At 45.7% G+C, this 62730-nt stretch overlaps 2 protein-coding genes across 4 annotated transcripts; one reads left to right on the top strand and one right to left on the bottom strand.

Annotated features, from left to right (window-relative positions):
* Positions 1–2706: 2706 nt before the first annotated feature.
* LOC119376255 (sorting nexin-6) lies at positions 2707–34887 on the bottom strand. 3 transcript variants are annotated; one of them, XM_037646160.2, is made up of 13 exons: positions 34582–34887; positions 27459–27560; positions 23296–23406; positions 21102–21223; positions 19579–19702; positions 17847–18051; positions 14849–14924; positions 11902–11941; positions 10694–10780; positions 7524–7619; positions 5821–5884; positions 4557–4642; positions 2707–2930 (listed from the first exon to the last, which is right to left on the bottom strand). In XM_037646160.2, the coding sequence occupies exons 1-13, from the start codon at positions 34639–34641 to the stop codon at positions 2868–2870; spliced, it is 1236 nt and encodes a 411-aa protein (XP_037502088.1). In that variant the 5' UTR covers positions 34642–34887; the 3' UTR covers positions 2707–2867. The 3 variants fall into 3 exon arrangements, with proteins under 3 accessions (XP_037502088.1, XP_037502087.1, XP_037502090.1); XM_037646159.1 differs by lacking the exon at positions 34582–34887 and adding an exon at positions 34446–34577; XM_037646162.2 differs by lacking the exon at positions 34582–34887 and adding an exon at positions 30081–30203.
* A 626-nt stretch (positions 34888–35513) lies between these two features.
* On the top strand, positions 35514–38237 carry LOC119376257 (INO80 complex subunit C). The gene has a single exon (XM_037646164.2). The coding sequence runs from the start codon at positions 35568–35570 to the stop codon at positions 35973–35975; it is 408 nt and encodes a 135-aa protein (XP_037502092.1). The 5' UTR covers positions 35514–35567; the 3' UTR covers positions 35976–38237.
* Positions 38238–62730: the final 24493 nt, after the last annotated feature.

Here is a 62730-nt window from a genome sequence, read left to right as displayed (position 1 = left end):
TACACCGTGCGCTTTAAAAACCGAACATTTCATGTGCCCTTTGGAAGCAAGATCCCAAGCTGGGAGATTACGAAGTAAATTGGCATATCGCAGTAATATAGAATGAACTATATGCAATAAAAGAACAAATGTTTTATGTTGAACATTCACGAGAAAGTCTATGTCAAGCTGGGATTTCGCTCACACATGTTAACCATAATGTAGCTTTTGTTCGAATAGTTTTATTCTCATTTTCTTGCATAGAGTTTTCATTCCAAATTTATATGTTGTTTTTTTACTTTAACTTTCCCAGTTAGGGAAAACCTTACTTCCAAATGCACATATATACCTCATAAAGTGGACGGGAGGATGGCCGCCGCCGTAGCTCAGTGGTACAGCATCAGCCGCGTTATTCGAAGGTCGCAGTTTGTCCCTGGTTCGACCACTTTACTTTCTTCACATTTATATCCTACTTGCTACTAATAACATCCCCTGTACTTTCAATGGCATTGTCTGTTAGTTCTTATTAGTATTGTGTCTTACTTCTAATTCATGTTTGATCGTGAATCGTGCTTGAAAACTTGTGCACTTACTGCTTTATGCACCAGCACCAGCTTCGATATGCTATGCTGTAGTAGGAGACCGATTGACAATATACAGGAGATAGACACATTCTTTAAAACTTCCTACGATCTACATTCAAAAGTAGAAATGCTAATGTAGCCATGGCAGGCACATTTGCAAAGACATCCAGGCATATACAGTGAACGTCCGATTTTTCGGACTCCCTAGGGACCGCGAAATCGTCCGAAAAATCGAATTCATGCTTTTTTATTTATCTCAAGCGGTCAAATCGCCAGAGCCAGGTTCAAAATAGCTTTAATGCATCCCAGTACACTTATCAGGCATTTTGGAGTGCGCCCAGGCTCTCGCAAATACATTCGGTACCTGCCGCGAACCCCGCTTAACTACGTGCCAACTGCCACTTGCAAATTTGCGTCTCGTGATGAGCGCCGCTGATAGCAGCAAAGCGCAGAATAGATTAAGGCTCTGTCGCATGGAGCGTTTGGAAGCGATGACACGGAACACAAAGACTGTGACGGAAAAGCGGACGACTCGTCCGGCTTTCCCCGATGCGTGTGCGCACGTAAGCGGTGCGCACAGACATTACCGAATCTCCACCGATACGCAAGATTTGCTGCCGTGTGACGCCGATCATTTCTAGTTGTGTGCAGCACATCGCCAACTAAGCTGACAACATCACTGTACTGTTGCTGTACCGCACACACGCATTTGTCATGAAATGGTTCGTGATGACGCGTCTGTGCGGCGCACTTTGCGGACTCGCACAAAACGACAGAACGAATGGCGGCGCGGCGCGTTTATGTTCTCGTGTGTGCAGTATGCATGCAAGTGCGCTAGGCCACATGCACTACTGAGCAGTTAACTGAAGATGCTTATCGTAAGGGTTGTCAGCGATTAAGCTGTACTGGCGTGTTTGCCATGTGCCGCCATCACGCCTCCGTGCATTTCCGCTGCTTATCCGTAAAGATATCGCCGCACGGCGCCGTGACAGCGGCCCCTTGAATTTCTGGTCTGCTTCACCCCATAACACTTCGGCATTGAGGCAAAGCTGATTTTCAGACTCTGCTACTGTCGCACACAGATCGACTCGCGAAAGCGCTGGTTCGAACCTAAGAGATGATTGACGCGGCAGAGGTGAGGGCTCCAATTAATGCCTTTCGGACCTGCAATTTGGGCAGAAAGTCCAAAAAATCGAACGCCAAAGAGTTTCAGCGTCCGAAATTTCGAACGTTCTTATACATTGACATCTATGGGGCTGGTGACGGTGCCGCGATAGCGTCCGAATTTTCAAGCATGTCCGGAAAATCAGGAGTCTGAAAAATCGGCAGTTGACAGTACAGTGCACTATTCTGGTGGGTCAAACAACCCCTGCTGCTCCTTCGCTTTAGCACAAAGTACACACGTGCTTCCAAACGTAGACACACAATTACAATAAGCCAATCGCAAATGCGCATGTTCAGGAACCAGGACACCTGGTGCACATGCACTAACTCTGAACTTTTGCTGGTGTGCATTACGTAGCACTGACCAATGGGAGAGTCCATTTGCACCTCTACACCTCGGGAGTCGAGTGACCCATGCAGAAGCATTACGTACAAGGTTATACCACCACCACACAGTTTGTATGATTGGCAAGGTTCTACCTGGCATTGCATAAGTATAGCTACTTTGCCAGTGTGGTTAGTTGGCCCATATCAGTAGGGTGCCAGTAACGTACGCCATGTCATTTCGCGGTTCTCACTATATTTTGCCAGCATCGCTACTGCCAGAAGCAGAGTCGACAGCTAAGTTCCCCTCTACCAATGACATCATAAGAGACATTTCTGCTTGGGTCAAGTGACTCCAAGCTGATGAGATACAAATGGACTCTCCTGACCAACATGCAGTTCCATGCTTCCACTACATTACACTAAGTATGGATGGATGGATGCAAAACTTTATTGAAGGTCCCGAGGTGGGTGACTCAGCGTTCAGCGGGCTGCTTCCATGTTGGGACAGTCCGATATTTAAAAAATTGTTGAACAAACAACACTGGGCTCCTGCAACATTCCCTTTTCAGACAATTTCTTTGAAGTCCCACGTGACTGTCAAACGGGCACAAATGTACCACAACTCTTTCACGTGGAGTCTAGAGGGAACCAGTTGTAAACCTGAATAGAATGCTCTTTTATTATTTTTTTTTCTTCACATATCCAAAAAAGACCCCCTTGTCTCCGCGTGTGGCAAAAAAAGAAAAATAAATATGGTACAGGAAAATACTCTTGGGCCGGTTGTTGGCAGTGGCGGCTGGCCCACCAGGTTTCTCACACTTTGACCGGCTCGTTCTTGAGCAGTGCTATGCTGCTCTTCAGCAGCTGGACCTGCGCCTGCACCAGAAAATTTATATTCGTTACATATGGTATAAAAGTGCGTAAACATGAAATTGTTCGTTACAGCCCGCCTTCCACGAGTACCAGTGTGTAACAAATTTGGTTAAGACTGTTACAATGCAGTTGAAGCCAATTTACTTCATCATATCCCTCCATTAGAGTGGAGTATTTTCTTGTGTGTAACTCACACCTGCATATAACGAGCACCCTAAACAACAAATCACGGAAAAAAAAAGATCCCCGTGTATTGCTTTGAAGCCGCGTTCATTGCATACTGTGAAGCAGTGCCGTATAGATGAACGCTTTGGCTGCGTGCTCCCGCCTTCGTTCACAAGACATTCTTGCCACGCTTCTCACTCCTTCCTATCTTCTCTTCTATCATCTGTACTTCCCCATCCCTAAGGGCGCTGAGCCGTGCTCCCATGACGGGAGGCAGAAAATAGCGTCCCTTTTCACTTCTTTCACGAACCACTCTCTTTCACACAGAAGTTCACATACTATAACCCACCCCCCAACTTTAGCTCCAAATTTTCTGTATATTCTGTGCGAGTTATACACGAGAAAAAACAGTAACCCAATTTTTCTGAAAAACGTGCACCAGATGCACGCCCTGCCTTCAGACCGTCTTGTTGCACTCGCGAGAAGAGGACTAAATTCAGTGGCACGAGATTTTTCAAGTTATCGTGATGAATGACAATCAAAATTTTCACGCAGGTCAAATACCCCATTGCCACTATTAAAGAACACACAAAAAAAAAAATGCTGAAGTTTTTACCTCGAAATCGCGGTACAATTGTGAAGCATGCTGTAGTGGGGGGTTCCAGATTATTGTTTGACCACGTGGGGCTCTCTACGTGCACCTACATTTGAGCAGGCGGGTGTTCTTTGCATTTCGCAGCTAGTGGAACGTAGCTGCCATGGCCAGGAATTGAAGCCAGCATGCTCGGGCTTAGCAGTGCAACACTTTACCAGTTAAGCTACCACAGCGGACAAAGTTAACCCTCTTTCAGTGCAGTTCGGTTGCTTTGGTATTATCACAGAGCCCACACGCCTTACAGCGAATTTAGGCCACCCACTGCTTGAAAGACTAATAATGAAGCTCTTGAAAGCAATTTCTGAAGCATCTCATCACAGAAATCGTTGAAATATTGTCAAGTGTATCATAAAAAAAAAGTTGCTGGCCAGTGGACGAAAACATTGACCAGAACTGGCATTGTTAAATCCGGGTGACCAAAAAATATCACCAAAATAGCAACAATGATTGTAGCATATGGTAAGTTGTGGGTGTGGTGCGTTGAGCAGAGCTACAAGGTGGACTTGTTGGAACACAGACACAGCACAGAAGCCACAGAAGCAAACAAATACAGGACAGACAATGCCCAGCGCAAACACCAGAGTTGGCAGCTTGCGCTTGACATCGCGTGTCCTGTATTCTGTCGTTCTGTGTTGTGTCTGTGCTCACTTAGCACACCCTTTAAGATAAAGATGAGGTGTGATGCACCTTGAACGTAAATGATTACCAAAGGAAAGATCCTCAGGAGAATACGACACTGAAAAGGTGGCAACATCAAAGACATGGTTGGTGTCAAAGTGAAGAGGTGCCCTTAGTCGATGAGTGCATACCTTGGCATGCTTGAGCTCCAACTCGACAAGCTCGAGCAAGTTCTTGCGGAAGTTGCCCACACGGCGAGTCTTGAAGTCCGTCAACTCTGCGGAGGAAATGAGGAATCGAAGCAGATATTCACTTTGATGCATACGTCCATTCTCAGGTGTGCGACAGACTGATGGAAAGTCATCTGGCATCCACAACCGACAGAGCCTACAAGGCATTACACAACCGCACTGGTTGATGGGGATTGTTTTCAATTACTGTTGACCAATACATTATTGCTTTCATGCAAAGTGAACCAACCGAATCACATGCATGGGACAAACACTTCCACATTCTCAAGTCGACACAAGTACGACCGACTCTTCTGGGGTTAACACAGCTAGTTGGGCAAGTTGGTATGTTAACATGATGAGATCACTGTTGACACGTTACTGCTGATTAATATTTCTCCGCTCTTCTACCCTCAAACACAAGACCAGTTTAGTTGCCATGAAGTTGTTATTAATACAGTCGATCCTGGATATATCAAACACTGATATATCAAATTATTGGCTATATCGAACAGTTCAAAAATCCCCTTGAATTTCCCTTGCAAAAGAATAGGCTGGTGCACACGTATATCAAACTCCCACACAGTGAAACATCCGATAGCATAGACCGCTTATAACGTAAGTCGCCGGAGTCGCGAATATCCGCACTATAACCAAATCAATATTTTTGAAAGGTTGCACGTGTGCAAAACATGACCAACAGGCAGGCGCGCGATTCCGACTATCGAGGCATGCGACTGGGACGCAAGTTTGCATCTGCTTACATTTGAAAATGTTGAACGGTTGGCGTCCGCGGATCTGCGGCGCCGACATAACGAACGCAGAAAAAATGCGCCCTCACGGGAAGTCGCCGCGGTAACATACCACGCGTGCGCGATGTCGAAAACGGTGGCGACCGCAAACCACCACTCGAGTGTTTCACACGCAAGCCCGCGTTTTCGTTAAAGATGGAAGTCACCCCTTCTAAATGCAAAATGTTTCATTGACTCGGCACCAAACCGCGACTTCTGTAGTCCGCGGCCACCGATATGGCAGCTAGCGCCCGTTAGGCCTAGCGTGCGCGTTGCAACTTCGCATGCTGTCGCGAGAAGCTTGCCCTAGACAACACGGAGATCGGGCGTAGAAGAGATCGCACTCGCGAGCCGAGGGCATCACGCGTGAAACGAAGTTTCGGTTCGCGGTCGGGAGAACAGCCGCGGCAACTATCCTGAAGTCTGTCCCTCACCCTGCTTTGCCTGCTTCGAGATGCCCTCGAACTTCTCGCAGGCTTCTTGTTGGGCTTGCTCAGCCTGCAAAGACACGGTAAGAAAAAGATGCCACACCAGTTAACACAAGGAAGACAATCAGATGAAAAGGCGTGGCATAAATTAGGCCCCTGTGGATATTTTCAAATTTGCTTTTGCCCAAGTCTAAAATTTCCGAAATTTCAGAGCATTCGAAACAAACAAATACATGTTTCCGCATGTAACCCACCTGGAAAGGCAATTTCACTGTGATGAGAGGCCGCTATGTGCAGAAACTGCCTAATCAGGGAAGATCTGCACCGCCGCAAAGCCGCACTTCATGGTTATGCATGCATCACCCCAATTCAAGCTTTTGTTAAAATTTAGAAGCGTGTTATGACAGGCTTAATAATAATAATATCTGGGGTTTAACGTCCCAAAACCACGATGTTATGAGAGACTCCGTAGTGGAGGGCTCCGGAAATTTCGACCACCCGGGGTTCTTTAACGTGCACCTAAATCTAAGTACACGGGCCTCAAACATTTTCGCCTCCATCGAAAATGCAGCCGCCGCAGCGAGGATTCGATCCCGCAACCTTCGGGTCAGCAGTCGAGCGCCATAACCACTAGACCACGGTGGCTGAGGGATGACAAGCTTATATGGGCTAAGTATGGCAAATTTTAAACTGTAATGTATTTTACCACCTGTAACTACAGTTTTACTACTATTCAAATCCAACCACTATATATTCAAAATTGCTTGACAATTATCTGAAGCTCTTCGCTTCAAACCAAAAATGTGATATCCGCACTAGCCTACATTAAATGACTGCACTTTTTTAAGTTTTCAGAGAGGCAGCTATTGACTGCACAATGTATAGGATTGCATGTCCCAGTAGATAGATGAAACAGTGCTCACTTAATACGCTGCATCATATACAATATGCATAGAATTTCTACAAGGAAAATACCAGTCACCTGAAATTGAATAAAATATGCATATAATTTCTACTCTGAAAATACCACACAGTAACCTGAAATTGATGGACACTTCAAAAAAAAAAAAAAACAGACTTTTGCAGTAAAAAAGAAATGTTTCAGCTAAATTTCCATTAAATGTGTATGGGAGCAATGCTTGCCTTTTCGTCACACAATGAACTCCTAAAGACAGTGCAATGGAAAAAATTAACCAGAACAAATGCAGTCTGCAAAGAACCCGGCCTAAGTAGTGAAGCAACCAATTGGTCAGATCTAAGATAACATCAATCTAATTAGCCAAAGCTTGGTACTATATACTGCAACGCGCACTTATTTTTGTGTGACCGAGCTTCACCCACAAAAACCTGTTACCACCACTTGGCCCAGGCATTGCAAAATGCCTGGGATTGTTGCCAATAGTCTTAGACTCCTTGATAAAATAGTGTGTACAAGGCGAGCACTCAAGTTTACTCTGGAACGTGGACACCAATGATAACTTTGAAATCTTATAAGACAAGTCATGGTATACAAAGACACTATATGGTATAATACACTAAGAAAAAAAAGAGTATTTGGGGAGTATTTCTGCCACGCAACTACGATTGTCACCTGGCTTGCTCGCACTCCCTATCAAGAATGCTATGTCATACTGATAACACGCACGCCCATTCGTGACTGAATGGGCGTGCAAAGTGTGAAAAAGTGTGACGAGAGGAGGAGTACTGACCGCTTGGACCTCCTTGTTCTTGTTGCGTGCCCGTTCAAGGGCGCGGTTGGCATTTTCATAGTTGGCCAGGCAACGCAGCCGCCGATACAGCAGGTCCTGCACACAACCACACACTACAGCTATGCACACCCATTTGCAAAAAAAGAAAAGGGCGAAAAGTATGCGAACGCAACCCTTACATATCTACACGAGATACATACTCTCAAACCTCGATACAGCCAACATGGTTGTAATGAATTATTGGTTATAACGAATCAATTGAATAGTAGTCGTGTCATAGACGCAGTATTACAAATGTATGTTTATAATGAATTTTCCTACAGTAAAACCTCGTTTATCCGGATCTCGTTAACTCGGAAAATTCGGTTAACTCGGAGTCGCGGCGCGGTCCCGGCAAAACTGTGTGTACTTCAATGGTGTTGAATGCTCGTTAATCCGGAGGGATTTAGCTGCGCACCGGTTAACTCGGACACTTCCGAGTGGACTCCCATGTTTTCAGTCTCGCAATCTCGTGGCTTGAAGGTTCAAGCACTCACTGCTTGCCGTAACAGACGGCGGAACCAGAGTTTTGGAGAAACCGAAACCGAACTAACGACTCCAGCAGGATATGATCATGATGATAGTGAATGAGAGGGGAGAAGTGGCTAGGTGGCGCTAGTCACCACCCAGCAGAAGCACTTGGGCCGCTGGCACATCCAGTGTCTACGCCTATGCCTACGCGCCTACGCTGCTGGTTTCTTTGTGTTGTGACTTCGCACGTAGTGTGTGAGCTTGTGCATATTGCATTCTCCGGCTGTGCTTGCTCGCGTTGCCGCCGTCTCGTGCTTCATAGTGATGGCAACAGTCACCGAACAGAAGCGGCAACAGCAGCAAGCAAATGATCTAGAAAGAAAGGTGATGTTAAATGACGTGAACACAGGTGTTTCTCGACAGGAGATAGGTCTCTCCTTCCTAGTGGCGTCCAGATTGTAGACTACGCCGTTGCTCGTCTGACTGACGATGACATTATCGGAAGTGCTTGAAAGGATCAGAATCACTGTTCCGATGATGACAGTCAAGATGAGCCGACGCGACATCGCACCGTGCAGGAGGCCGCCGAAGCCCTCGCTGTCCTCGAGGAGTTCTGCGTCGATTCCCGCGACAGCGAGCGTGCGCACCACCACCTGATGGGGTTGAAGAAGATTGTTCTAGTTCAAATTCTTACGACGAGGCAGACAAAAATAACGCAGTTTTTCATGAAAAAAAGGTTTGTCTGTGCCGAGCACATTTTCCTTTTCTTTTCGTGGCCCATTCGATAATCCGGAATTCGGTTAACTCTGACATTTTCGCCGGTCCCGTGAGATCCGGGTTAACGAGGTTTTACTGTATAACGAAGTTATTTTCATGTCGGATGAGACTTCGTTATAGGTTTGAGTGTAGTAGAGTTTTTTTTAAGAGCAATTTGACACTACTGCTGCACAAAGCAAATCTTCAGCAATAATATCTTTTTTTTAATAGGGAGTGTGTAAACAGTGATTATGAAGACCAAATGAATACAAACCTAATAAGTGCTAGAAGCAAATCTAGCTGAATGCTTTCCAAATTGTTCCTGAATTTTCAACAGCCATTTTTACAATTTATGTACAACAATATTTCCGTCCAAGTATTTTAGCAATGAAAGTACAATGGAACATCAGGAACAAATAAGCGGATTCTTCACATGTACATGAATTTTTAATGAGAAAAGTTAATCGTTGTACAAAGAGTGGCTTACAAAGTGAAATAGCCTGTTGCTCTATGCAAGTTGCGATTTTTGATTCTATTATGCACGCTCTGATGAAAGGCATACTTTAGCACCCATTTTGTGTTCATTCGCATGCAGTTGACATTTTGAAATAGCGAAAAAACTTAAGAAAATATGTCTTCTGATGAGTAGCGGCTATTCGACCCAAATCTAACACCAAATCGAAGACACCACTTAATTCGACATTTGAAACTTTCGAATATTCCCAAACTCCAGCTATATTATGAACAATGCATGCAGTGCTATCAGCTCTCTTCAAATGCAGTGAAGAATTATAGAAAATGTGCTAGCAACTGCCTCAACGTCAAAGTTCCTTCGTTCTGAATAGAAGTTTCAGTCTGCTTTGCTTGCCTTCTAGATTCTGATTGCGTTAACTGGCCTTTTATGATATTGAGCGGTCAGACCTAGGCCGGTGCGAATATTCGAGCACTTTGTATATTCTAACAAATATTACAGTATTCGAATTCACCTCCCCATGAATTTATTATTTCCAAAATTTCAAGGTATTCTAAATGAACGAATAGATGCATTTTACTGCATGCAATGTACTGAATATGGGTGGTTACACATGGTCAATATAGGTGGTTTCACGGCAGTGAATGGCCGCTACGCCGTGACACCACCTATTTAAGCGAAATCCGCAGTTCTATGAAGCCACACTTCAAGGTAAGAGTGCATATTACCTACACCCCAATTCATTTCTTTCTTAAGCTTTTTAAAGTTGAAAAGCATGTTATACAGGCTGATATGGAATAAGTATGGTAAATTTTAAAATGTAACATTTTACCATTTATAACTTGCACCAGTACTACTATTCTAATTCAGTTCAAAATTATTCAAAAATAATTAGCATTCCATTTGCAGTCTCTTGTATCTGCGTGCTTCGCTGCAAATGTCGAAGGACTATAGTCTTCTGCCGGCCGTACTACACGAGTCCTGGTCTCATCCGCAGCCACCCATGATGCTGTCCCCAGGGCCACTGCCAGGTGGCAGTACCATATCGTCGGCAGAGGGCTTTTTCGTGCATAGCGTTGCATTTTCCATGCAGCCTAAGAAACACTAGGGTATTTAGAATGACATATCTATGTATTTTCTAGTAAAGGAACACACCACCTAATACTTACGTACTGATGTTGCGCCTCAGATATGTGTAATAGTTGCTTTTCGATCGGCAATGTGCACAAGTATGAACCTAGTCAGCCGTTCACGATGGCTGGGCGTTCAGCAAGTGCTTAAACTTTGGCCGGGTGGCTGAATCATGTCAGACAGACAGACCAAAATTTTTGTGTTGAAGTATCCTAAAGGCTATTATCTTTAAAAAGTAACGATTACACAAGCCTAGTTAGACCTTATTTGAGTTGATCCTCCAATGATAAGCACCACCTACCTTGGCAGCAGAGGTGTCGCGCATGTAGTACCGTAACGTGTCCGACAACTTCAAATCTTCATCCGTTGCCACCCGACCTTCGATTTTCTGCACACAATAAGCGTAGACGGGACAGCCATTACATCAGGGACAGCCTGCTCCTGAAGTTGTATGGACTTGACCAGCAAGAGCTTATTGCATCCCGTTTAGTAATCCCACACACAATTGCTGCTAGGTTTTTTGCTTGCTAGGGTTTTCCGACAGACACAAGAACACAGCGTTTGCTCGCGGGTGCTTTGTAGGTTTGTGCGAATATTCAAACGAATATTACAGTATTCAAATTCGCTTCGACAAATGTAAATTCTTCTAAATTTCGAAGTATTCGAAATGAACGAATAGACAAATCAACCGCACGTAACCCCCTGTAAAGGTGGTTTCACAGCAGTGGAGGGGCAGAACACAGCGTTTTCTCACGGGTGCTTTGTAGGTTTGTGCGAATCCACACTGTCGCGAAGCCCCACTTCAAGGTTAAATGAACATTTTACCCTCGCATCGATTCATAATTTTTTAAGTTTAAAAGCTTGTTATACCACCTTAATATGCTCCAAGTATAGTAAATTTTAAAATGCAACGTATTTCACAGGTTATCACTTGCATTCTACCAAAAGTCAAATCCTGCTACCAGTCAAAGTTGCTTTCACTTCCCTTTTGAACCAAAAAGAATAACATTTACACATGCCTTGTTTCAATTTTAAATATTCCGCAGGTTAGCTGGGTCATAACAAATCTGCTGTTTTTTTTTTATAATATATATGCTATTCGAATTCGACTCGAAACTATTCGACCAAATCACTATTTGCTTCGAACCTAAAATTTACTATTTGCACAAGCCTAATGCTTTGTCACTATCACTTTGTCTTTGCTCAAACAAGACCATTTTCACTAGAATTACCTACTTTGTGCATAATGAAAACGGAATATGATATTCGGGAGAGAAGTTTTTATGAACAGTCATCAAAATCTGATTACAACGCAAGCTATATATAAGAGGGCTACAGAGGCCAGATGGGGTTTCCGTTGCCCAAGCCACAAATCACGAAGCACATGGGTTAGTTGAAACCCTTTGAGACAGCAAGTTGTTTTGAAACACAGCATCAAATGTGAGACAGTTCCAAGTCTAACCTTGCTGCATACTTTTAATGAAACCTTTGGCATCTAGCACAACTCACCCGAGCCTTCTCGAAGCACTCTGCAACCTTGGGGAAGAACCTGAAATGTACAAATAGACACACAACAGGTGGTCAATGAACGACAAAGCATACAAGAACTACTGATGGACAGCACTGCACACACCATAGCTTGGTAAGCTTTTGTATTGCCTCCTGTACGCACTGTACAAAAAGGCGTGCAATATGTACTTGACTGCACACAACTGTCACAATCAGATTTCTTCCCTCATTAACCTAGGCCGGAATGGACTTCTTTTCACAAAATAGTTTTTCACAGAACTCACAAAAAGTTTCTCCCTTTAGAAACTTCCCTCCTTTGAGTTTCAAGTCTTCAAAAGCTACAGTAAAACCTTGTTAATTTCAATTTCATGGAGCAGAGGAAAATGTCCAAATTTTCAAATTATCTACGATATCAATGAACCAATAAACACTTACTAAATCAACACACTTTAGTTCACTTGATGAATCTGAAAATCCTGTTTTGCGTAAAAGCAGCGTACATGATGCAGTGCTTGTCTTGCAACTTCCTTCACAATGAGACCGCAGCGCGAGGCCCACTAGCTTTCTCCCACCTCTTACGACCACCGTATGCACATAATTTTTTTTTTACCTTTTGAGCTAGCCAGAAACAAGATGTGACAACAACGAGAGCAACAAGAAGTCTCTCTCTGACGACATCAGGTGGGTGAGTCGTACTGGTAAACTACGCGTGCGTGGCATATAGTTGTAGCAAACAAAAAGTTATTCTTGTATGGCAAGTTTTATTACATTTTTTGTTTTAAGGAAGATAATTTTTTTAAGTTCCCCATTCACCGCTATCTTTATATTTGGTATTGAAGTCGACAGGGAATTTCAAAAGTAATTTTGTTCTTTCAAACAAAAAATGTAATCAAAACTTGCCACGCAAGAATAACTACTTATTTGCGTTGAATTGAAGTATAAAAGTGATTTTTAATTGGAGCACCACATGGTGTAAACTGGGTCTCAGTGTGGCCAAAAATGAACTTTTCTGAAATTCACGATCTTTTTTCTCGCAAGATTTACAAACTTCAGTGGTTTGACAATATTTTTAATGCAAAATATACCTTCGGTACAGTAAGTATTCATTAGTCGGATATTCATACACAGAGTAATATTACGAGGCAAAAAATGCAGACACACAACATTTTGGCAAAATTTCTGCAGGCGTATATGGCAGAAAAATTGCAGCAATGTAACTGAGCTTCGAAACACCTCCCACAAATGTCATCGCCTAATGTGCAAATCAAATTTGGTATTGAAATAATAAACAACGCTCTCAGAATAAACGTTCTGACAAACACTCAGACGACACTCTGCGAAATTCGGAAGGCTCTCACGTGACCAAAAAATTTTTTCTCTCCAAAATATTCTAGCAATCAACTGTTTTCAAGCAAGAAAACGGCACATTTTTTTTCGAATATATTTCAGATCTTCACCAAAATCGCTGGGATGTTTGGCACAGTGTGACCCAGTAGGCAATCGCGTTGGTATAACACGTTTTCTGGCTCTGATAATATGGCACGTGCACACAGACGAATGTAAAGTTACGCAGAAAAAAAAAATGTGCCTACGAAGGAAACACTCCGTCACAGCCAGGCATTGGTTCAATACGAGAGTGATACAAATAAATGAGAACACCAGTGTGTGCGACTTCAGAACACTGACGCACATCGCAGCAACTAAAGACCACCTTCAGGTCAAAGAAGAGGTATGCCTTGCAGGCATAAAGTGTGACTCTGTTCAAAGGCTGTGTATTTAACTTCCCCGCTGTACAATTTAGGTTTCTATGGAAATGGACAGAATGTAGCTTTCCATTCAGTTTTCGCAAAGTGCTGCAAGCTTCTCTTTTTTGTTACCGTAACGTTCTCTAGAATTACTGCGAATTTTTCAATCCTGACATCGCCGATGCAAAAATATTCGTTGTACGACACGAGTGGCAGAGTCATCGCCCAACCAGCCTAACTAATAGCGGACAGTGAGGAAGATCAACGTTGCCAGACTGAATTGGAAAAACCTCTCATACTATCATCATTCTAATTTAGTACTTAGAGAAAAAAAAGAACAGGGGCAGTATGGCAATAAGTAGGGGTGTGCGAATATTCGAAATTTCGAATATTTTTCGAATAGTGTTTGCTATTCGATTCAATTCACACTGGAATTTTACTATTCGAACTTCCCAAAGACAAATACAGTCAATGTCCGACTGAAAGTGCCCCCTTCAGATTTTCAATATGCTTCACCTCATCACACCCCCGCATTGCGGCAAAGCTGCCTTTCAAGCTATGCTTCGGTCGCAACTGTACTCAAGAAAACGCTGGTTCCAACATGGAGATGAAAGATGTGGCAGAGGTGGGGGCTCAACTAATGCTGTTTTGGACATGAAATTTGGGCAGGAAGTCCGAAAAATCGTACGCCGAAGCTTTTTAGCCTCCAAAATTTCAGATGTTCTTATATCGACGTCTACGAGGCAGATTTGGAACTCCGGACTTGAAGGGAGCACACCCTTGTCCGCCACATCAGTTGGGCTTCCACAGAAGTTGAAAGAAGAAGAGAGGCTGAGAAAATGGCATCTTTGCCTGTCATGTGTAAAGTGTTGTCGGCAACACTTTGGTTGCACCAAATCATGTACCTAAATACAGTTCGGCCTCTACATTGCCTCATTCTTGATAAGACAACTATGAAACACCACCCCACCAGTGCTTCATCAACCTAGCGAAAAGAAACACTTTCATGTTGCTATCTCATAAGAATATGCTTAGGAATCCTCTCTAACTTTTTTTTCTGCAATTTCGCTTCGAAGTATTCGAAAAATATTCTAGAAATATTCGAGAAATATTCGAAAAATATTCTATTCGATTTGCACCCAAAATTTTGCTATACGCACAGCTCTAGTAATAAGAGCGAAGTGAAAGAGAGGCCAACTCACTTCTCCAGCTCGGACGACTCGACTGTGGCCAGTTGGGTGAGGCAGGATGAAATCTTGATGTAGCTGTCGGCCACATCTAAAAACAAAAAGAGAAAGAAAGAATGGCACATACAAAATTAAACGACCCACATAACACATGCCCAGCAGCCAAAGCACTAACTACGATACACGTTTCCATCACAGTATCACACATAGGTCGGCACAAAAATTGGAGCTCATTCAGACTCACTCAAGAAATACTGTATTTTGCTCCGAGGGCTCACTCGGACTCTGACCCCTCAAAATGTTCCTCCACCGGACTCGCTCGGACTCTGTCTCATGGCCCAATACGAGTCTACGGTACCACAACTGTCTACCAGCAAACTTCTAAATTTGCAAAAAATTTAAGATGCAACGTGAGAACGTGGAGAATATAGCAGATTTGTTCAAGTTTGGTGTCATGCGGGAAATCTCAATGACTATGGAAAGCACAGTCATTCGCTGTCACCCAGCGGGCAGAGTGTGTCCAACATTTAGTACGCATGTTTGCCTGGACGAACTGTCCACAGCGATTAACGCATTTAGAAAAACATACACATGAAAAATGCAAATGGGGAAGAGACATTTAGATTGTGCAGCGTACATTTCAGTGCCATATTATAAGTATGCTTTTCTTGGAGAACTTAACGGCAAATTTGCAGCCACAAACTGACCCACGCAAGTCACGGACACCATGTTTACTTTGAAAAACATGGCGTGCAGAAAACGTGGTGCCGTTTAAAAAATGGAAAAAAAAAGACATTCTTGTAAGATGAACAATAATAGGAATTTACCTACAACTCCCCGTAACTATTTGAGCCTCATAATAAATAAAACAGTATTAATTTCAGCAAAGCAATGAGAATTATCGGTAAAGTTGTGTACTATTTCTTGGAGCGCTGGCAGGCATGCGTTTTGGTTCGGTAGCTTCCACAGTAGTGCCGAGAAAAGTTGTTCCCGAATGCAGCAATAACAACTTCATGAAAACTGGCAAGCAAAAGATTGTCACGTGGCAAAGAAGAACTGCGTACCTTATGTGCTGTCACATGAAATACAGTAAAAGCTATCAGATTATCTCACAGCACCAGTTTCATGGTGACCTGGCGACTACAGGCAATCTGTATCCCAGAGTGGCTTCAGCTAACACATTCAGAACAACCAATGCTTTGCACACTGTATGCAACGTATTTCAGGTGGGCAATATTGCAAGTTTATATCGCAGTTAAATTCAACCCATCCATAAGCTTATCAGTGTTGTACTGTAAAATAAATGAATACGTCAAACAAGAACAAAAAGATGACAAATTTACGTGGAAGATCCCTAATGACCTTGTAAGCACAGCAATTTCTTTTTTACACTTTCAACTTTTATAGCTTTTGTGTGTAACCTGAAATCTGCAATTAATAATGCATTAGCAGAAGCCATTCAGGTATGAAATAAAATATGTAAACTGCAAGGCTTCCCACAAAATTGATGGTGTCAGCTCTTGATGTGCCCGCACCACAATAACCACTATGTACAGTAGAACCCCGCTGTTACGTTCCTCACTGCTGCGTTTTCCCAGCTGTTACGTCGTTTTCCGCCGGTCCCGGCATAGCTCCCATAGGATACAATGTATTGGGAACCTTGCTGTTACGTCGTAACTGTCGGACCGTTCCCGTATGATACGTCGCGAAGTGCGCTCGGAGCCGACCGAGTGACTACCAAAGAGAGCGGCCATGGCGCATTTTGACGCAGTTTGGCCTCGTTTGACCGTAATATTAGCCGCATGAGAGGCGCAAGCAACAGAATCTTTCAATTGATGCAAACAAAAGCATGGCCTTCGAGATTCAAATTGCAAACATGGCGTCTATGACGTAACTGCTCGCGAAAGCAAGGCCTTCGAGATTGGCATTTACTATTGACAAAAGCATAGCCTCTGAGATTTGTATTGCACAAACATGGCGTGAATGACGTAACTGCTTGCGAAAGCAAGGCCTTCGAGATTGGCATTCACTTCTGCCATCGCGTTGGCGTAGACTCACCATCATCGTTATTGTCGGAGAACGGGAGGAGTTCGAGCTGGTTGGAGCTCGCTGGTCGTGCGTGCAGTTCGCGGTCGGACTCGCCGCGCCGGTCGTGATTGCGTGTGCTTAGTTCTCTCATGCCTACAGCTGTTGGTGTTAAAAAAATCACATACGTTGATTACATTTCTGTGGATGAGGCCGTCCTAAGCTCCGCGTTTCTATCCATCGACTAGATCGCGGCTGAACGCGCCAATTTTCGTGCTACTCGTAAGAATTGAAATAAAATTCTGTACCACTAAATATTTTGCCGTTTTTCCTGTTTTTCGGCTCTTACGTTTCCCGTCTCTTACGTTTATTTCCTACGGTCCCTTCAAAAACGTATTAGCGGGGTTCTACTGTAATATTAATGCACGTATAGTAGACTCAGTAAACGGCAATCTCTTATTAAAAGGAGTACAGCTGAAGTGCAACAACAGGCTTTAACGCGACTGATTTCGTACTTGAATGCTGCAACCCCGTTCATCTCTCAAAAACTCGCAGGGTCCCTTATGTGCCCACCTCAGTTGCCTCTAAAGCAAAAGGCATTTTTTTTCTTCTTCTGTGGCGATGTATTGAACCTTCCCACCCCCATCCGAAAGCTTTCTGCAACTAACATGGTTTTGCAATGCCTCCACGATCAGCCCACCTTTGAGCAAGCAATGGTGTCATGCGATGAAGTTTCCACGTCATCATGACATCACAAATTTTGGATATCTGCGATGCCATGATGACATCATATGGTCACATTATACAGAGATGATTTTTCGCATCACTTGCGTTGGTGCCGCTGACACGGGGCACCGGTCAATTTTCCCGTTTGATGACGCTTGGATGCCTCAGAACTTATGTTAAATTGAACATATATTTTCTTGGTCCCTCCGGGTTCTGTTGATCACTCATACGCCCCGTGTTTTGACGACTCCTTGGAACTCACTCTTGTGGGCACGGGTCATGCGGTCGGCCTTAGTGGTGGCGTCGCGCACGTGCGTGTGGTACTCCGTGAGGAAGTTGCGCTCGTGCTCGAAGAACTCGTCCACGTCCTTTTGCGTCGACGAGAGGCGCAGGTCGTCCGCAGACTTGCCCAGGTGGCTCAGCAGTCCGGCGAGTTTCTCCTTTTTGTTCTTGCCCCGCACACTCAGCTGCGAGCACAAAATTAATTTGCACAGGATGAATGAAAAGGTGCTCGCAACGCACGCTAGAATATCATCATCAAGGGTGGCAGCCAAAGTGGAACAAAACATGGCCATGAACGCAATGTTTAGGTGACCAACTTTTCAAGACAAGCACAAAATGTAGAGTATGCTAGAGGAGCCAGCATGTGCAGAGGCCATTACTTGTGCCTCTTCTAAAACCCAAATTAGAGAGGTCCACGGGGAAGACGAAGTGCAGAGGTCAAAGCTGGCTAAACAAGCAAATCCTCAGCCTGGACACTTAATGATAACACTACACTTGTTGAAGGTGTTGCCCTCACGTAGGCAAAGTCCTTCCAGGCTTTCTCTTTTAACTAACGATTGCTTCTACAAGCCTGTTTCACATAGCTCTGTAAAGCGAAACAGTCGGGACTTAGTAGTTCTTAATTGCGCCTGCAAAGATTCAGTATGGCAAAGTCGCAGTGTTGCCAACCACAGTATCCAACCACAAACCCATCGGTAGTCTTCCCACTGGAGCACCACCTGTGGCATAGGCAGTGTGCTATCCACTGATGAACTGACGAATGTGCACCGCATGGATGCAGAAGTAGTAAGAGCTAAACATCAACACAATAAAGCTGGTAAAATTGGCAATCGTATTGTTAACTTTATTATGCTGAAATTTGGCCTCTTATGCAAAGCATAGTCTGCAATGGATCATGTTTTTTACAGGAATGATGCAATACAAAAAAACTTACTTCAGTAAAAAAAAATTGGCCGCGTACCTGCTGCTTCGCTGCAAATGTCATCGAAAGACGATATGTAGTCTTCTGCCATTTATGTTTTGCCTTGCCTCAGACAGTGCCTCCTCGATGTTGAATTGGCCGCATCCAGTTGGCATTGATAAAATAGAGGAGGCGCTGCATGAGATATGGACGCCATCTGGCAGTGGCGTAGGGAAACGTGAGCTTGTGCAGAACCCAGGGCCACTGCCAGGTGGCGGCACCATATCCTCGGCAGAGGGCTTTTCATGCATAGCGTCGCATTTTCAGCGCAGCCTAAGAAACACTAGGGTCTTTAGGATTACGTATCTATGTATTTTCTAGTAAAGGAACACACCACCTAATGCTTATGTATTGATGTTGCGTCTAAGATATGCGCAATATTTGCTTTTTGATCGACAATGTTCACAAGTATGAACGCAGCTACCAGTTCAAGATGGCTGGGTGTTCAGAAAGTGCTTAAACTGTGGCCGGGTTGCTGAATAGTGTGACTGACTGACAGACAGACAGACCAAAATTTCTGCATTCAAGTACGTATCCCAAGAAAGACTATTGTCTTTTAAAAAAAAATCTATTTTTGAGGAACCTGAGGGCCGGTCACCATAGTATTTAGTTTTACACTGCATCAACACAGTCATGAAGTGGAAGGCCAAAGGAAGACAACTCAAACGCAGTCTTGATCAGTGTGAGCATAACTATTGTGAACATTTTGAAACCCGAGGCAATTGCCTTGAGTAGAAAGAAAAAGACTCACCTCTTTCTCGTATTCTAGGAAGACGTGGAAGTTTGAGTCCGTGCGGAAGACAGGGTGCAGGGCCAGCCGCTGCAAGAACAACTCGTGCATGGCCACCGTCTTCTTGAACGTCGCCAAATACTCCCTGAAAGCAAGAGGGATACACAGCGTGGCATACTGTAAGTGCACGCGCTCGCCACTTACAAAACTGCAAGATGGAAGTTCACAAGAAATAGAAGCATGCAGTGAATGCAACGAAAGAAGGGGAATTTCAAGGGCTCGCTTTTCTTTGTTAGACACAGCGTTAACGAGAACTAACAATCAGTCAAGACAAGGAAAGTATGGGGGATGTTATTTGTAGTAATTACGATGCAAGTGTGAAGAAATTAAAATGGACCAAAAGACAACTTGCAGCCCCTTTAAGCACACCAAAATCCAAGCGCCTCCTCTAGCATTCTGCCTCAATCAAAATGCGACTGCCGCGGCCAGGATCAAACCCACATTCTTCAAACAATAACTTCAATTTACCCAAATGTCAACGTTCATGGTGACAGACTAATTTAATTGGAACTAAAATATAGAACATGATCACCCTTGAGATTAAAGCTGCCCATAATTTCAGCCTAGCATGCAAGTTTTTTTATCACTTCAAGACATGTAAACCTGCGTGCATGTTGGTGGAAATCGTTAGTAATCCGATTTTCATTGCCTTTTTACTGAGTACTTATGTATAGCAAGCTATAAGTTAAGTTATTAAGCATGTATGTATATAATTACATGATTGTTTTTTTTCCTTAGATGACCTGTACATTCTTTGTAGCACATTGTATTGGACTGGCCACTAGCCACTTTAGGCCATCGGTCCAAATAATTGTGTTGGTACAGGGAGATTCTTTTAGAACGGACCAATTTCTTTGGGCTATGGTTTTGTTACAAAATATTCTACTTTAATGCGGTTTGCAGCAGAACATTACGGAAGGATGAAAATTTATTGGTCCGTCTCATTTCTTGATGTGCAACACCGATAGAAATAAAAAAAAATAACGAAAACTGCGAAATGCTATACAAGGATGGATGGCTAGCCCAGTGCAGCTTTCGCGTCAGGCAGCAGCGATGGAAGTTGGCGACATCAGGTTCATCATGTCACTTGTGGCATTTGTGCGCGCCCAGCATCCCTAATGTATAGAATTTCGAGGAATGTTGCAGTTTTCCTTTTTCCGACTGTTTTCTGGCGTGGTATGTCACGCAAATGGACATTGAATTTTCATCCTTCCTGAATGTTTTGTGCAAACCACATTAAAGTCGGATAATTTGTAACAAAACTACAGCCCAATGAAATACTAGCACAGTTCTAAAAGAATCGCCCTGTATGTTCAGTTTTCTTTTCATGAAAATAAAGTTCCATTGATTGATTGATTGAATGAATGAAACATGCATCCTTCGGGTGAGCAGCCAAGCACTGCAAGCATTCTACCACCGCAACGCCAACTTCCACCAAAGGATTGCCTCAAGTCGAGCTAGACAGGAGAAGCAGCCTAACTCACGCCTCAAGCTCCTGCTTCATTTTGGTGAACTCCTCCTTGGTCATGGAACCCTCGCCCTCGCCCAGCTTTTGAAGCTTCTCACGAGAGGCGTCAAAGTCCGGCCGAGGAGGTGCCGGTGGAATCTGAAATGCCAAACGACTGTTGCGCTTGCACTGTGCCCATGCTCTGTTTCCGAGAAAAAGAAACTCCAATGCCAAAAGCCCTGTACTGCGTCAACTGATACTACCAACATAACCGATACGTCAGCTATGCCTTCAAATCAAACGCCATTTGATATAGTAAACGAGGGGCCCAAAATTCATGCCACTTTCCTAAATTAACAGTTACATCAACTCAATTTCCACAAAGCTCTTTGCAAGCATGCAGAAATACGAAATGCTTGCAAAGAAACATTAACGCATGTATCTGGGCTGGCTACTGCAGTTACATCTTTTAAAATGACGAATTTTTACAAATAAAGGCACACAAAAAGATTCCCAGTATAGCGTGCTGATCCTATGGTCACGTTCCAGTACCCTGCATTGCACTGTCATAAATCTGTTTGCAGTTTAACCCGTCCCAAGACAAAACGACACTTTGTGCCCCCTTAGCACAAACCATTAACAAGATAAGTCTACAAAGGAATGACGTGAACCAACAACTATATGCAATTCGCACTCTGTACACAGGCACTCCACATTTGGCTACTTACTTGGTACTTTACATAAACTGGTGCGTATATATTGACAGTGCTCGCAAAAACCACAAAGGACATGCGAACAAGCAGGAGCGAAGCAGAGGTACCATTCTTGTACAACGCAGAACCTCAATTGCGCAAATGCCTCCTTATAAATGCTGAACATGAGGGCTCGCAGGCACGTGAATTTCTCATGTAAAAGTATAATAAAATAATTGTTGGGGTTTTACGTCCCAAAACAACAACATGATTTGAGACACGCTGTAGTGAAGGGTTTCAAAAAAATACAACCACCTGGGGTTCTTAAACATGCACTGTTCTCGCACAGTACACAATTTTCTAGCATTTTGCCTCTTATCAAAATGCAGCTGCCGTGGCTGACATTCGATCTCACAACCTTCGAGTCAGCAGTCAAACGCCATAACCACTACACCGCTGTGCCGGGTTATTCACGTAAAATTGAGAGGCTATGAAGACAATTTAAGTTATGGCGCTTAAAGGACAAATCTCGCCAATATTTCTATCTTGAGGTGTTTCTGTTGTTGGGTTTGGCATCTGTACGTAGACACCTCTGACCCTGTAATCGATGGCGAACGTTACCTTGAGGACATTTAAGGGGAGACGTGGGTCTTGAAAATTGTGTTTTTACTAGTTGGGTGAAGGGAATGAAATTTAATACACTTATTCAGTTTTTTCTGCAGATTCCAAATCTCGGAGTAGATTTTTGATAGCTGCATTATAACAAGATATGCTAGTTCTAGAACGTTTTCTAGCACAATCCTCATGGGGATTTTTGGTAATTCTTTTCATCAAACACAAAAGCAAAGTATGCGGCAAGATTGCCAGAAACCTGGTCTAGGTGATAATGCTATTTATTTTCTTATAATGTTTACCTAATGATAATTCTCGATAATCATAAAATGTATGAAGCAAAAATTTTTCACACATATTTGCATTTGTTTATTTTGCATTCGAAGTTCGATGTAATTAGTTACATTCTAAAGAAACTGAATAAAATGAACTGAATTGATAAAACAATCAAATTAGCATCATCGGCTAGACGAGCTCTCTGACAGTCTTGCCAGATATTTTGTTTTTGTTTGACAAAACAAAGTTGCCAAAAGGTACCTGTTCTAATGCAGATAATAAAAATCTAAAGATTTGGAATGTGCAGATGAAAACTGAATAAGTGCATTAAACTCCATTCAGTTAATCCAACTGACAAAGAAGTTTTTTTCAAGACCCACGTCTCCCCTTAAAATGGTTTTGAAGTAAGCAGGAGGGGGTCATCTTAGTTGGCCGAAACCAGCAACATAGTCACAAGCACAATGCGTTCAATGGCTCCTTACACTCTTCCCAAATAGTCGCGACACCTTCGAGACCTTTACTATCCCACATTATGGCTAAATCTGCTAACAGCAGAGTCTGCAATCATCGACGGCCGTCGTCGGCAAACTACGAACACAGAAGTCTCGCATGAAGCGAAAGAGAAACCAAACGTATGCACACGACACTCACGATGAAGCCTGCGTAACTTTCGCACTCCTCCAGGGCATCGTGGAGCCAGATGAACTCCTCGTGCTGCCGCAACACCGAGAACTCCGGCTTCTGGAAGTCCGACAGTGTCGTCTGCAGCAGAGAGGAGGTTGATGGCACGTGAAGTCAAGGAGCGAATTATTATAGAAACATCACAATCTAATTTCAATACAACAGACAGGCTTTTGGATAAGTTAAATTGTTCTTGCAGAGACTGGCATGTAGTGAACAAACACTGGCAATGTCGTTTTCCAGTAGTGAAAAATGAGCCAGAAATGGTAGGATGAGCTCGATGCATGTATTCTTTTAGGCTGGAAACAAGGAGGTGATGCGCTTAGCCCTTTCGGCCTTGGCGGTGTCAACTGACACCACCACACAGCATTTCCCGTAGCACCTCGGATATGAAACCAAAACTGTTCATTCTTGGCGGAATTCTTCAATGATCCCCACTGCGATTGAGACCAAAATTGTGACATGCTTGCGGAGCTGGGAGCCGCAAAGGAGAAGCTTGACCGAAGTCATGGGCGACGCCGAGGCGGGAAAGCTGAGGCGGGTAAGCGCCAATTTTGGGTCGATGTACCGAAGCTGTTTCAATGAGTATCACACTGAAAAATCAGACGCAGTTCACATTTTGTGTACTCTAGTGAGTAGCAGCAAAAAGGAAGCTATTTTTCTCATTGCACAACCGCTGAGCCCTGATGACCTAATTTGAATCCATGCTTATTAATCCATAAATACTTGCAACACTGGCTCAATTTTTCGTTTGTGGTCTTCTGAGGTCTTAACTATTAGGAAAACACGCACAAAAAATGCCTCCAACCAAAACAAAAAATCCAGGGCTGAAAGGGTTAAAGAAGAAAATAACCACACTCCATTCTCAGATTTTACGTGACAAAACTATGATTGCATACAGGGCATACCATAACAGCGAACTAATGGAGAATGAATTTAAAGGGGCCCCGCAACACTTTTCCAAGTATAACTGTCTAATGGCTTCTTTAAAGGGGTCATGAACTACTTTTCCAAGTAATGATCTAATAACCTCAGTATCGGAGTTTACTGCCTCCCGAATCGATTGCCGCAAAAATTTCTCGAATCCGTCAAGAATGAGCGGAGTTACGGGGATCTGGCGCACGCTCTCAGCGCTTTCTCTTCTCGTGCCGACGAGCGCACTGGAAGCTACATAGGGAGGGATGGCACGGGGGAAAGAAGTTACGTCAGCGCGCGTCATGAAACGCGACCGCTCTCCCGCTGTGATTCGCGTGCGCGAGTGCGGCTGCCATGTAGTGAGGAGTGCGGCGCCGGCAAGTGGCGGCACCCCGTGACAAGAAGCGCATCTGATCCGAATACCGCTCTCGATTTACGTCGGCTATCGGCCAATAAGTATGCTATGTCTCTTGCAACGTAAACTGGCAGATCCGCGACGTCAACGTGCAGACACCCCGCCCACCGACGAGAGTGAGAACCGGCCTCTGTTTGAAAAGAGGGTGCCTGGGGAAACGGCAACTTTGCGCTCCGCTTGTGGCCTTTAAGCGGCGCGCACGACTAATATTTGGCAGAGCAGTTCATAGCCGTGTTAGCTTTCCACAGGATGTGTTTTTTCAACAAGCCGAAGGGGTGCTTCATGACCCCTTTAACACTGCTTATTGCCTCATGATTCGACTGGAGCAAAAATTTTTAGACTTCGTCTAGTACGAACGCAGTTACAGGGATTCGTCGCATGCTTTAAGCGCTTTCTCTCCTTTCGTACCAGCGAGCGCGCTGAAAGCTACGCAGGAAGGGGGAATGACAAGAGGGCAAGAAGATGCGTCCCTTTGTCAGCGCACGTCATGGCCTTAAGCACTCATTTTTTCTTTGAAAGCGTGGCTTGCATTCAGTGTGATCGCGAGCACGCTCGCGGGCATGTTGGCAGAATCCTACAGGGGCCACAGTAACTATGCTGCTCGTGATGCTCAAATCATCTAACAGCCACGGACTTAAGTACATGGCGCAGTAATTTCGGTATATGGCATCATTCGTAGAGAGAAGAGGGAGTGATTGCTGCTTGACTGAGAATTGTAAATTCCAGGCAGCGTGTGCACTAGTATAACGTTTGGCCCGCGTGTTCCCAGAAGCCTCAACTACCGATCGGCAATTTTCTGACCATGCTGAAAACGTGTTGCAGGGCCCCTTTAAGTCTGACCACCTGTGATTTTCCAAATGTGCATGTTTAACCCTTTGAGGGTCGAATTTTTTCGCGAAATCCAGTCCAAAAATGTGTAATTTTTTTTATTGCTGAAATAAATTCTTCAGACGATTCTATTTAAGAAAAAAATTGTCTAAAATTTTTTTCGTGACCGTAAAGTGACAAAAAAAATCAGTTTTGTTGTTACATACATATGGCTTATTCGTAGTAAAATCAAGCAGAATCCTAAAAAAAAAAAGCTTCACAATTTTTTATGAATAAAAATTATCCATTGTATTAAACATAGCTCACAAACATACAAAAATAAGCGCACCAGAGTACATTTCCGGTAAAAAACGCTCGTGCTCGAACACTAAAAACTTTTCAGCGTGTGATAGTCTTTGAAGCATGGCTCCCCGCGCACGCGTTTCAGATGTCGCTCCTTGATCGTCATCGGAGTCTGAACACGTCAAAAAATTCTCGTCTGACGAACTGAAATCCAATGAATCAGATTCTGATTCGGCAATTGGGGAATAGTCCGCATCGGAAGAATCGCTGCTCGACTCACCGGCAGCAGTGCAACCGGCGCGCGCTTCCATAACGTAAGCGAACTGCGTCAGTGAGCGCACGGAAGAAAACTATGGTTCTGCTCCCGTCCGGAAAGCAAAACGAGTGAAAAAGCTACAGTAATACTTCATCTTATCGCCAACAAGACGTAGTTAGTTTTTCCGAGACCCCAAAACGGAAAACGCAATCACGGCGGCGTCGTTTGTGTAATTTAGCGCCGCACGGAAACAGATGTAATCGCGCGCCGGGGTGCAATAAATGAGAGAGTAACAAGCGGTCACCCTTTGAGAGATTAGAAACCAAACAGCCATCAGCTTTGCGGGCGCAAGAAGCGAAAACCACCCGAAGGACGAAACCGAAACGAGCCGGACCGCGTGCGCGCGCGAGACTACAAGCCGCCGCGCCTCTTTGGAAAAGAAAAAAAAGACGGAGAGACTTTGGCGTATTAAAAAAATTACACGTATTCCCGATGCGTGGCAGCACATTCCAAGCAAGAGAAATGGGAGAATGCACGCGTTTGAAACCGAACCGCGCCGCGGGCGCTCTCGGTTGCGCAAGCGATAGCCGGCGCGCGGCGCGCCATTTTGCGAAGCATAAAAAAAGCAACAACGGAGAGACATCGGCGCATGAAAAAAATTCCACGTATTCCCGAAGCGTGGCAGCACATGCCAAGCAAGGGAAATCATCAAAAAAGGCGCGCACTTTAAACCAGCTGCACCGCGAACGCGCTCGGATGGGCAAGCGATAGGCGACGCGCCGTTTTGGGAAGCGAAAAAAAAATACAACGGAGAGACATCGGCGCATGAAAAAAATTCCACGTATTCCCGAAGTGTGGAAGCACAGGCCAAACAAAAGAAATGATCGAAAAAGGCGCGCGTTTTAAAAATAAACGCTATGCCGTACATGTACGACGAAAACCCTTTGGTACCAGGAAGCTTCTGCCGTACATGTACGGCGAAAACCCTGAAGGGGTTAAAAGTCCACAAGCATTTCACACACACTGGCTCAATCAACCACTTCTTCAGCAGTGTGTTTCACCGCTAAATTCTCCAGGCTCTATATGTCTGGTTTATTCAACTAGCAGAAAGGTTAAAACTGCAAGCGCACAGCCTCTGACAACCAGGTTAGAACATCTGGGGTTTCACGTCCCAAAACGACGATACGATTATGAGGCATGCTGCAGTGGAGGGCTCCGGAAATTTTGACAATCTGGTTTTCTATAACATGCACCGACATTGCAATGTACACAGGCCTCTAGCATTTAACCTCCATCAAAATGCAGCCACTGCAGTTGGGACTGAACCCGCGACTTTCTGGTCAGCAACCGAGAATCATAACCATTGTACTACAGCGGTGGCCCAGACGACAAAGGTACGTTTGCTGTTTTTCTGAAGGGTCAATCCAAGATACATACCTTGGTGTGCACGGTGAACTTGACCTTGTCCCTTTCACTGAGGGCATCCGAGATATCCACGAGCAGGGACTGGTCTGCTAGATCAATCGTGTCTGACCGCATCTGCGAGACAGAAGAACAGAGTTACACGGGCGAGTAATATGTGCCGACATTTTTAAATGAGTCACGATGCTAAGGTAACCACGCAAAAGTACACAGTGACGAAAGACAAACACTTCTTCGTCCACTAACAGCTCTTAATACAGGTAAGACAGTTATTTAATGCACACCGGCTGCAGTGGCCGGGAATCAAAGCCAAACCCTCGTGCTTAGGAGCACGTTGCCACACACACCAACAGTAGCACCTAAGAAGCCACAATAAGAACACAGAACAAGCATTAAATGTGCTCTGGGCTGGCACATTTGAACAAATTCTTGCTGTACATTGAAGTCCAAAACTGTACACCGATCTCCAGAAGAGTACGGAAAAATGCCACAGCCCTTCTGGGATCGTGATTCCTGCGAATGAGTTTGTTCGAATGCAGTGGATGTAGATACCACTACAAGATTACCAGCTGGCCTGTTTCATTCCCACATTCATCACCACGGCAGCCACACATAAATAGTGCACACATTTTTTTTTACAGCAATGCCATTAAGAGGATTTCCACATCTAATTTCATGCAGCAAGGAGGGTTGGTACGTGATTGCTCAGTAGGAGCCAACGATGCAACACAACAGCATCCAAACCTTTTGCTTCGAAACCGTGCGATGTTATCAAAGATGCATTGCATGCATGTCACATAAGAAGACTGAGGTCTACTTTTCAACTGTTACTTTACTCATAATTCTTGTTTATCAAACTGCATTCAACACATTGCCCATGGGAGGTCACCTGCAAGATTGTGGAAGCTGACTGCAGTAGGCAGAATGATACTCAGCGTCTACTGGCCTCATTAGGTTTTGTTTAACAATCGAAATGGGGCTTTTCACCCTATCCCCATCTTTTATTCAAATAAAAAAGCATTCAAGTCACTCGCACAGCTCCACTACCTGATGTACATTTGGCCGGACTGGCAAGTCTGTGAAGGAGATAATTCCTTGACGCTACATACACGGCACCAGCAAATTTCACTGACACTGCAACATTGCAGTAATATCGATTCTAGATGCAGTGCTTCAAGAGGGAGCCTTAAACTCTTGCTTGCTAATCGTCGTACTTCCATCCGAAAAATGAGTGCTCAAGTTTCTCTGAAACATGCGCTAGTCAATATGACCAGGATACTGCGATTTATCTGAATTTTCGAGAGACGCGAATGCACAAGCAACACTGAGGAAGCAACGAGCGTTCAAATTCACGAATGAGCTTCTGATGATGTGGATTTGGACAGTTTATGATTAGAGATACTTAAAAGTTCACTTACAAAGAACACTGCACAACGAATTATAAAATAAATTTCGTAATTTTGTTAGGAATGGCCTGGACACATTAAAATGCATCGAAAATACAAGACAGCATTGGCAACGGTGCTACAAACCTCTGCTACAAAGCGGAAACTTCTTCCAAATGTTCAAATCTGGTTTTGAACAAACAACTTGACTCGCTAGTGGTAAGGTATATAGAAAAAGGCAACTTTTAGGAGTACAAGAACACTGACACTAGCAGCACAAATCATGCAGGTTGCGCTCGAGACAAAACAGTGATGGCGGTGCCCGAAAAACAGGCAAAATGTCAGCAATCAGTGGACCACATTGGCTTTCTTGTTCCGTTTAAAGTTGAGAGTTGCGGTGCACACCAGTTGACTTCAACGAAGCCTGATCTAAGCTCGTACTTGCAGTTAGATAGGAAAATATCACGATTTTATGCTAGGAGATCCCCGGCAAGTGTTTTTCTGAGATTTTCCGAGTGACTTCACCGTTAGTGCCTCTGCTAAGTGCAAACTACACTTCAAAGGCCACTTTCTCTACGATTAGCACAACAAAAAAAAAAAAACGGACTGCACTCAAAACAAGTATCAGTAAAGTATGGACAAGAAATCACATATGTTAGTTCAACAATAGTTTAACTACTTGCAGCAAGATGGCAAGTTGAGCCAGTTGGTTGACGTTCATGTTTGAAAATTTGGTTGAAGCGCACTGAAAAACAGACTAGAAGCAGACAGGACAGCACTTACTTACACCAACTTTAGACACCAGGCTGTCACAATGTTTTGATTACTATCAGCTTGTTTAGACGAGGAAAAATACTGCCTTTAACGCCCCCCAAGCCAACATACGGCTTGCAGACAGTACTGGCGGAAGCTCAGGATTAATTTCGACCGCTTGAAGTCGTTTAAGGCGAGCGCAAAGCTAGGCTCACGCGTTTCTCACGTCCACTGAAGTGCAACCACCGCATGTTATCGAACCTGCGGCCACGTGCTTAGCGGCAGGGCTCTGTAAAAAAAGGTGAATTGGTACGCGCACTCGCGTAGCAAACAGCAAGGGACGAAAGAACTATCGAGTTGCCGCAGCGACAACTAACACGTCGCATCTGGTGTGACACGCCCCAAAGCGGCAGCGAAACCGCCCCAAAACGACGGGACATTCGATAAAAAAAACAGTGCGGCAATACGTCTCCATGTAAGCACTGCAGTCAACACATACCATCGCGCAAGGGCGTTTGAGGTTTTTCGTACGCAGACAGGAAGCTGCCACAAAAGCGACGTAGGTATGCGGCGCAGCTCGGAGGCGGTGACTGTGAAAACAGCTTTTGCTAGAACGGGTCAACGCTCAATGCACACACATATGCGCTGTACGCGCCGTGCAGCTGACACCGTAAGTCGCAACGACACGCCTCCGACACCGAAAAAAAAAAAAAAGGGAGTGGATATTCGCCCGGCATCCGGCTGAACTGCGCGAGCGGAACTTGGCCGGCAGTGTCTCCTCATTGGCCGGCGGTAGTCACGTGGTTAATGCCGGCATCCTGTGGCAAAAAGCGCTTTGCCGGCACGGGTACTTGCCGAGTGTCATTTCGCGAGCGGCCGTCAAGCGAAGAGTGCCGGCGTTTAGTGAGAGAACAATTATATGCCGGTAGTTTGACTTACCCACGCCGTCGCCACATCTGAAAACGCACGCCGTGACGGCAACAGTTGTCCGGTTCTGGTTTGACCGGCAGTTTGCTTTTGCGGCCGGCCGTCAAGCGACGAGCGCCGGCACTTAGCGTACGGGTATTTGCGAGTTTCATTTCGCGAGCGGCCGTCAAGCGAAGAGTGCCGGCATTTAGACCCACGCCGTCGCCACGTCTGAAAACGCATGCCGTGACGGCAACAGAGTTGTCTGGTTGTGGTTTGACCGGCAGTTTGCTTTCGCGAGCGGCCGGCCGTCAAGCGACGAGCGCCGGCACTTAGCGCGGAGACAATTATTTGCCGTTAGTTTTACATGACTCTGGTTTTACTTATCCATGGTATAGCCTCCCCTGAAAACAGGCAGCTGTGACTACTACGACGGCACAAGTCGTCCGGTTGTGGTGTGACCGGCAGTTTGCTTTCGCGAGCGGCCGGCCGTCAAGCGACGAGCGCCGCGGCACTTAGCGCGGAGACAATTATTTGCCGGTAGTTTTACTTATCCATGGTATAGCCTCCCCTGAAAACAGGCTGTGACTACTACGACGGCACAAGTCGTCCGGTTGTGGTTTGACCGGCAGTTTGCTTTCGCGAGCGGCCGGCCGTCAAGCGACTAGCGCGGAGACAAATATTTGCCGATACATGTCAAGATAGTGTGACGGAGTCCCGTCACGTCGGTGACAAACATGGTGAAATAAAGGGGAAAAAAATCACCGACGATTACGATACCACCTAATATTCTGAGCGCAACTGTTTTGGTGTTATCAGTGCCCTCAGTGGTAAAATTCTTGAAGAAGATGTGGAAACAAAGCCAGATTTGCTGAACTGTGGTGTTTTGGATGAGTGCATGGACATTAACCTTGTAAGGCCCTTTTTCAGCAGTGATGCATGGCTCGCTATAATGAGCACAGTGAAGGTGAAACATAACAATGCACCAGTGGGAATGTGAACAGTGTCATGAAGAGCTTGAGAAGTTTGACTATTTTTTGTGATTGGTGTCTCTGCTGGTACCATATACCTTGCACATTGTTGAAGAGGCAGCCAAAAAGAAACTGTTTGAAAGAGACTGATTACTGGGTGTCAGTGACAAATGTAGTCAGTCTAATTTGAGTTTAACGTGGTAGGGCAATCAAAAGTTTACTTTTCTTGACCATTTCTATCGCTGTTCTCTTCGCAATTGAACTTTTACTATGGTAGGCAGTTTCTTGTGTTTTTTGCGGTCAAATGCTTTGGCCTTTATTAGTACATGTTTTTTGATGTTCATAAATCTTGGCAAGATTACATGCAAGTATTAAACAGGTCTGTACCAGTCCTTGGTGAAAAGACACCCTGTGGATGCCAGACCTGCTATAAACATCTCACCCAAATCTTGCAGCTGTGCACGGCAAGGGAGTTTAAAAGCGGAATGCGAAGTTGCGAATTTCTCAGGTGCCCTCTTTTCATATATATAGATGCCTGCTCACTTTCTTCGGTCTTTCGGATGCCTGCTGTATGGTGTAAAACAGATAGATATTGGCCTATAGCCATCATAAATCAAGAGCAACGTTTCGATCAGATGTGCTTCTTGCCACAGGGTGCTGCCACATGCTGGCACTGCTGTCCATAATCTGCTAACATTACATAGTCAAACTCGTGCATGGGAACTGCAACAGGAAAAAGCAGTCGTGCTTCATCAAACATGCTCTAGGTCATGATGTGTGCTGACATAACGTATTTCCTCAGTGCCATTCCTCCCTAGCTTCCAACGCACCTTGTCGGGATGGCCGAGAGAAAAGAGAAAGCGCTTAAAGTGCACACAAACCCTTCTAATTCCGCTCGCTTTGAAATTTTTGTGGCAGTGGATTTGCGAGGCAATAAACTTCGACCCTGAGGTCATTCGATTATTACTTGGAAAAGTGGTTCATCCCCCCTTTAAAGGATTTCATCCAGTATGGATTATGGCACTGATGTAGTGTCTCATCATTAAAGGCAAAGCACTATGTGGGGGAGGCAGCTAGGGCCAGCTTGGGTCGTGAAAGCAAGAACCAGCATCCAGACACTGAGGCTTTCAACTCCGCACAGTTTCAAAAAATTATTGCATCAGCATGCTCATTTCACAATAGGACACAATGCTCTATATATGAAGTTTAGTGTCCTGGGATGTTTACTGGCCCTATAAGCTAAAAATTTAAAAGTTATGTTGGTATTGCTGTGTGATGAGTTTTGTTTGTATTGTTGTTTTAAGTTGTGTTGGTACTGCTGTGTGATGAGAAGTTTGTTTGTATGTTTTTAAGTTGTGTTTGTACTGCTGTGTGATAAGCTTTGTATACTTAGTGTCTTAAAATTCCTAAGATACCTGAATGTCACAATAAACTGCGTTGCTATCTGGCACCTGCAACCCCATTTGTACATAGAATGAGAGATGTTCATCTAGCCTGAAACCTGCTTTGCAAAGCTCAGTGTGTTCATTATGCTTAACACCTGCATGAAGCATTATACATCTTTATTCTACGCATCCAAAAGCTACCAGTGGCACTCATTGAATGATGGTAATATGTCATACGATGGTCGCAATGTTCAATAGAAAACACTGATACACCAGTATGCATGCAGAAATGACCAATCATATATATGACCAGTGTGTTTAAAAAAAAGAGTAACTGTTAAAATGACACTACTGCATTTTATGAAGATCCCATAAACCAACAAAAGACTAAAAACCTATAGACTAATACACCATAGAAATGGCCAATCAGACTGATTGAAAAACTGTTAGCACTGGTAAGACCCTGTATCAGTGTGATACAAGACTGGTAAAACTGACAAGAAACTGTATCAGACTGATACGGATGTCTATCAGAACTGATAGGACTTTGTATCAGTCTTATACAAGACTATGGCAACTGATAGGAAACTGTATCAGACTGATACAGACCTCTATCAGAATTTTTGCTAGGGGCACAACCGGACGACTTGTGCCGTCGTAGTAGTCACAGCCTGTTTTCAGGGGAGGCTATACCATGGATAAGTAAAACTACCGGCAAATAATTGTCTCCGCGCTAAGTGCCGGCGCTCGTCGCTTGACGGCCGGCCGCTCGTGAAAGCAAACTGCCGGTCAAACCACAACCAGACAACTCTGTTGCCATCACGGCGTGCGTTCTCAGACGTGGCGACGGCGTGGGTCTATGCCGGCACTCTTCGCTTGACGGCCGCTCGCGAAATGAAACTCGCAAATACCCGTGCGCTAAGTGCCGGCGCTCGTCGCTTGACGCGTCCGGCCGCAAAAGCAAACTGCCGGTCAAACCAGAACCGGACAACTGTTGCTGTCACGGCGTGCGTTTTCAGATGTGACGACGGCGTGGGTAAGTCAAAGTACCGGCATATAATTGTTCCCTCACTAAATGCCGGCACTCTTCGCTTGACGGCCGCTCGCGAAATGACACTCGGCAAATACCCGTGCCGGCAAAGCACTTTTTGCCACAGGATGCCGGCATTAACCACGTGACTACCGCCGGCCAATGAGGAGACACTGCGGCCAAGTTCCGCTCGCGCAGTTCAGCCGGATGCCGGGCGAATATCCACTCCCAAAAAAAAATGTACGGGCGAAATGCGCAGCCACAAGAAGAAAACACTGCAAGCCCATACCGACAAACGCGCAATGCCGGCCGGCGCTTCCGACAACCAAGTAGATTGGGCGCTTCCTGAACGTTACTAAGCAGACTAACGGGTGCTATGCTCAAGGAATAGAAAGGCTAAACTGCATCGCAAATTTCAGGGCGGTGAATTGAAGCACAAGGTGTTGACGAGCTTGCGAAAGTGACACGCTTGCCAACGGCGCGTTAGGCAAGCTCGCACGGAGTGCGAAATGTCGAGTGGTACCCCGAAAATCTGACAAAACGGTCGAGATGAAATGCGGCGAGGAACTTACGCGGCGGTCGCAGGCGTGAGAGACCCAGACTCGCGACACGTCCCAGGCTGGTAGGCCTAACATGCTCATCGCGTTTTCCCAACTGTCACGGCTGCTGCTGGATGAAGTGCCTGTCGCGTACTGCCGCCGAGCTTACCTTGAGCGAGGTGTCCGCCGAATTTGCCGTGTCATCGGTGCCGTCCTGAAGAGTCATCATCACGGCGCGATGACGAAGCAGACAGCCACCACGATCTGGCGCGACGAGTTGGGACCGCTCAGCGCCGCCGGTCTGCTGTGTGTTCGAAAACGCCCACTCACACCCCCCGCCGGTGTCACATGGCCCAATGGATGGGCCGTCCCGGCGACTGATAGTAGGAGTACGCGAGGATCCACAGGTGCTACGAGACTCGCGAACGGCCTCTTCCGTGAAGGCGCCGTGAAACACACAACGCTAGCGCCGGGAGTACGATTCCCGAAATCTGCGACGTTTCTGGCTATGGCTCTTCCAAAACGATGTTCAGTTCACGCCCCAACAACTCAACAACAACAAAATACTCTTTATTCAAGAGAGTCGACGATCTCATCACCATAAATAGCGCATATTTCGGGACTAGCATACGCCAGTTCGGTTTTTGGGCGAGGAAATCCGCGTGGAATAAACGTTTTCGCTGCTCTCTGGAAGGCCGCAGCAAAAAATTGGATTTCCGTGCAGCTGTCCGTGCTCTCAACCAGTGGCCAGTCACGAGTCAACACGATGCCGACTCGATCCGAAAAACAGTTCGCTTCAATCTACAGTGTTCTACTTCAATCCAAGCCGAGGTCAAAGCCGAATACGAGTGTACGATTAGGTATTACCGTATTACCAGATGTTCTCTGGTATTATGACGATTGTTGGTCACAGAGCCGTATATTGTATTGGTTGGTCACGGCCACAACGATATTCCCCAGTGTAGGAATTGTCGGCGTTGTTGATCGAGTGATTCGCTATCACAGCCCTCATTTAGTGTGACTGTAGCTGCCGCCAGCGCGAGTCTTCATATAAAGTGTTTCGCATTTCGAACTCGTTAGTGGGTGTGCATTGACCTCCCTTCAGTGGGCTCCTAGATCTTTCCCCCCTCCTCGCTGTGTGTGAACCCGTAAGCCATGGGCAAGAAACGTCCCAGACCCGAGCCGGAGAAGAAGGAGGAAGAGATGGACCGGCCCAGCACTTCCAAGGAGCCTTCAACGAGCTCCAAGCAACCTTCCGCGCCGCAGCAGTCGCAGTCTTCGTCGACCTCTACCAAGAGCAAGCCTCGCGTTTGGAAGAGCCTGAAGCAGGTGGTGACGGCCGAGCGTCTCCAACCGGGAGCCTACGCGGCGCTCGAGGCGGCGCCCTCGCTGCGTCCCTGGCGCAAGTACTCTGACCTGACGGGCCTCGTGGCGCCGTACACGGACCCCAAGACCAAGCTGCGCTACGCCAACAGGCACGAGTACGCGCGACTGCGCCTGCTCACCGCCGACCAGGTCAACGGGTATCTGGTGCTCAGGAGGGCCGCGCTGCCCGTGACGTAGACTCGCTTAACTCACAGTGCACCATTGCCGTTGCCTCGTTGCTTGACTTCTAGCCTGTGTTCACCGTTTGCCCGTGCGACATACACGACTTATCGGAAGGACGTCGTGTGCGATCGGCCGACGGAAAGCTGTCGTTTTGTTTGTTTTGAAACCCTGTCTCATCCGACCGCGCGCGTTTGCATGCGCGTACGAGTCTTCATATAAAGTGTTTCGCATTTCGAACTCGTTAGTGGGTGTGCATTGACCTGCCCCCCCCCCCCCCTACTCAAAGTACGTAGTACATACCACCCGTTGTCACGACATAAATAAAAAGGGGATGTAGTGCATGTGCGTCTATTACATAAGAACGGAGACGCTGCAAGTACGTGGCAGGACTTGCGAAAAACTTATTTGACTGGTCTGTGCTGTGCCCATGCATTCAATGTAATAACACCATCCAGTTTGCCTGTCGGTATTAAAAATGCTGTACTTTTACTCACACCTGAAGAGTTCGCCATCACCTTATTCCGTAAAGTTGTAGACGTGGACATTTAAAGCGCAGTAAATTCACCACAGTAAGGTTCAAACAACGGGCAGCACGGGATCATGAACGACGGAAGCTTGCCCCTCGCGAGCACTCTTTCTCATTTGGTTCTTCTTGACCTGTCGTCCTTTGTCCCGCACTCCCAATTCTTCGAATTCTGTGTGCATTCGCATGCATTTTATTGTTTTGTGTTCTTGAATTTTTCCGTGTAGTTATGCCAGTGTGATTTACACACTCACAGGTTTTTGTACATGGTACAGGTGCTCACGAGAGTGGTGGAACATCGTGTTTATATTGTGCAATAGCTGTGTGCTAGTCCAGACACACATGTGCGGATGAAAATTGACTGTTATCTTGGTTGGTTGGTCAGACGTGGACTGTGAATCAAACAAGCACCAATAGACCGACATGCTTCCCCGACGTCAGCTTCATGAAGATGCAAAAAGGCACTTGTAAAGTATATCCAAGAAAGGTAGATTTTTCTTTATGCACGTGTTCTGCAGGCACCTTTTCTCCAGCACATTCACTAACTGGCTGTTCAACTTTTCTTAGAAGGCACTGAGATCGGGCTAGTTGGTACTGATCCATAGTTCCTGTAAGCGCGAAGGACAGGTCCTGTGTCCTTCGATTGTGTTACGTGTCCTTCGCGCTTACAGAAACTATGGATTTTTCGTGGTCATTGGAAACTTATTCTTACATTGCAGCCTTACCAATTGGTCTCTGTTTGAACGCTGGAAAAACAATTTAATGTACGTATTCCGAAATCTGGCTTTACCCACGGCTGTCGATGATACTAAATGCAAGCGAATGCACGTAAACACGAAAAGATGCAGTGCTCTGTGAGGATGCCAGCAGAACGGATGCCAGCAGACAGTGACAGCACCACTATCGCAATTGCAACAAATGCTGGCAAGAAAACCGCAATTGCCACTTTTTCTTTGACTGTACAACTTAAAACTAGGCGGCAGCCACTGCGGCACTACTTCTCGCACACAAGCGAACGACTTCTTTGCACTTCTTTGAGTTTAACGAGACGGATAAGCACCACACACCAAATGCAAAGAATAAGCGGTCCATTTGGGTATTTGGTCCGAGTTGCCGTTTCAATGTCATGTGAGCTTCCGGGCTGACTGATTTCCTGCGCACCCGGTGCACTCAGTTTCGGTATCCCATTGATCGGGATCTTGAATTTTGGGGATTATTATCTCAAACTATGTGCATTTTTTTCAATTAAAAAAAATGGTCATGTCGTAAGTTGTCACGCTCTACAGCTCTTACATATAAACAACAGCCCTTAAATGAATAATTAAAAAGTTAATTAGTGAAGTTTTGTTAATTACTTATTTGAATGGAACTTTAAGTATCGCAATGTTTTTCCACCTCGACGTAGAGTTCATTTACGAAGATGACAGGGGTCTCATTATCATACCATCTTTATTAAATATGTGTATTGCCTAAGAAAACATCCTGTATACAATTGCTATTTCTGTATGTGACACCAACGGCAGAGGATGCAATTACTCGGCAATTCCAGTGACAAATGGAGCTGGTGCTTTATACGTCACAATTTCATTGCACTTGTCTCATTTTACACAATTACGGCTTTTTCACACGGGCCATATGTAGCAGCCGCTGGAGTCGGTGGCCTATAGCAAATTGCACTCGTGAGATTGCCAAAGGTGGTTTACCATTTTCGCAGCGGTTGTAACACTTCGGCACGCAACAACCTGTCATAGTGAAAGAGCTGTCGGTGTGTCGTATTACATTGGATCTACAATTCACCAAAGAATAAACATGCTACTGCACGTCTCTCAACCAGCAGTATTGTGGAAGCAGCAGCAAAAGTTTTCAAAAAAGAAAAAGCCCGGCAGCATATGTTACACTCGTAACACTTGGAGGCGAAAGACTGCTGCGTAGATGGAAATGCATTAAGGGACTGACAACTGATTTTTTCGAGCCAGTTTTTTACCGTTTTTTACAGGTGGTAACCAGAAAATCATGACATGCATGTCATGAAAGGTATGATTTACATGCCATTTGCTGCCAGTTTGCTAGTTTGGTATACACCAAAATTGGTATTGCGCCACGTTGCTGTATGACGAACATAAATGGCAGGTGCTTACATGAAAATAATGACATGCATGTCATGTATGACGACTTGCATGTCACGCTCGTGGTGCGCTCATGGCCATTCAGCTAGCTTGATATACAACAAGATTGGTATTGCGTGACGCAGGGGCGTAGCCAGAAATTTTTTTCAGGGGGGGGGTTCAAGCATACTTTATGTATGTTCGTGCGTGCGTTTGTATGTGTGCATGTATATATACACATGCAAAATTGAAAAATTTCGGGGGGGGGCTTGAAACCCCCAACTGCCCCCCCCCCCCCTTGGCTACGCCCCTGGCGTGACGTGACTTTATGACGAACACAAATTACAGGTGGTAACATGAAAATCGCAATATGCATGTCACGTAAGGCATGATTTACATGCAACACTTGCGGTGCGCTCGCGGCCAGTTTTCTAGCTTGATATACTCCAAAATCGGTATTGCGCGACGTGACTGTATGACGAACATAAATGACAGGTGGTAACATGAAAATCGTGACATGCATGTCATATAAGGCATGATTCACATGCCAAGCTCATGTTGCGCTCGCGGCCATTTTGCTATTGGTATTGCACGACGTGACTGTACAATGAACATAAATTATGGGTAGTAATACGAAAATAATGACATGCGTATTATATATGGCATGACTTACATGACACGCTTATGGAACACTCGCGGCCGGTTCGCTAGCTTGATGTGCACTAATATTGGTATTGCGCGACATGGCTGTATGACGTCCTGACAAGCACATCATTGCATGCATGTAATGTACGGCATGATATACATTCTTGGTGCGCTTCCGGCAGTTTTGTTCACTTAATATATACAAAAACTTTCATGGCATGACATTAGTGCGTGACGAACATAAATGGCAGGTCATGCATTGTAATACCAGAATATACGTTTCATGGTGTGTACGAGATTGTGTATGCATGCATGCATGAGGAACATATATATGCGTTATATAGTGAACTAGATGTCACGAGATCAATGACTTCATTAGCGTTAAAGACAAACAAGGCGATCGCATGCAGCTCTTTGCTGGCTGCTTCGCATTACACCGATTCCCACAGTGTGTGGGATCTGCCGGATTTTTTAATATAAAAAGCCGGTAGAATAAGTTTTCCAAACGCTCGTCGTCACGTGAAAACCCTCTACCGCCTCGCTGGTCAGGCGCTTCCCGCGAAACACAAAACCTCTAAAAAACGTCTCCAAGCGGCTATAGACGTCTTGTCTAGGAGATGACCTAAAATAGAGATTTTTTAAAATATAACATTAGCGCCTCAGATGTGCTTGCGTACTGTTTATTAGCATTCTCTATAGAGCTACGGCATAGCCAGAGTCTATTTGGCAAACAAGTTCATAACGTCTACTTCGAGACATTTTTTAGACATTTTGTCTGAAAGGGCCGGCGAGTGCACAACGACTGCCTCAATGATTCTTCGAATGTTTTGTCGAGAAGGGTCAATATGCCAAAATGGCATGTCAAGAGAACGGTGACCGTCGGTTTTACTCAAACACCTGACGCAGACAACAAAACCCCCAACATAATTGCTTTGACACCGCATGTGTATACCTGTAGATATATTACTATCAACAGATAATGATGCCTCTAGCAGCATGCTCGCACAACAGCGATTGACAACAAGAGCAAAACGCAGGGCACGCACGCAGCGCACCGTGCAATCAGCTTCGATGGCATTCATGTTGAAACGTTTCCTTCACGATTGTGCACCGGCGAATACGGAGGCCCCGTTGGCGTCGTTTTGCGCTGGCACCAGCTGGGCGGTCACCAAATTGCGCTTTGAAGCGTTGCCAGCTTTTCTGTACGGTTCACTGGCTGTAATTATCTAGCACCAAGTAACTGTGCTCATGGCGGATATTTTCCATAAGTGTTTCGTGAAACAAACCATACTGTGTGTCAGGGGCGTATCCAGGGGGGGGGGCACACCGGACTCGGCGCCCCCAACCCCCCGAAATTTTTTCCCCATGGGATACAGAGGACTAAATGACACTCGACCCCACTTATATATCTGCCCGGACCCAATGTCGAATCAAGGAGATGCCCCCTCCCCTCGAAAAAAATTTCTGCTTACGCCACTGCTGTGTGTTTTCGCCGATGGTTCGTTACAAAAATGGCCATATCTGCTCGCCACCTTCGTTGCAGCTGGGAAAAAGTGCGGCTCACTTTTCGTCATTACTGCTGGAACGTTTTAGCTGTCTTGTAATTAAGACGTTAAATATGACAGTTCTGTGCTGGTGGTTGAATCTTGGTCGAACGCGAAGCTATATGAAAGACGCGCCGGTGCTAATCGTAAGCCAGAGTGACTAGCCTTATTTCGGGTCATCTTGTTCTTCTGCGGGATGCAGCTCGTGTGTGGGTGTGTGCGTGCGAGCCAACGCTTGCTTGCTTACAACCATGTCGGCCAGTCGCTGACAAATAAAGCGCAACGCTTCTGCAATAGGTGCCTCGCTTTGTGAGTTCAGTTATCACTGATTGTCGTTTATAAATACATGACAGCATTTCATGACATCTGTAATTGAAAATCTGCCTTTAGAATGACTTGGTGCTCTGTTATTTGTTGTAAATCATACCTATAGCTACTTTTTCTTCAATGCATCTTTTCTTCAGGTACTGTTTGCACAATGGACACTGGGCCCGAGACCACGCCAGCTAATGTGGAAGCCAGTGCAGTTTCTTTGACGGGACGTGGAGTGCATTCATGCAGAACATATTCATGTTGCTGCCGCGGAAATCAGCCTCACCTTGTGCGGTCACGTTCTTTTCAGACTGATTATTTGTTCAATAGTAAACCGATATTGTGTTCTGTATGAAAATAGGATATATCTGGTGTGCTGAAGTAGTTTTCCCGGCACATGGCACTGACACATGGCACATCGAAAAATTATAAATGCCACGGTGAGGACATGGCTGGATGAACAGGTTTGTTAGTGATGTTGCTTGATCGGTCACCTGCACGACGACTGACATAGAACATGGGAGAAAAACAGGAAAGAGCTCCCGCGGGAACTTTTTCAGTCTCTGTATTATGTAAATTCCTGGTAGGGGCCATCAGGCTGCCAACCAAACACGCTGCAAAGACAGTTATAATATATTGTTTTTTTTTAATTTCTAAAGCCATTACAGCAAAAATTACGAAAATGTCTAAAAAACGGCTTAGCTTGACCTTGTCAAGATGTTTTTTAGACAACTTTTAGCGTCACATTAGCGCGGCTATCCAAATGTCGGATAGCCGTCTACGGCTACAGACTGTCTTGAAGAAGACATGTATTATATAGCCCTTACAGCTATCCGTTCAAGACGTTTTTTAGACGTGAAACAGCTTCTTTTGCGTTTCATGGGTCGTGGTACTTGTCCAGCTTATCTACAGGTGCCGCTGTCCCTCCGCTAACTTATTTGGCGCGATCCTGCTGTCAGAAGCTTTTTGAGGATGCAGCAGCCTAGTCCTTAGTGGAAGGACGTTTTTCGAGGGCTCCGGAACGACAGCGGCAGATAAGTGTTTTAGGGGCGAAGCACCTTGGGGTGTCGGCGTGCATCGTCGTCTGCTGTCCATTTGCTTGAGCGCAAGAAAGGGCGCCACCGCCTCAGCGCTCGCCGTGTGGCGAGAGAGAGCGAACGGCGCGTTGAATATATGGAAACGCTCTTTTTGCGATGAACGCTAAAATAACAGCTCGCGAGGAACGAGAACGCGCCCTCGCCCGCGAGAGACAACGCCGACACAACCAGCGACTGCTAGCAAGTTTCTTGGAAAAACCGACTGCTCGCGCTGCGCAACCGTTCACCGGCCCCGCCGTATATATCGTTACCTACAATGTAGTACCGGTGGGGGATTTCTCTTGTGCGTAATTGAACAATAAAGATTCGCAGCGTGCACGTTAACTAAAAGCAGACTGCGGGTCTCTGTGTCTAATCTTTCATCTGTCTCTCATTGCCCATTAGCAGTGATTTTGCTGTAAACACCAGTGCACCCTGTATGCTTCGCCCCTCCACAGGTTTCACGTTAGTGGAGCTGAAAGACCCTTCCCTATACATGCTTCGCCCCTCCCCATAATTATTTGGTTCACGTAGCTATATGTTTGTCTTCTTTACTTGTTACTTTTTTAATTTGTGCATGCTTTGAGCTTCCCTTTATCAGAAACTCTCAGCTCTCAGCAGCATAGTCTTGAGATAGTTAACACGTACGGGGCATAAGTGTGATGGGCAGATCATGTGGGAAATCGGAAAGAGGCAGTCGAACATATTGTCTCATGACGGAATGAATTTATCACAGAGCGAGAGAAATGAGAAGAGACGACGAAGGGATTAACGGCGGCGTATGACATACGGATCGGCAAAGTGACCGCCAAGAAGTTGCCGAGAGACGGGCCGCCAAGTCATCGCAGAGCTGAGTAGCAACCGAGGGCAGGCTTAACGCATAACGCTTTGTAACGGCTACGACAGGCGCACATTAGCATTTTTAAATGCCAAGCATTTCGTAGCGAACTTCTGCGACATTGAGTGCATCTATCTATCTATCTATCTATCTATCTATCTATCTATCTATCTATCTATCTATCTATCTATCTATCTATCTATCTATCTATCTATCTATCTATCTATCTATCTATCTATCTATCTATCTATCTATCTATCTATCTATCTATCTGTCTGTCTGTCTGTCTGTCTGTCTGTCTATCTCTATCTATCTATCTATCCTATCTATTATCTATCTATCTATCTATCTATCTATCTATCTATCTATCTATCTATCTATCTATCTATCTATCTATCTATCTATCTATCTATCTATCTATCTATCTATCTATCCGCCTACGACTTTGTGCTCTCCTGGTCGCTTCGTTAATGGCATGTATACCAAAACTGGTAAGGCATAACATGACTGTATGAAGAACATAAATGACGGGTCACAACATGAAAATCGTGACATGCATGCCATGAAGGCTTGATTTACATGCCACGGTCTTGGTGCTTTTGCGGCCGTTTCGTTAACTTGATATATACCAATATTGGTACGGCGTGACAAGAATGTATGACAAATGTAAGTTACAGGTTATAACGAGCAAATCACGTCACGCATGTCGTGTACATCATGATTTACATGAAATACTCTCGGGGTGCTCGTGGCTGTTTAATTGAATGGGTATATGTCAGAACTGGCATGAGGAAAAATTTCTGTATGAAATCATGCATGGCGTGATTTACAAGCCACGCTCATGGTGCGCTCGCGGCCGTTTCGCTAGCTTGCCATGTACCAAATTTGGTATTGCGTGACGTGACTGCATAACGTAAATAAATGACAGGCGGTAACATGGCAATCATGACATGTCTGTCATGTAGGGCATGCATGATAGATTTGCCACGCTCATGGTGCGCCCGCGGCGTATTCGCTAGCTTGACATTTACCAAACTGGGTTCTACGTGACATGACTGTACGACGAGCATAAATGACAGGTGGTAACCTGTCATGCATGTCATGTAGGGCATGATTTACATGCCACGCTCATGGTGCGGTCGCGGTCGTCTCGCCAGCTTCGTATACACCAAAATTGGTTTCGTGGGATGTGTCTGTACGACGAACATAAACAGGGGCGTAGCCAGAAATTTTTTTCGGGGGGGGGTTCAACCATACTTTATGTATGTTCGTGCGTGCGTTTGTATGTGTGCGTGTATATATACGCAAGCAAAACTGAAAAATGTCGGGGGGGTTTGAACCCCCCCACCCCCCCCCCCCTTGGCTACGCCCCTGAACATAAATGACAGCTGGTAACATGAAAATTATAGCATGCGTGTCACGCACAGCATGACTTACATGCCACGCTCATGGTGCGCTCGTGGCCGTTTCGCTAGCTTGATATGGACCAAAATCGGTATTCCGCGACGTGACTGTATGGTGAACATAAACGACAGGTCCTAACAATCAAATCATGACATGCATGTCATGTATGGCATGATTTACATGACACTGTCTTGGTGCACTTCCGGCTGTTTTGTTAACTGGATATATACCAAAATTAGTACGGCATATGACATGAGCATAGTGACGAACATAAATGACAGGTCGTGCATTGTATGTATCAGAATGTACGTTCCATTATCATGGTATAACAATATTGTATATGCACACATGCATGCGAAAGAAAGATGCGATATATAGTGGACTAGATGTCATGACATGAATGACTTCACTTGCCTCAAAGACAAATAAGGCGATGCATGCGGCTGTTTGCTGGCTGCTTCGCATTACATCGATTCCCGCAATGCGTGGGATCTGCCGTATTTTTTAGCCTGTCCAGTATTCGGGTATCGCAAAGGCGTAGCTGCTCTACCACATCAAGTGGCGCCAGCTATGGAGGTAAAAACAACTAACAAACACATAATCTATGTTCTCCGAGATTCCGGAAGTGCCTATCGCCAGGCCCATCGCCACTCGCTAAGCCTGCATCATCTTTATTTGAAGATGGCTCTCGAAAAACGGCGTTGAATTGACACGAATACTTTGCTGTCGAAGCTTAAGGACATGAATCTAAAGCAAGCAAAATCATCAGTTCGGTGGTAACGAGCTACAGAGCGCACGACGGCCACTACTTGATAGACTCGAGTAGGGATGGTCGATTAAAATTTTTAATCGATTAATCGTTAATCGTTAATCGATTTAGCCTTTAATCGATTAATTGCTTTCGGGGGGAATCTTTTAATCGATTAATCGATTAATCGACATTTTTAATGGATGCTTTAAAACCGATATCTCTTTGTTTGGGAGGCATCGTTCGTGTTTAATATGGGCCCAAATCTTTTCATTAGACGCGTTGACGATCCAAAATTCACACTTTCGAAAGTGTCGACGACGGGCCCCTTGTGTCCAGTGTGCAAAAATTCACACTTTCGCACACTGCACACAAGGGACCCGTCGTCGTTGGTTGATGTCGCGGATTCAAGAATATGTGGCCATCATCCCTGGACTATTCGGCAGCAGGTCGTATTTTCTCGAAGCCTGCCTACTCGAGCTCATCGAAACCGGGGGCGCGTTCGGGGACCACACTGGTTGGAAAGTCGCAGTTGAAACATTCAGTGTGGCGGATGGTGAGGAAATCGCGAGAAAGGTAAAAGAGAGACGAGGAGAAATTAAATAAGACGCTCGCTCTAGTAAGCAAGGCATCTTTTCTCAGTTTGTCGGTTAGATATTGTGGAAGCCCTACATAATACTATAATTGCGGACTGACGCGATGTTTTTCTTGAGGTCACCTATGCAGAGATTACACAGAAATATACTAGCTTCAAACAGACCATCTGTACAGGTAACTGCTGGAAATAGAAGGAAAGAAGATGACATTTAGGGGCTCGTGTTTCTTTGTTAGACACAATAATAATTAGCACTAACAGACAATATTGCCAAAAAAAAGTATAGGGGGTGTTATGTGTAATAATTGGGATATAAATCTGAAGAAAGTAAAGTGGACGGAAAGATAACTTGTCGCCGGAAGGGACCAAACCTGTGACCTTCGAATAACGCGTCCGATGCTCTACCACTGAGCTACGGCAGCGGTCATCCCCCCGTCCACTTCATAGGGTATACGTGTGCATTTTTAAATCTAGGAGTGTTAGTCAGCGCCGATCGCAGCCACGGCGGTGAGTGTGGAACACTCTTTTTCTGCCGTTTGGCGTCACGTAGCAAGTGATCTTTTTACGAGCTGGCAGCTGACCAATAATCCCTCGCATACTACCTGAAGGCACCAAGTCTGCGAGAACGAGACCCTCGCTATGAATGAGGGAATGAAGATTACTTTTAGGGGCTCGTTTTTCTTTGTTAGACACAATATTAATTAGAGCTAACAGAAAATAATGCGAAGGAAAGTATGGGGGTTGTTAAGGGTGTATGACAAAGAAAAACGAGCCCCTAAAAGTCACCTTCTTTCCTTCATTCATAGCGAGGGTCTCGTTCTGGCAGACTTGGTGCCTTCAGGTAGTATGCGCTCGAGGGATTATTGGTCAGCTGCCAGCTCGTAAAAAAAGGTCACTTGCTACGTGACGCCAAAAGGCAGAAAAAGGGTGTTCCACACTCGCCGCCATGGCTGTGATCGGCGCTGACTAACACTCCTAGGTTTAAATGCACATGTGTACCCTATGAAGTGGACGGGGGGATGACCGTCGCCGTAGCTCAGTGGCAGAGCATCGGACGCGTTATTCGAAGGTCGCAAGTTCGGTCCCTGCCGGCGGCAAGTTACCTTATCGCCCACTTTACTTTCTTCACATTGATATCCCAATTATTACAGATAACATGCTTTATACTTCCCTTGGCATTATTGTCTGTTAGTTCTAATTAATATTGCGGTAAATAGAGTGACATGAGTTTCTGCCTCCCGGCTAGAAAAAACAGCAGCTGCGCCAGTATACTCCGCAGGTTTCACCTCGTCTTTGCCGTAACACGGCGCCACTCACGCCTTTTCAATCGTGCGTACATCCTGAACTGTGAGCGCTATCTAGTGTACCAGACATTACAACATAAATTGCGCGACTGTCCTTTCTTGTCACAGCAGAAGACGGGGGCCTCTAGCTGAAAGCTGTATTTCTCCCTAAATACGCGACCATGCAGTATTACTAAGTGCTTCAAGGTCACTTCTTCAATAGTAATGCACTGGATGCTAGACGTTCGGTAAACGGACGCGTAAAGTTGCGGATTACATAAAGGGTCTATAGACCCATTTCACAATTCGCGAGTGCGAATTCCTGCACTACATTTTCTCTCAACTAATGGCAGCAACTTTCGTGCTTCAAGTGGAGTCGAGGTCGTAGTTGCGCGCGCTGGCGTTTGTCTATTATGCGTGTTCGTGTCAAGAGAGCCGAGTATACACTTTCCGCGTCCCAGCGCAAGCAAACCGCGCTTGAACACTCTGTTTGAAGAAGTGACTAGATGCAATTAATTGGGCTAACTGCATCGTAGGAAAGATAGCTCAACAATTATGAAAATGGTATATATACCCTATAAGACGGACAGTTGGGCTAGTTGGTATACAGCATAATAAAAGATGGTTACTAGCGTCCTTCTCCTCTTTAGGCTAGCAAACGTGTCTTATTATGTATATACGGATTACCTAATTATCTCCCCATCATCGTACTTCATCACTCTTTTTCCCCCGTTGCGTTTTCCCCGGTGCAGAGTAGCAGGCAGGGGCGTACTAGCTCAGGCCACCCTCTCTGCCTTGTAATATATTTTCTCTCTCTCTTTCATTGGTAAACAATATTTTATTTGCTAAAGAGTAAAACAGAACGGCACTGAGAACCAGTGAGTAAATAAGCAGCGCATATTACAATGCCGCACTTACACAATGAAGCAAGCTCAAGCAGTTGAGGAAGAAGACGACAGAATTCAGGCCAGGGGGACTGGGGGAGAATAAAGAAGAAGTTAGAAATGGCGACATGAAGAGCGTCGTCTGTTTATTATGTGCGGTCTTGTTACGTAATTATGTGCGGTCTTGTTACATAATTTGGCGCAGCCGACGACAAGAGACATCATGTGGGTGACTTTCTTTGTGGACAACCGCAGCGACTCTGCGGTATTCAAGAAATATCAAGTCGAGGACGACGTGGCCGTGGAGCTTCCCGAATATGTGACTACAGGTGAGCTTCTAAACCTCATTTTGACCGAAGCCTCCCTGTCTTCAGAGGAACTTTTGAAGCGAGATTTCGTGAAAGTCAACATTCCTCTAAGAAGGTTCAACGAGCTGGTGCTAACACCACTAGAGAGGAATTTCACGACCTGTCCAGCGCCGTATGACGAGTTAACGACAGTACGGAGAGCCATTGCATGTCAACAGCAGAAAATTGTGCAGCAAAACGTTGTCATTGAGACTCTCGTCGCAGACTTGACGAAGCGGGCAAAGCTATCATCGCGACTAATCCAGCCAGACATATTCGACGACGCGTCCGACAATCCAGAAGCGTGGATAGCTTTCTATGAACAAGCTGCCAGGAGCAATGGATGGCTGTCTGATGAAGACTTGGTGATGAATATGCGACAGTTCCTTCACGGGATACCGAGAAAGTGGCACGAGTGGAGATTTTGCAAACAGGAGCCTGAACCTTGGTGTAAATGGAAAGAAAGTTTCCTTGCAACTTTCAACAGGAATCCCTTTGAGCGGTGGCATGAGGCAATATTCTGCCGTTTTGAGTCCGGAATGCCACTCGAGTATTTTCTTGAAAAACAGCGACTTCTTCGCATAGCTGAACCTGGATTGTCAACATCGTCACTTATTGCACTTATCATTCACGGCTTACCTATAGATTTGCAACGACAGGTTTTAATACACTGTCCGAAAACGCCCGAAGCGCTTCTCCAACTACTCAAGCTATTATCGCGTCCCTGGGCTGAAAGAGGCTTCCAAAGTAAACAAAATATTTCAGAGACGACAAGCGTTAGCCACTTGGGTGAAAAGTACCCGTCGGAGTTTAGAGGCGTCACCTCTGACTTTAGTGGAAGCGCCTCTCTCGTACAGAAGAATAGGGCCTCGAAAGATGAATGCAACGTTGGAGAGCAAAATAATTCTAAACTCATACATACAACGCATGAGACCGTCCAACTTGTGTCATCGAGTTTACTGCACATACAACTTGAAGTGAACGGTCGAGCTATGCGAGCACTTGTAGACAGCGGAGCTTCAGTTTCAGTTATGAAAAGAAGCAAAGCAAAACCCGAGGACATATTCAGAGGCAGAACTGTCATTGTACGGGGCTATGACGGCCGTGAAAAAGAACACTGCGAATGGGTAAGGATACGTCTGAAATACCAGTCACAATCTGTAGAAATACTGGCACTGGTGATAGAAGGCATCGAGTATGACTTTCTACTCTCTCGTCCAGACATGAAATTGCTGAAGCTTAACATTCACTGGGATGACACTGTGTCAGTGAGCCAAGATGTGCAACCAGTGAGACAGAGAGACAAAATTCGCATTGTGACAAAATCCGATGACATCCCTACAATATATCCAGAATTATTCTGCAGAGGAGGCTATCCTCCAGGTACAACAAAGTTTGAAGTTCCATTCAAACTGCATGACACAACGATTGTACGGAGGAAACCATACAACCTCACCAGGGAAAAGAAAGCATGGCTGAAGGAAGAGCTTGGGAAGATGCTGGATGCAGGCATTATCCGTCAGTCCGTATCACCATATGCATCGCCGATAACTATAGCGCCCAAGGAGGATGGGAGCCTTCGACTTTGCACGGATTACAGAGCCATTAACAGCCAGACGCATCTTATTCCCTTTCCTATGCCCAGAATAGATGGAATTATAGACGAGACAGGCGGATGTTCCTGGTTTTCCAGGATAGACCTCTGTAAAGGCTTCTGGCAAGTACCTCTTCAAGAGGATACCAAGCAGTACACCGCTTTTATAACGCCATTCGACATTTATGAGTACAACCGGCTGCCTTTCGGATGGAAGAACTCGCCTAGCTGGTTCCAGAAAATGATGAATACGGTTCTACACCCTTTCATTGGAAGCTTTTGCAATGTCTACGTGGATATCATCGTTTATTCTAAAAGCGAAGTTCTCCATCAACAGCATGTGGCACAGGTCCTCACAGCTTTGTCAGAAGCCGACCTCAAAGTCAACTTTAAGAAGAGCGAATTTTTTAAAACCAAGGTGACTTTTTTGGGTCGAGTGCTGGACGGCGCTACGAAAAACACCAAGGAGGAATCAGTGGCACGCATCGCAAAACTGGCGAAGCCCTTTGATGTCCACTCATTGCGTGTGTTTTTGGGGCTAGCCGGTCATTTTAGGGCATTTATCCAAGATTATGCCCTTAAAACGAGGTGTTTGACAAGACTGATGCAAAAAGATGTACCATTCTGTTGGACAGATGACTGCGAAACGGCCTACAAAGAGCTGGTACGAGTTATATCGTCTGATCCAGTCCTCACACTACCAGACTTTGATCTTCCGTTCGAGCTCAACACGGATGCATCACATTACGGAACGGGAGCAATACTTTACCAGCGAGATGAACGCCAGCCAAGTAATCGTCAACTCCGCGTGATTGGCTACCACAGCTACACTTTTAACAAAGCGGAAGTGAACTACACAACAACGGAGAAAGAAGCACTGGCCGTTCTAAAGGCTGTTCGGTACTTCCGCTCTTACTTGGAAAGTCGAAAATTCAAGTTATACACTGACCACGAGGCACTTACCCACCTTTTGAAAATGGCAGAGCTCAAAGGAAAAGTCGCACGGTGGGTAAGCGAGCTACAACAGTTCGACTTTGAGGTGAACCATCGCCCGGGAGCTTCAATGAAAGACGCCGATGCAATGTCCAGGCTGGGGGTCATCAGGCTTGTTGATGTACAATGGCAAACAATAAGTGCAGCCAAACTTTGGGAAGGGACTGAGGCTTTACAACTCACACAAACCGGAAGAATCGCAGTGCCTCCTACACTAATTCCGAAAATTCTGGACCTTTATCACACAAGTTGTCATTCAGGGGGTCACGATGGTTTCTGGCGGACCTACATGAAGCTGACCAAACGGTTCACATGGCCCGGCATGAAAGAAGACACAAAAAGATATGTGCAATCATGTCACGAATGCCAGATCAACAAAGTAAAGTTTAAACAGCCGACTCAACAGATGGTATTACCAAGGCACTCTACTACACCGTTTGAGGTGATTCACATGGACTTCGCCGAACTTCGAAAAAAATCTGAGAGTGTGAAAAAAACTCGAGCCTTCCTGTTGTGCGTCGATGAGTGCACAAGGATGGTGGCAGCAAAAGCTGGAAAGCAGGACACCAACAGTGTGATCTCCTTTCTAAACCGCAAGATGTTTGAAAACGTGAAGGTATTGGTAACAGACAATGGACCAGCCTTCCGGAGTCACCAACTCAATGAATGGGCAAAGCGGCGAGGAGTTACGCTCAGGTTTACTGCGCCGTATCATCCAGCAGCTAATGGGCTAGCGGAGCGAGCTATTCGAGATATCAAACAGTACCTAAGTATGTATCCGGACTTCCCAGGTGGATGGAAATGCTGCCTTGAAGCTGCAGTAGCGCATCATAACCGGTCCTATACAACAGCTCTGGGATGCACACCGCTGTTTGCTGCTACGGGAAAACCAACGTATTTGCCAGCTGACACGACCTTAGGAGTTGAAGCGATGATCCGCCTGACAGAAGAGAGAAGAACTGAAGAGAGCGAAGTGAAGTACCGGGAGAGGATGAAAAGGAACTTCGACAAAAAACAGAATGCAATGGACCCAGGAATAGAGGTGGGAGACTTCGTACTGGTGAGAAAAGGATTGCCGAACTCGGGTGCGAATCACACAGGGCCATTTTCTGTTGTCAAGACAGCAAGCCAGCAGGGACATTTAAAGACGATCTGGTATATAGGTCCCAATGGAACCGTCGAATCGGCGTCTATAGCTAATGTTTTCAAATATCATCCCAGGAGGGATGAAAACAAGGGTGGGGGGAGTGAAGCAAGCTCAAGCAGTTGAGGAAGAAGACGACAGAATTCAGGCCGAGTAAAATCTGAGGGTTGAATAAAATACAAAGAAAGTTGCGATTGACACTACAGGTGACGAAAACTACTCGTTTATCAAATGTAAGCAGACATGCCTTTATGCGGCAACACGATGAAACAGCGCGGCAAAAAACATACACGAACAAAATAAGCTACAAGACGATGCGCTGCCACGTATGAAGTCTACAGAAAAGAATAAACTTCTCCTTTGAAAGTTGGCGAATCCACGTGCTGCTTACTTTCTCAACAGTCCCCTTTTTTGTTTTGTTTCATATGGTTGCTGCTCCGAACCACATGCTTTTTTCTACTGAGCGAAGAAATGTCAATTGCCCGAGATGCTCGGGCGACAACCGACACCTCCTTTGGATCGCCACGCATCCAGAATGCGAAAAAAGGCGCTCGGATGCTACTGACGTTGCAGGAATTGGCAAATACTCCATTGCAATGTCAAACACATGATCTGGGCCAGTTCGCATGCTGTGCCAAGTCTCAAGTGAATTCGGATTGGTGCGGCGATCGACTACAGGGTTACTATAGTATGTCTTGAACTGAGAAGGCATTTAGTTCATCGGATCGTACTCCAGTGCAACGCAATTGCGAAGAAGTGCGCGAACGACGGCATCCCAAATAGAACCATAAAAAGTAGTAGTATTCGGCTTTGCAACTTCCTGCGTCTAAGGATAGTGTTCAGGGTCTGCGTCTCAGGATAGCGCGCCTCGCAATCATGCGCTCCGGCCAAGGGGCCAGGTTGGGGGCGGGAGTGGGGGATGCCGTAATCGATTAATCGAATAGTTTTATTCGATTATTTCGATTAATCGAAAGACAAAAATCGATTATGATTAATCGATTAATTGTGGACCTTTAATCGATTAATCGATTAATCGTTCATCGATTTTACCATCCCTAGACTCGAGGTGGACTGCAACCGCTTTCCGCGGTGCGTCCATGTTTCCCGGCGCGCGCATGCGCATTTCTGTTCTCTAGCAACATTGTTAACATTGTGCGTTCACCGGAAACCCACCTTAGAAAACTTCCTGTTTACCTTGCTTTAGCGTGGTTTTAGCCTGCGTTGCTGGCAGCGGCTGCTTGTGTTTCGATGTTTCCTGCGACCGCACTGATGTGAGGTGTCAGGATGCAGTCTGCGATCCGGAACAAATTTGCTATCGCGACTCAAGATGTTCTGTTTCACGACAGATGAAAGCAGAAATAGCACCCAGATTGTAGCGATCAGGCGAGAAAACTGGAAGCAAAGAATGCAGAGATTTGCTCTGCCCACTTCATCAATGGCAAGTAAAGCTCAACGCATACTCTAATGGCACAGAGGCGATAACCAGACGTTAGTCGAAGGTCCCCAATTACGAGGAAACGTCGGACGCCGTCGTCTTCCACACAAGACAGACGCGTGCGCTGGCGCCTGAAGTGGATAGCAAATCAGGAAAGCTGGCCAACGCCGAAAATCCATCGTAAAGATGTTTCTTGTATCGTTGGAGCCTCATCAGTGATGTCTACTGTTCGAAGCAACACTCGGGGCAGCGAAGCAGCCGCGCTCAACATGAATCGCCGCCCAGTGCACGTCGCGGTGTCCACGTTTTGTTGCCATTTGCAGAGCCGCCGTTGCATTTGCTTTTAATGAGATGGACGCCTGCGAGTGGGTTCGCATCGGTACCAGCAAATGGCTCATCACCTGTCGTGTTGCCGCCAATGGACATCGTCGCTCTCATAGCTAATTTATCTTTCGGTGTGAGCGTGGACTGTAGACGTATAGGCGGGTTAACTTGAAAGTTTCATTCATGAATAGTGTACTTGCGAGTAAACCGTAGTTTTTAGCGTTACTCAGCCACACCTGACGTCATCACATAATGAGTACGTTTTATATCTCAATCACGCCGAACACTTTGGATCGCGATCGATTCCGATCGGCACCGATCTCTATCAAAAGTGCCCGGTGTGACTCAGGCGCAGTAATAAGCGTTTTACCGTGATGTATGCCTAGACCAAACTACATAAATATGTCCGCGGCTGTCACAGGAGGCAGGTTTTTAGCTCCAGTCAAAAAGTTGAATTGCACAACTTCTCTATCCAGCGAATCAGGCAACTGTTCCCATCACTCATGCAGTTTCCGCTTATACCTCTAATGTGCGACGTCGTCGAGCCCCGTCATTCAGGTAGCCGCTAGACATCGCTCTAAACACATCTGAAGGAATGCGCCATGAATATTAGAACAACAAACTCAAGCACACCAGGCAAACACCGCCGGGACCATTGAAAAAGTACTACCGAAAGTGCCGGACCGGAAGTCTTCTTGGGCGGACCGTTCGGCGCATGCCAGTTTCAACAGCGAAACCGTCTACACGCAAAGCATATTAAAAACGCTAATGTTCCCAACGGGAGCATTATTTCCCGTATAAGTGATTCAGCACGAGTGAAGTAATGAACCGTTCAAATGATGAATTGATTAGGGATTGATTCGGGGAAACAGGCAGCCGGCCGAGCAGCTGGCTTATCGTCAGACCATGCCAAGTCTGTGGAACCTATTTGTGCCTGTGTATTTGGAAGTTTGCGTACCTCTTCTGCACGGCGGGAGTCTGTGCCGACAGGGGCGTAGCCGGGATCTCCAGGGGAAGCCGTCGTTGAGCAGAGGAGAGTCGCCAAGAGCAGAAACCGCACGGCTTAAGGTTCGCGTTGCAGAACCACTGCAGACAGTTCCGGTGGGAGTAGAGTGGAGTAGACCCTGGAAGCTGTGAGCTCGAGACGCTTGCTTGCTTGATGATGATGATGATGTCCTCTTCCTGATGGCGCTCACCCACAAAGGGGGATAGGCCAAGAACCGGGCGGCAGGATGCTTAAGGTAAACACCTATGGTACTAAACGAATCTGTAAACTTAGGTTAAAAAATGTAATTGTTGAAGGAGCAAGCGGTCAGACTATCGTTTTGGTTTCTAAGATAAATAATAAGAGATTTCAAATCAAGATTATGAACATAGATAAACAGACTAACACGGTAATCTTTTTGTTTCATTTATGTAATCGAACACAGCAGAGCAGAGATCCCTGTGGCTATAACCTAACGAAGTGCTGCCAGATGATAAAATTACTGGAACATTGATTGCTAATCCTAACTTCTTAAATGCAGCTACAAGGTATTTTTTTCTCTGATTAGAGTAGCGGCGACAAAATAAAAAGAAATGCTCTATTGCTTCAATTTCATTGCAAAACATGCATAACGAGGACTGTCGGTCACGGCGAAAGATGCTACAGCAGCTCGATATGGTGCTTGTAGTAACCGCCGTCAGGACGACGTGGACGGATACAGATAGTTTAAAGGGGCCCTCCAATAATTTTTGTGGAATGCCTAAATCGCTGCCGACCGCATCAACGCGCAGTGGCGCTCGCCAGAACTATTGCGGGCGGAAAGGACGCAGTAGGACACTGGCCTATGATTGGATAAATGTAGCGTTAGAAGTGATCGCCGCGTTGCATAAAAAAAAAGGATTATTATAGAGTTTCGTTGCTCTTTAGCATGCAACGCCAACTAGACCAACGACCTTAGACTTTTTCAGCTTCAAAACTGCAGCGCCGGGAAAAGAATGCGCCGAACGCCACGGAGCTGGAGGAAACGTGCTGGGGATGCTCCAGGCGCCGCTCTTTGAAGACACTGAAGGAAAAGAACGTTAGGGCGTTGATGTAGACGCCGTCGCAACAAGAAATATGTTAAACTACAAAACATGGTAGAGGCATTCGCGAGCTGCCTCGTTTCGTACGTGCGATTCACTCTTGAAGCACCACATTGTTTGTTACTAGCGCAACGGCGTCATCATTACGGTGGAAAGAACGGCCAAAATGGCATGAAAGCTTCCCGTATATAAGACCTTTTAGCTCATTTCAGTGGGGCGCTCTCAAAGGTCACAGAGCTAGTGAAATGTTGTCAGGTGACACCGCGAAGGAGTTAGGGTAGGCGTTTTTTTTATTGTATTTTGAATTTTCTAGGCTGAATAACTAAGGACTATGTGCCCCTATCGCTGCCGCCGTTCTTGTTGCACTAATCTCTGCAGCCCATCAGCCTACGCAACCCGGAAGTAAAAAAAAAATAAAACAATGAAGACTTATAAAAGTGTTGGAGGGCCCCTTTAGGGGGAGGGGGGGCGAAGGTTCATCGCAGCGCCCCCCCCTCCCGCCCTACTAAGTCCATGTATAACGCAGATTTTGCGCCCCCCTCCCCTCTTAGGTGACTAGAAGGGTCAATGTACGGGGCAGATTTTGCGCCCCCTCTTTTAGATGATTAGAGAAGGCGGCCGCCCCCCCCCCCCTGCCCCCCCTTGTGCGCACGCCTATGAGCGTCCCCCGTGCGCCCCCCGTATTTTTCTCGTTTGCAGAGTTCGCACGCGTTCCTCTGAAAAGCGTCCTATAACACTATAAAAGGGTGCAAATAAATCAGATGTACATCTTCGAAACAACCGAGTACAGTAGAAGTGGTTCTCATTTGCCGTTCCAGAGCGTTGAACAACGAACGTTCGTGGAAACCACTATTAATGAAGAGTACAGACGCGGTTGCTCAGTTTTTTTCAATTTACTAACAAACAAAATTCATAGCGAATGCAACACCGCCGCAACATTCACGTCAATGTGATCGTCCTTTCCACCTGTAAGATACGACAACGGTGGCATGTAGTGTATTTTGTATCTCTACAAATAATGTGATGGCAAGTTCAGACAGTCGATGGACTCTTGCAGAACACAAGGTTCGGTGACAGGCTTTATTGGTATTCACCCTTCAGCAACTTCACGGCGTAATACGGGTCCCAATCGCAGTTAGTGCTGGTGTGGACCAGTTGAATGTTGTAGAGGAGCCATATGAAGTTGCGCCTCCTTGGGAAACTCCGGACGTAGACGACCTGCATTAAAGCCACCATGTTAACAAAAAATGATGGTTGATCCCTCCGTCATAGGAATCGGAATAACACGAAAGTAAAGCGTGCCCTTACAGAAGTAACTGAATATAAGAGAGTTTGTACAATGTATATTGATGTCTGGCAGCTGTAGCATCGTTTAACGTGTATGCACCCACTTTGATGATAGGTTGTACATCTCCATCCCGACGACTAATGTCCATGTTAAATGATGAAACAAACCCTTGTGGTAGCTGTAGTAGTTAACGGTGAACGCGTAATGAGAGAACGAGGTGTGATAGCCAGAATAGCGTCGCGTATTGGACGCAGAACTTGGTCGCCATCCCGCGGCACGTTAAAAAGAGGGAAACGCAAAGCCCGTCGTGCCGCCCCGGTAGCCCGGCCGCGATTTTTCTAGGGGCGAGCACGTGAGCGGGGAAAGCGGTGTAACAGCCAGGTGAGGCAGGCGCGCGTCGAAGAGCTATTTTTGGTTTGGATTAGCCTGATGCTATGAGCGAGGCCGACACCTTTGCGACGTTTGGACTAAGATCGCCGCCTCGCGGTGTGTTAAGGAATTGACAAAATTGAACTTCAATTGAAAACGCGCCGAATGGGACGGACGTGTAACGCGTTGCAGGTGCTAATCGCGGAGGCCACAGTAATGACGAATTACTTTACCGCTCGCAGAAGGCAACACCACACCGCCGACCGGGAGGGTGGTAGATATAAGGCGCGTTTGTAAAGCCTCTAGAGACTGTGACCGTGGCGCAGTGGATAGCGTGCCAGGCATCTGTTGTTGCGGACCGAGCAGTAGCGGGTTCGATGCCCATTGACGAAACCTTTTTCTTTGCCATCTGATCGTGCAATTTTTTGACGTCATTTCCGTGACGGAAATACGTCACTGAAGTCTTGGTGGACCCCGGCATAAAACACGTTCGTGTTAAGAAAAAGGCGAAGGAGCATCGAGGACTCGCACACTTTTCGGAAATGACCGTTGGATTGTTTCATCTTCTACGTTTATCAAACGTGATAGCTAAGAATACCCGTCTGAAAGACTGCCTACGCGAGCTGCCCATCATTAGGGGGAAGAATAGTCAATCCCTAAGCGACAATCGCAACTACAATAACCGCAAGAAATGGTGGAGGCCTAATGGATTATGCTGGCAAGGGGCAAAGTTCACCAAGATAACACTGAGAGAGCAGTTGGATTTCGTAACAGCAAATGTTTGTTCCACTTCCAGAAAATGTCAGAGACATGCGAACGCGTAGCAGAGTTCAGCCGGGAGAACGCGTTTGAGCTCTGAAGCGTGAAAAGCATGCTAGCACACCCACTGCTTCATAAAGAAGGCATCCCGCACGTGCTAACAGTGCCACCGTGCTTACGAGTATTTCCATCCCCTAGAAGTGGCAGGTTTTGAATATAGGTGCCCTTACACTTCCATTAAAAAACGTTAACAAACTTTAACGTTCAATCGACTGGTTATTTGAAAAAAAAGCCTACATTACCTTACCCTCGCATTCTGGTTTCCGGATGAAAATTACATGAACATTGCACGCTCGTATAGGTTAAATATATATTCCGCCAAATTTCCTTTGGCCTGGACACAGGCAATTAGGGATGAACATCTCGTTGTGATGACGTTGTACATCTGCTTCGTTTAAGTGTTTTCAATCTCTGAAGTTAGTGCCTTCAATTCGTCGAATGTTGTAGCCCTATAGTTTAGGGATCGAGGTAATCAGCTGCAGTGGTTTCAGTATGTACAATATTTCAGCGTATCCAGGACTTGAATCGTCTTGAACCAGGGGCGTAGCCAGAAATTTTTTTCGGGGGGGGGGGTTCAACCATACTTTATGTATGTTTGTGCGTGTGTATGTATGTGTGCGTGTATATATACGCAAGCAAAACTGAAAAATTTCGGGGGGGGGGGGTTTGGCTACGCCCCTGTCTTGAACTATCAACCGAAGGAGGTCTGTGAATCTGAGGGACACTCAAAGCGCTACCACTTGTCCACTGGAGTACATTAGGAAGAGGTAACACGCATCGCGCGCAGTTTGACTTTCTCTCGCCTAAGCACTCCACATTAACTCATCTACCGACAATTGCTCTGCTAGTCAAGTCCCCACCCACAGCAGGGGCGTTGTTCATTTGACTCAGGATCTGCCTGTAAATGTTTAGAGGCATGATCAACTTGTGTTTTGCCAGCCAAGCATTTCTTACCTTGTCATGATAAGTGTCGTTGTTCTCATACAAGTAGTAAGCCGCCCACGATTGGTTGTTAATGTAGTTCCCCCATATGTTTTCGGCGGCAAAGTACTTCTTTTTTGCAGGGTTATCACAGGCCTACAAAAAAGGCACACCAAAATGGAAGGTGAGCGAAAATACAGCAAAACAGAATATTCAGTTAGTATCGGAATATACACGTCGATGTCGCGTTCATTGGTATGACTGAAATAACTGGACTGCTAGGTATACACTGTGCAGCAGTCGGCGACAAGCTCCATCCCATAGAACGATGGTTGTTCATATGACATCCAATGTGACCGGTTTAGGTTCCACACATCTATGGCCAATCAAGCATGTTCTTGTAATGTCTGACCTGCGTATCTTAACATATCTGCGTATCTTTGTGAAATGAAGGCGTAGCCTTTAATACACATAACTGATGTTAGAAACCATTCCAAGCAATGATAACGAGATACTTAAACTGCCCGGTAGCATCGTTTGACCAGGACACTTAAGTAGCCCACCACCTTGCAAAATCGCATGTGTGATTTGATTGAAGAGCTTAAACGATCGGCAATGATTTTGGTGAATGACCATTTGCATGACAAAAATATAAATGCTATTGGTTTCACACCGGTCACGCTCGCGAGAAAAGCTCAAGGGTTAGTCAGGGCCGTCGTTTAAGAAGGCTCGCCAGCTCCAGAGCAACTCAAATTTGAAGTTTTTTTTTTCTCCATAGATGGCAGCACTTACGGGCCACCAAAAAGAGAGAACTTTTAGTACACCTAAAGTCCCTAGATTTTTCCCAGGGAAAAATCTAGGGACTTTAAGTACACCCCAAGTACGTAAATCTCACCAGCACACGAAAATGTTAGTCCTTCCGCATACGGAAGTAGCGCTGCTTGAAGCTTGCCCGGGAACTCCTCAAAACACGGTAAACGCTTTGTCCTCCCCGTAACGTGCGACCAAACTCCCGTGATTTTTCACTCTTCTTTCTTAAGTACCGACAACCATTGAAGCGCCGCCGACAAATCTCATTCGCTAACGCTCGTTTACGGTAGCCATGTTCTTCACGCTTTTCCAGCACCTGTTGAAACGCGTCCCCTGCTCACTAATGACGGGGGATTGGCGGGAGGAGAAAGGCGCGTCGCGTTAGCATATTGTCCGCTGAAAGATACGTCTCTAATGTACTTAGACGTACGTGGCTTTATAAATCTTCCAGGTTAGGAAGAAAATGGCGGCAGACGCCAGCTGCGCGCGAGAGAGGGCCGGGAAAGGAGGCAGTTGTCGGTACTTAGGTAAAAGAGAAAAATCTAGGGATTTTACGTGCGACGTCTCACAGGTCTCGGCCCACTGCGCCCTTGACCCGAACAATGGGTAATGACTTGTCTGATCAGTTGTCTTAGGCTAGTGTGGGAGCCTTACTGAACCATCGGATATTGTCAGCAGTCGCGTACTTATTTAAACGACAATAGCGTAACCACTCAAATGTTTGGCGCATTGCACTCCTAAAAACGAGCACAATGCGCTAAGAGATCCGCTGACGCTAATTCTCCAGACGGGGCCGAGAAGGGTATGACCTACAGAATAGTAGAGTTCGCTGCCCACGTAGCCGCGCTTCCAGCAAGGGCTGCAGATATAGCGTCTTTTCTTCGCCTTCAACATCTGCAACCCCGCTTGCTTTTCCACGAATGACTCGAACGAAGCGACGGGCTGTGGCTTTCCACTGTGGGTTACTCCGCAGCCACCGATCACAACGCATCTCGCTCGCTTCGCTCTTTCACTTCGACGTAGAGTACTGCACGAGCTCGGGCTTACCCGAAAGAAAGCCCCAGTGTACAATGCAGTGAAGATTAGGCCCAGCAACGCCACAGTAGGGCTTCAGTTCTTTACTTGCAAAATTGTTTTCTAGCTTTAAACCAAATGTGATCTGTTTATCTTCCCAAAATTATTGCCATTACTTGGTATTGTTCACCGTAGCACAAAAGTTTTAAGGTTAACATTTTTACACAGAACCATGTCACTGCAATGCACACTATGACGCAAAAAGCTGGCCAGTTAGAGAAATATGGCACATAGTTGGAATGGCTAATTTGAGAACATTACATTTCAAAGAAAATATCAACATCCGACGCGTCGGTATCCACAACGGTTAATTCGAACTTCGAGCTTTCATCGCTCCCCGCAGAAGTCGGCCCAGAGTGATCAGAATGTGTTGCAAAACCAAACCAAACCAAACTTACTACAGATGCACAACAACAAAACAGCAGCATTTCTCCGCAGATGAGAGTTCTGATGCTGCGCTGGAGCTCTTGGGCAAGTTGCAAACGATGCTCATGGAGTCGCGACAGAAGCAGCGCAAGCAAATGCAAATTACGGATTACTTTTATTTGTCAATTGCGTTAGCTTTGCCGTGTAAATAAACGTGTTTTAAAAGTATAAATAGCGTCATATATTTCTCGTTAAGGCCCACTGTTCACATGAATGCATGTCGCTGCTTGTTTCTGGCCTATCACTGACTGATCGAAAAGAGAGAGCAAGAGAAGAGGGATGGACACAATCACGAGCACACTTGGAGGAGCACATCCAGTCCACCCCTTATCCCTCTCCCCCAGTACACGGTAGCAAACCGGACGTGCGTCTGGTTAACCTCCCTGTCTTTCCTTGCCCCCCCCCCCCCTCTCTCTCTCTCTATCACTGACTGATCAATTCATTCTGTTCGCTGCTAGAGCTCCATGAACTTAATTTACGGAATTACTTGCCACAAACGTGTAGTATCGCCTAATGCGCGATAACGATTCCAGAGGTGGATTTTTTGGGTTCTGCCCACGCAGTGTGGCGCGATGTCCGTTCATTCTAGGACCCGCCCGCTAACTCGAACTCCGCTTAATTCGAACAATCTTAAATTCTCCTTCGAGTTCGAATTAACGAGCCTTTACTCTAATTGATAACCATCTAGCGGGCGACATTTGAACTACTGCACAGCTGCGCCTGTAGCGGTTGCCTCTGGAACTAAGGTTACGGCGCGGCACTTCGCCCCAGCTTAAGAACCTGGCGAGCCAGCTCGTAAAAAACAATGAAAGCCTGAGTGAAAAAATTCACCGACGACTACGATGCTGCTTAACGCGAATTCTGAGCGCAGCTGTTTAGGTGCTTTGCTTTTGCGTTAAAGAAGCACTGTCATCAAATTTCAAAGTCGAGATGTGCACTTTATTCGATTGCTCAGCATGCATAGGTCTCGTTGGCCAAATTTGAATGGCGTCCGTCGCGTGGAAGTAATTTTATTTCGAGGGCAAACAGCGTACGAAAGCTCAACGGAAAATTGATCACGCTGCGACATCGACACTAGTGCTACATTCCGACCATACCATCCCGAGCGACGATACGCTAGTAACAATGACGTCGACTACCTGCGTGTATTTATTGTGCCGCCGACGCCAGGCGACGCACTCACCGGCTCTCACTCTCAGCCA

Source organism: Rhipicephalus sanguineus, unplaced genomic scaffold (genome assembly GCF_013339695.2).
Source record: "Rhipicephalus sanguineus isolate Rsan-2018 unplaced genomic scaffold, BIME_Rsan_1.4 Seq1138, whole genome shotgun sequence".
NCBI classification, from domain to species: domain Eukaryota; kingdom Metazoa; phylum Arthropoda; class Arachnida; order Ixodida; family Ixodidae; genus Rhipicephalus; species Rhipicephalus sanguineus.
This window is presented reverse-complemented; position numbering and strand designations above follow the sequence as displayed.

Bases quoted from the DNA above. Each gene is read 5' to 3' on its own strand.
- LOC119376257 (XM_037646164.2), top strand. From the start codon at position 35,568: ATGGGCAAGAAACGTCCCAGACCCGAGCCGGAGAAGAAGGAGGAAGAG.
- LOC119376255 (XM_037646159.1), bottom strand. From the start codon at position 34,514: ATGAGCATGTTAGGCCTACCAGCCTGGGACGTGTCGCGAGTCTGGGTC. The intron at 14,925-17,846 runs GTGAGTTCCAAG...TTTTGTTTTTAG, and splicing joins CATGACCCGTGCCCACAAGA to ATGTGGCCGACAGCTACATC. The intron at 4,643-5,820 runs GTGAGGGACAGA...TTTCCTCCGCAG, and splicing joins CTCGAAGCAGGCAAAGCAGG to AGTTGACGGACTTCAAGACT.